At 33.9% G+C, this 60,948-nt stretch overlaps 3 protein-coding genes across 3 annotated transcripts; 2 read left to right on the plus strand and 1 right to left on the minus strand.

Moving 5' to 3' along the window:
• Window positions 1-20,353: 20,353 nt before the first annotated feature.
• Window positions 20,354-22,171, minus strand: LOC146925827 (uncharacterized). Its single transcript, XM_085701953.1, has one exon. It carries the CDS (start codon window positions 21,611-21,613, stop codon window positions 20,354-20,356), a length of 1,260 nt encoding a protein of 419 aa, XP_085558079.1. The 5' UTR covers window positions 21,614-22,171.
• Window positions 22,172-28,682: 6,511 nt separating this feature from the next.
• LOC146925828 (mannosyl-oligosaccharide 1,2-alpha-mannosidase MNS1-like) lies at window positions 28,683-35,543 on the plus strand. Its single transcript, XM_085758278.1, has 14 exons — window positions 28,683-29,176; window positions 30,285-30,332; window positions 30,694-30,882; window positions 31,087-31,199; window positions 31,629-31,694; window positions 31,825-31,996; window positions 32,746-32,835; window positions 32,938-33,062; window positions 33,208-33,273; window positions 33,520-33,628; window positions 33,729-33,827; window positions 34,270-34,350; window positions 34,458-34,628; window positions 34,845-35,543. The coding sequence occupies exons 1-14, from the start codon at window positions 29,012-29,014 to the stop codon at window positions 35,082-35,084; spliced, it is 1,734 nt and encodes a 577-aa protein (XP_085614404.1). The 5' UTR covers window positions 28,683-29,011; the 3' UTR covers window positions 35,085-35,543.
• A 2,463-nt stretch (window positions 35,544-38,006) lies between these two features.
• On the plus strand, window positions 38,007-43,155 carry LOC146925829 (Cation efflux family protein). The gene is made up of 13 exons (XM_085758279.1): window positions 38,007-38,347; window positions 38,483-38,540; window positions 39,366-39,498; window positions 39,784-39,839; window positions 40,190-40,304; window positions 40,436-40,493; window positions 40,585-40,703; window positions 41,250-41,369; window positions 41,454-41,555; window positions 41,636-41,708; window positions 42,377-42,444; window positions 42,787-42,847; window positions 42,927-43,155. Exons 1-13 carry the CDS (start codon window positions 38,125-38,127, stop codon window positions 43,055-43,057), a joined length of 1,317 nt encoding a protein of 438 aa, XP_085614405.1. The 5' UTR covers window positions 38,007-38,124; the 3' UTR covers window positions 43,058-43,155.
• The last annotated feature ends 17,793 nt before the right edge of the window (window positions 43,156-60,948 follow it).

The raw sequence follows: 60,948 nt of genomic DNA on the forward strand, positions 1-60,948 counted from the left end.
GGTTTAACGGATTACGGAATATCAAATCATCATTCCCCGTTTTGTCGGATTACGGAATATCAAGTGTTTCATTCCCCGGTTTAACGGATTACGGAATATCAAATGTGTCATTCCCCGATTTGTCGGATTACGGAATGTCAAGTGTTTCAATTCCCCGCATTGTCGGATTACGGAATGTCAAGTGTTTCAATTCCCTGCGTTGTCGGATTACGGAATATTGAATGTGTCTTTCCCCGGTTCACCGGATTACGGAATCTCAAAAGTGTCATCCCCAGTATATCTGTTCAAGAGGTGTCACCAGCCAAATTTAACTTCAAATGTCAGTTTTCTACAAGCCATCAGTTTTCAAATAAATTTCAAAATTCCCAGTGTCTGTTCAAGATTTTGTTTCCTTTTATTTGTCTTCACATCATCAACACGATAGTGGACAATTATTTCCCCCAGTGAAACTACTCCACCACTAGCAGAGTCGGATCCCTTTTTCTTCAACGAACTTGGGTATCTCGTTGTTGTTTCTTGTCTCAGTCGAGTCATATTTGTCGTCCTACATTCATGAGCATTTCACAAGCATTCATAGCATCTTAGGTCCAAAATTGGTGTACTTTGTATTTAAGTCTCTTCGATCCGATCAAATCAAAGATTCCATCTTCAAATCTCCGGACGAAGAAACTTAAATAGGGGCATCTGTCATACCCCAATTTTTGACCTAAGGATCCTACATTCATACACCGACACGTGTCACCTGACCTTGATCAATCCCCGATTTTCAGTGAAAAAATTCGGCAGAGAGGCATTTTAAAATACCTCATATTTGGTTCCGAGTCGGGCCCTCGTCTCACTTTTTTTTAATTAACTTTAATTTTCATCTTTTATTTAAATTCTTTAATTAATTGACTCTAATTTCTTTTTTTTCTTTTTAAATATATGTATATATCTTGATTTATCTCATTTTTGTTTCTTATTTTATTGTTATTTTGTTTTTATTTATTTTGTTATTATGTCCATAAAAAACCAAAAATATGCATATTTATCTCTTGGTATTTTTACCTTTTTCATTTTATTTACTTATTTTATTAAAAAGTGCTTAAGTCAAAAAATAGTCCAAGTTCACGCGCGTGATCATCTCGTCTCAATCCCAATCCAGTCACGCGTTCCTCCCATCCGAATCCTGTCCATGTCCAGGTTCATGCGCGTCTTCCTCTTCATCAATCCAGCAACAACCTTTCCGTTTTCTCCTCCCCAAGTCACAATTTTTCTGCAAGTTTTTCAAACGAACCCTAACAGAACCCTCACGCTATAAATTAAGACCTGCAGACACAAATGAAAAAATTCCAGCGAGGAGGCACACTCAATGGCGAATCCATCTCTGCAGAACACGGGGGAGACTGAAATTCGACGAGCAGAACCTGCAACAGAACAGAGACAGACACGACAACAACAACCAATCGGCGGCACAAGTTACAGTAACAACATATCAGATCCTCACAAGCCTACCGATCCAGATTCAAGCGTAAGGAACCGCACCAATATCAACAATCTCATCATAGACTCGTGCAATCAGAGAACCAGAGGTATATGTCCTCTTCTCTTTAGATCTAGTTTTGTTTAGGCTGTTGTGTTGGTAAAAAACGGAAATAAAAAACTAGAAGAAGAGTAGGGTAGATCGAAACAAGAAAAGAAACACACAAAAAAGAGTTTGTGGGTGTTGGTTACGGCGGCGCCGCCGTTCCTAACGGCCGGCCGCCGCCACTCTTGCCGGTAGACTCATGAATGAAGGAACAGAGAGAATGAGAGAGAGCAGAGAAGAAAAGAGAAGGCAAGGAGAGAGAAACGTGTGTAAAAATGAATGAAAAATCTGCCAACCCATGTTTATATGCTACCCATAACCCGACCCAGTATGTGACCCAACCGGTCCAATAAACCAACCTGGTTCGGCCTGCAAGGCCCATCTTGCTTCTCCCTTTTGTGCTTGTTGTTTAATACACTCCTGCTTGCTACCTGCACACCCCCTGAATGCTGTTTACACCCCTGCTGTCAATTTATTTCTTTCGCGTTCTTTTTTTCTTTCTTTTCATAAGCATCACATTTTTATTTAATCCCCATGCATTTTTTTCATTTAGGTTTATTATTCTACTCATTGCATACTCATTTTTATTTTTAGTCATTTATTCCATCACATAGAACTTCAAAATGTATAAATAGGTTTTAATGTAATTTATTTTTATTTTTGTTTCTTGCACATAAATTAGAATGTAAATAGGCATCAATGTCATTTATTTATTTTTATCGCAGACCGTAGAATGTATTAATAGGTTCTTTTTTGTAATAGTTTAGGTGCAGGTGTGCGTGTGTGGGTGTATGTTTTACTTTCATGCTCTAGTTTAGGTTAATGGTCTTTGTGGTGATCCAACGTCACCACAAAGTGCTACGCTTTATTTTCTTGCTCCGATAGTTTTAGTTTTTTTAGTTTAATTATCATTCAAAAACAACAAAAACATGCAAATAGTTCAAAAAAACACAAAAATATTTTCTTAAATAAACCTTGATCCTAAATCAAGTGACGTCTTTTTATTTTCTTTTCTTAATCAAATATCAATCAATCTAATTTATTTTGAGTCCATTTTTCTTCAATATTAAAAAACACAAACAAATACTCTTTTGCCACTTTGGCTTTCTTCTATTTTAAAACCTTTTTCAAAAAACAATAAAAAAACACTCAACCAATCAAACGTCAGTTTTTTACCACGAACTACGTGATTTTGATCCCTCACGGGTACGTAGGCAAAGGACTTGTCCTTCCAAATCAATAAAATGTAGATAATTAGGTTCTCCTTTATTAATCATTTCAAATTCTTTTTTCTTCAAAAATAAGCAAGTTATAGCACATTATTTAAATAAAAACCAAGAGGTTCTCGTAGAGTACTACGGACATAAAGGGTGCTAACACCTTCCCTTTATGTAACTAACCCCCGAACCTAAAATCTTTTCAAATGGGGTGTTTGAACTTTTTTTCCCCTTTTCCTAAAAAATTAGATGTTCAGTCGTGAAATAATCAAGTGAGTCAAAAGCTAATCAAATAGCTTTGATCTCCGAAAAATGACGCGACAATGCCATTCGTCGTTCCATCAACCGTGTCAATTATTTCTACAAAGATTCCCAAACTAATACACTAAAATCCACTGTAATCCCAGCTAATGGTGAGCAAACTCAAGTTTGGAGAAGCTGTCGTTGTTTCTGGTCATGGAGTTGTGTCAACTTTTCTTTGGTAAATAAAGGCCCATCAATTTATTACTTTTTAACATTGGAAGTATTTAGTGTTTGCAAACAAAAGAGTAGAATTTGTAGAACATTTAAATACAGTTGATGGTAACATCATAATTGATTGAAGTACAACATTGACAATTTTACTGCATGATATTTATCATAATTTGGAATTAGTTATGGTAGAATCGGTTAAACTGAAGCTTGTTATAGATCCAAATGATGTTCTGAACCTTTGCTACTCTTTTATATCAAACACATATGATTTTCCTGTAATCATTGCACATTTTAAAGGAGCAAATGTTAAGTTGCATTCTATGAGCACCTTTATTCCGGTTGTTGATGGGGTTGTTTGTTTGGCTTTGATCCTGTATGGAGACAATTTTGGCATCTTCGAGAACTTGGTTCAACAAAATATGTTAGTTGGTTAGGATTATGGGTGAATATAGGCCAGGCCAGGTCAGACTTTCAAAGGCCTGAGCCTGACCTATGAAAAAATTGACAGGCCTGAGACTGGCCTATGGCCTATCATAAGTCGTTTTTCTTGATCTGGTGTGGCCTATTTAAAAGTCTGGACTGGCTTGAAAGCCTACTTCCAGACCTACTTTACATTAAGGTCATCAAATAGTTCATTTGACGTACTAAATAGGCTAAACATGTTGGAACAAAATGTGTTTAACAATGAACCTTAAAGAGTTTTGATGATAACAAGGTATTAAAAATTGTAAATTGGACTAGCTAATATTTGTTCAAGTGTACAGGACCATAATTATAAAGTTACATCATCATTGGTTCTGAATGAGCAAATAAAGAGCTAAGGAAACAACAAAAATTTGAAGCTTGGACGCTCCTGAAGGCAACTTGCTACTGAAGAAAAAAAAAACGCTCCTGAAGTTAAGTCGCTTCTGAAGTAAGGATAGTGCTCCTGAAGTTAAGTCGCTTCTGAAGTTGGAATAGTGCTCCTGTAGACAAGAAGTTCAGAAGCTGCATCATCAGAAGCCACATCATCAGAAGTCATCTCATCAGAAGCTGCAGAAGTCATCTCATCAGAAGCTGCATCATCAGAAGCTGCCTCATCAGAAGCCATTTCACCAGAAGCTGAATATCAACTGGATTTGCAAAGAATCAAGAATTGAAGAATTATCAATGCAAAAGCTGTCGATTGGATTCGAAAACACAAACAAAGGATTAGTGGAGTTTGCAACGGTCATTTCAAAGGTGTTTGAAGGCGTGTGTTTGCAATTTGGACGAAAGCGTTGACATTGTACTTTGTACGAATTGTACAACCACGTTCTCCACTACTCTGTTTTGTGTCCGCGCTACAGGACAAGAAAACAGCTCCAGAATACGGTTTCGCCTGCATAGATGTTCCTTTGGATAAGGAATGGATTTCAAATTTGTTCTTCCTAGGACAACAACCAAATCAGGCAAAAGATCATTGGTGAAAGATCAAGCTTCAACAACGACTCTTTGGTGTGCTGGCAATTTCACAACGTCTCTTTTACCCCTCTATATAAAGGAGTGAAGACCTAGAGAATTGGTAATGCAAGAACGCTGAACGAAAGACTCACAAGATTTTCACAAGTACCAAACCTCTGCTGAAATTGTTCTGCATTCACTTAGAATTTCTGTGTCTCAAAGTCATATCTTAGAAATTCTTAAGTCCATTGAGTCTGTATCTGATTCGTATTGTGAGCACCTCTGATTGTATATCAAGTGTTCAACCTTAAACAATTTTCTGTGTAATTTTGTTTAGTTAGGAAGTCTCTTGCAGTTGTGCTTGAGCAGGAAGTCTCTTGATTGTGTTCTTGAGCAAAGGAAGTCTCTTGCTTGTGTGCTTGAGCATTGGAAGTCTCTTGCTTGTGTGCTTGAGCATTTGTAATCAGATATTACTCATAGTGAAATCTCCTTGGAAGTGCAAGGGGGACTGGACTACTTCCGGATTGTGGAAGGAACCAGTATAATTGCTTTGTGTCGTTCTTCTTCTCTCTCTCTGTTTTATTCCGCTGCATTTAGATTCTGATTATCACTTCAGAAGCTGTCTCGCTTAGCTTCTGATCAGTGTATTCAGTTTTTAGGAGAAACGAAGAATTTTTCTAAAACACAATTCAACCCCCCTTCTTGTGTTTTTCTCACCTTCAATTGGTATCTAGAGCCTTGGTCTGTTGTGTAACACTTAACCGTGCAACAGTCAAAGATCTGAGAAAAACATGACTACTCCTCCTCCTAATGGTTCTGGTTCTAGTGATACTAGCTATAAACATGTCTCACATGATTATAGTGATAGTAAGAAAACCAGTGTTGGAAAAGTTCCAAAGTTCAATGGAGATGCTGAAGAGTTCTCTTGGTGGAAGACCAACTTTTACAGTTACATCATGAGCCTGGATGAAGAATTATGGGATATTCTGGAAGATGGTGTTGGTAATTTAGTCCTTGATGAAGAAGGAGCTACTGTGGATAGAAAGAAACATACTCCAGAACTGAGGAAACTTTACAAGAAGCATCATATTATCAGAGGAGCTCTTGTCACTGCCATACCCAAAGCAGAGTACATGAAGATGAGTGACAAATCCACTGCTAAAGCTATGTTTGCTTCTCTCTGTTCAAATTATGAAGGGAGCAAGAAGGTCAAAGAAGCAAAGGCTCTTCTGCTTGTACATCAGTATGAGTTATTCAAGATGAAGGATGATGAAACTATTGAGGAGATGTACTCAAGGTTTCAAACCTTAGTTTCTGGGCTACAGATTCTAAAGAAGAGCTATGTTGCTTCTGATCATGTAAGCAAGATTCTCAGAAGCTTACCTGCCAGATGGAGACCGAAGGTGACTGCCATTGAAGAAGCTAAAGATTTAAACACTTTAAGTGTCGAAGATCTTGTTAGTTCTCTCAAAGTTCATGAGTTAAGTCTTAATGAACATGAGTCTACTAAGAAGAGTAAATCAATAGCTCTTCCATCCAAAGGCAAGTCATCAAAAGCTCTCAAAGTGGTTGAATCTGAAGAGGAAGAACAGTCAAGTTCAGATTCTGAACCAGATGCTGCTGAAATGGCCGTGCTCTCAAACATACTTCAATATCTGGCCAAGAAGAACAGAAAGTTTCTCGCCAAAAGGGGTAACTCCAGAAGCTCAAGGAAAGAAGATCAGAAGGGATGCTTCAACTGTAAGAAGCCTGGACACTTCATTGCTGAATGCCCTGATCTTCAAAGAGAAAAGTCAAAGGACAAATCAAAGAGGTCTACATTCAAACCAAGCAAATTCAAGAAGCAGATTAAGCAGAGTTTAATGGCAACCTGGGATGATTTGGGTAGTGAATCTGGATCTGATAAAGAGGAAGCTGATGAAGATGCAAAGGTAGCTGTTGGGTTGGTAGCAACAGCAACTTCAGAAGCTGGATCAGATTCAGACTCAGAAGATGAAAATGAGGTATATTCCAAAATTCCCAGAGATGAACTTGTTGAGTCACTTAAAGAACTTCTTACACATTTTGAAGTAAGAACCAATGAGTTGAAGGATTTAAAAGAAAAATATGCTGATTTGGTACAACAGCAAAAATCAACTCTATTGGATCTGAAAGCTTCTGAACAAGGACTTAGGGGCTTTGACTTCATGTGTAAAACATATGAAGATCAGCTCAGGTTCTTATGTCAGAAGCTACAAGAAAAGTGTAATGAAAAACCTTTAAGTAATCATGAAATTGCTCTTGAAGATTTCATTATATCTGGCATTGACAGAAGCAGAGTAGCTTCTATGATTTATAGCATTTACAAGAACAATGGCAGAGGAATTGGTTTTCCAGAGGTGAAACTGGAGAAAACCAATCTAAAGTCTTGTTGTGAATGCATCAAGGAAGGTCTGAAAACATTCTTTGTACCAGAAGGGGCTGAGTTGGAAACTGTTGTTCAATCAGAACCTGAAGCTTCTAGTTCTAAGGCTAAGATTACTTCAAAGCCAAAGAACTCTAAGTCAAAGGCTATGATCAAATCTGATTCCAAGACTTCAAAGGTTAGGATCCTGAAAAGATCAGAACCTATTCCTCAGAGTCTGGTGAAACCAAAATCTGGGGTTCTGAAGTCTAAGTTTCAGAAGAAGACAGTTACTGCTTCTGAAGTACCAAAACCTAAGGTGATGGTTAATCAGAAGCAACCCAACTCACAGCACAAGGTACAAGAAGTGAAGAGTAAAGCCCTAAGTACTAACCTTCCAGGACCCATAGAACAATGGGTACCTAAATCTAAAAATGTCAATGATGCAGGTATGTCTAAGAGCAGTGCCAAAGCAAAGATCATGGTACCTAGACAGTGGTTGCTCAAGACACATGACAGGAGACAAGTCCATGTTCCTCAGCCTAACAATGAAAGAGGGAGGAAATGTGAAATTTGGAGGCAACCAGTCAGGCAAGATCATAGGTACAGGAACTATTGGTAATTCCTCTACCTCAATTAATAATGTATGGTTGGTAGATGGTCTTGAACATAACCTTTTGAGCATTAGTCAATTTTGTGATAATGGTTATGATGTGTTTTTTGAAAAACCCAACTGTACAGTAATCAACAAGGAAGACAAATCCATTGTGTTCAAGGGGAAGAGAGTTGACAATGTCTATAAAATCAATTTTTCTGAACTGGCTGATCAGAAGGTGGTTTGCCTACTATCAGTGAATGATAAGAAATGGATGTGGCACAGAAGGTTGGGACATGCTAACTGGAGGTTAATCTCTAAGCTTAGTAAGTTACAACTTGTGAAAGGGCTACCAGACATTGACTATCATTCAGATGCACTCTGTGGTGCATGTCAGAGAGGGAAAATTGTGAAATCATCTTTTAAAACCAAAGACATTGTTTCAACCTCAAGACCTTTAGAATTACTCCATATTGATTTATTTGGACCAGTGAGTACTGCATCCTTATATGGAAGTAGATATGGATTAGTCATTGTTGATGATTACAGCAGATGGACTTGGGTGAAATTCATAAAGAGTAAAGATGTTGCGTGTGATGTATTCAGTAGCTTCTGCACTCAAATTCAATCTGAAAAAGAATCAAAAATTTTGAAAGTCAGAAGTGATCATGGTGGAGAATTTGAAAATGAGCCATTTGAAGCTTTTTGTGAAAAACATGGAATTTTCCATGAATTCTCTTCTCCTAGAACACCACAACAAAATGGGGTTGTAGAGAGAAAGAATAGAACTTTACAAGAAATGGCCAGAACCATGATTCATGAAAACAATTTACCAAAACATTTTTGGGCAGAAGCAGTGAATACAGCATGCTATGTTCAAAACAGGATCTATATTAGACCTATTTTGGAGAAAACAGCATATGAACTCTTTAAAGGAAGAAAACCCAATATCTCTTACTTTCATCAATTTGGATGTACATGTTACATTCTGAACAACAAGCTCTACCTAAAGAAATTTGATGCCAAGGCCCAAAGAGGAATCTTTTTAGGTTACTCTGAAAGGTCAAAGGCATACAGAGTGTATAATTCAGAAACACTTTGTGTTGAAGAATCTATGCACGTTAAATTTGATGACAAGGAGCTTGAAGATAAAACTTCAAAGCAAGGTGAAAGTTCTGCAGAGATACAGGTTCCTGAAGCTACTCCAGAACCTGATCAGATAGCTGAATTTGAAGATAGTCCAGAAGCTGAACCCACATCAGAAGCACAAGATGAAGCTGCTTCTGATGAAGCACAAGATGGCTCACATCAAGAAGATCCTCCCAGAAACACATTCAAACACAAGTCTTCACATCCTGAGGAGCTAATCATTGGAAACAAAGATAGTCCAAGAAGAACAAGATCACATTTCAGACAAGAAGAGTCAATGATTGGACTAATCTCAATGATTGAACCCACAACAGTTGATGAAGCACTTTCAGATGATGGATGGATCCTAGCTATGCAAGAAGAGTTGAATCAATTTCAAAGAAATGATGTGTGGGATCTGGTACCCAAACCTCAGCACAAGAACATTATTGGAACAAAATGGGTATTCAGAAACAAGCTGAATGAGCAAGGTGAAGTAACAAGAAACAAAGCCAGGCTTGTTGCACAAGGGTATAGTCAACAAGAAGGCATTGATTACACTGAAACGTTTGCTCCAGTTGCAAGATTGGAAGCAATCAGGTTACTTCTTTCCTATGCAGTTAATCATGGCATAATATTATATCAAATGGATGTCAAGAGTGCATTTCTAAATGGTGTCATAGAAGAAGAAGTGTATGTCAAGCAACCTCCTGGATTTGAGGATATTAAATATCCTGACCATGTTTTTAAACTGAAGAAATCACTATATGGCTTGAAACAAGCTCCCAGAGCTTGGTATGATAGACTAAGTAATTTCTTAATCAAAAATGATTTTAAAAGAGGACAGGTTGATACTACACTCTTCAGAAGGACCCTTGAGAAAGATATTCTTGTTGTGCAAATATATGTTGATGATATAATATTTGGTTCTACTAATGCATCTCTTTGCAAGGAATTTTCTGAGTTAATGCAGGATGAATTTGAAATGAGCATGATGGGAGAGCTGAAGTTCTTCCTGGGCATTCAAATCAATCAATGCAAAGATGGAGTCTATGTTCATCAATCAAAGTACACAAAGGAGCTTCTGAAGAAGTTCAAACTTGAAGATTGTAAAGTGATGAACACTCCAATGCACCCTACGTGCACCTTAAGCAAAGAAGATGAAGGAGCTAAAGTAGATCAGAAGCTGTATAGAGGTATGATTGGTTCTTTGTTATACCTCACTGCATCTAGGCCAGATATTTTATTCAGTGTATGCTTGTGTGCAAGATTCCAATCAGATCCTAGAGAATCTCATATGACTGCTGTCAAGAGAATCTTCAGGTATTTGAAGGGAACAACTAATCTTGGACTCCTTTATAGGAAATCCTTAGATTATAAGCTAATTGGATTCTGTGATGCTGATTATGCTGGTGATAGGATTGAAAGAAAGTCAACCAGTGGCAATTGTCAATTTCTGGGTGATAATCTTATATCCTGGGCTAGCAAAAGACAAACAACTATTGCTATGTCTACAGCAGAAGCAGAATACATTTCAGCTGCAAGTTGTTGTACACAACTACTTTGGATGAAACATCAGTTGGAAGATTATCAGATAACTGCTAACAGTATTCCCATTTATTGTGATAATACTGCTGCTATTTGTTTGTCTAAAAATCCAATTTTGCATTCAAGAGCGAAGCACATTGAAATCAAACACCATTTTATCAGAGATTATGTTCAAAAAGGAATTTTAGATATACAATTCATTGATACTGAAAATCAATGGGCTGATATATTTACTAAGCCTTTAACTGTTGAAAGATTTGATTTTATAAAGAAAAATTTGAACATGCACTTTGTATCTGATTAAATGCTTGCTTGCTCCTGAATAGGATTTTAGGTTCTGAAGTTAGTTCAGAAGCGGTAGTCCATCAGAAGCTCTTTATTGAGGTTCTGAGGAAAACTCGCTTCTGATGATGACGTCAGCATCTGAAGTCCAGAAGCTGGATTTGTTGCTTCTGAATAGTTGAATTAGTGGAAACGTTGGAAGTTACCTTTTAAAAAGTAACTTCTGGCCCACTAACTTGGTAGTTACTCTGTGAACTCCTTACGTGGCCTGTATGTGTTGGTGTATAACTAAAAGGGCAATGATGATTTAATAGCTTTGAAAGTACTTTTCACGCGCCCCCAATTTTGTCATTAATGTTATGTTTGTTTGTCTCTTTTGAATTGCAATCGTTTTACTTTTAACACTTTGTCAATTCACACACTACTCACTCACAACAAACACATTTGCTCTCAAACCTCTTGCGAAGTAAGCGCATTCTCTCAACCTTAGAACCCTAAAATCTTCATCTTCTTCAAATCTTCGTCAATCATCAAATGGCATCATCAAGCTCAAAAGTTTCAGAATCTACATCAAACAAGCAAAACGTATCAGAATCTGGGTCCATCTACAAAGAGAAGACTATGGATATTCCATGGGAATCCTTAATAGTTCAAATAGAGTCACCGGTGGATTTTACTTCACTCAAGAAGTACGAAGTAAACATGGAAGGATTGATAGAGACACAGGAGCTGTCTGAGTATTTCAGGATGCTAAATGGGCCAACATATGTGAACTTGGTCAAAGACTTTTGGTTAAAAGCTAAAGTGTACAATGAAAAGCCTGCAAAAGTCGTAAGCAAACAAGCTGGGTCAAAGAAAGGAAAAATGGTCATGGATATGAATCCTACATCATTTGACAGCTTAGAAATAAGGTCTGAAGTGATGGGCATTCCTATAACCATCACTGAGGAAGTTATAGCTAAAGCTTGTAAAAGGCATGCAGAGGGAAGATTCCAAGAAATAGTCAGGAAGGAAGATGTCCTGCTACAAGGTTACTTCAACACTCTTTTGGGTGGGAAGAAAGATGCAAAGCCTTCTGAAATGGAGATTCACAATAGGATGTTGGTGAAATTCAGTAATGATTGCTTCTTTCAAAGAGCAGGAGGATCTGACCAACCCAACAATCAACAGAAGCTAGCAATTTACTTCATGGCTATTCTGGAAAAGATAAACTTCCCAAGATATGTAATGGATCATCTCTGCTGGGCCATAAATGAAAGCACTATCAGAGGAAGAAAACAAGTACCCTATGGAAGATTGCTGTCTGAAATCTTTTATCAAGGAAGGGTGCTGAAGTTCTTAAAAAGGACAAGGAGTGCTTCTGATAGATGTTTCGAAGTCTCTACTGCTGAAAGGACTATCAGTAGCAGGAGCTTATGCTCTATGAAGTTCATCAAAGAAGCCCCTAAAGATGAAAAGTGGTTAGAGATGACAACTGCTGAAACTGAGATAATCAGGGACTTTCCTCCCATCTTTAAGGAAAGTGACTCTGATTTCCTAGTTCAATCAGTAGCTGAGTACGTCTTGGAGGAAGATGCGAGGTCACAGGAGGAAGCTGCTCTTGCTAAAGGAAAAGGCAAGAAGGCCAAAGCAGTTGCTGTGTCAGAAGCTGCTGTTTCTGATGCACCTAAAGGGAAAAGGGCCAGAACTAGTTCTGAATCTGATGCTGCTCCTACTAAAGAAAAGAAGGTCAGAACTAGTACTGAGTCAGAAGCTGCTAAACCTGTTTCTATCAAGGATAAAGGAAAGATGCAGAAGATTGGTGCTGCTTCTATTCCTCAGAAGAGAAGAAAAGGTAAAACAGACTTGGTAATCACTCAAGAGCAGCTGGAGGAAGCTCTTGAACAAATGGAAAAAGAAGAAGATGATCCCAAGCTGAAGAAGAAGAAGGCTCCTCTTCAACTTGTGAGTCCTATGGTTGAAATGACTCCAAGAATGAAAAGGATGGCAGATGAACGTGCTGCTGATCTTATATCAGAAAGAAAGGATCAAAAAGCACAATACATTCATCAAAGAGATGAAAAGCTCAAAGCTTTGGGATTGGAAGACTGTGATAGGTTCTACAAAAATAAATTGGCTGAAGTAAGAGCCATTGCTGGTAAGCCTACTGAAGACAATGAGGAAGACGATATGATGCTCATTTTTGAAAATGCTCCAGAAGAGGGAACTTCAGAAGCAGTTCCTCAATCTGCTGATTCACAGAAGATCACTTCTGAAGCTGGCCCTGCAGATCAGGTAATCCAGATTCCAGTCACCTCTATCCCCACTTCACCCTCTTCACCATCAGCACCTGAACCAATAGAAGACACTTCTGTCTTAGACAATCTTGCTCTTCACTACTCAGGTGAGTTACCCATAGACAAATCTACTTCAGAAAAGGCCTCTGAAACAACTCCAGAAGCAACTGCTTCTGAAAACGTTGTTTCAGAAAACCCCCATCAACAAACACCGGAACCACATAAACCCACAACACCCCCACAATCACCAATAGCCACCATTGACCCCCAACTCAACACTCAAACATCATCTTCACCACAACAACCACCAACTGAAACTGAATTTCAACCTTTACCTGAACACTCTCCAGAACCAACTCCTATGGATATTGACATCTCTCAAGTCAATGTTCAAAACTCAACCTCCACCACACACATTGATTCTGACCAGCCTTCATCTTCAAACACACAAACACTCCTTACCATTCCAGTTCCTAACCCTATTCAAGATTTAGAAGTCAGTGATTCTGATCTTGAAACCCTTGATCATCCACCCACAAACATCCTGGAATCTGGATATATTAATTCTGAGCTTCTCACAATCTTGAGTCAGATGCATAGTCTGGTGGATCAAAGAAGGACAATTGATCTCACAGGTGCATATGAAGACTCCTGGGCATCTCTTCAGAACCGGGCAGCTGGGCTTATTGAAGAAATCAAGGCTAAATGCATCAGAGTCAAGCAAGCATCAGTCAGAAGGGTAATGGAGCATGTGAATCAGAGTCTTAGAGTAAGAAGCTCTACACTGCTCCTGGCAAACCAACCTTTCTTCTTTGAAACGGATTACTTGACCAGAGAAGCAAGGCTGTGTAAGCTTCTGAAGAAACAGATGGCACAGCAGAAGCAGGAAGCTAAGGAAAGGGAACAACCTCTTCTCCAGAGGCAACAACAACTTAAAGAATTGTTGCAGAAGAAGATTGAAGAAATGGAAGAGATGAAGAAACAACAACAAACCAACCCTTAGTTGCACACCCTTGTGTTTTTCTTTTTGTTTGTTGTTTGTTTTATCTTCTTAGTCCTCGCTTCTGAAACCATCTTGTCTTAATTCTCTTGCTTCTGAATGCTTACTGATTCTGACTGTTTAGCTGCTTCTGACAATTGATTATACATGTTCATATATTTTTGCTCTGATTTATTTAGTTCATTGCTTAGTATACTCTCTCATGTTTGAGTTTTTCTCATATCTTTTTGTCTTTTGTGCTTAATTTTATTTTTTTTGATAATGACAAAAGGGGGAGTATATGTGACAAGTATTTAAAGGCTCTGAGCCCCATTAATGGCATTTGAAATTTTTGAAAAACTTCTATCATTTTTACCTTATTGGTATAAGCTATGAACGAACGAAGGAGTATCAAAATTCAAGTAAAGTTAATTGAACCATTCTTCTTATCTATAAGTTAATTCTTTCAATGATTCAATTTTGTTTTTAAACTCTGATAATATTATTGCGCGAAAAATGAATTTAATTAACCTGGATAGAACTTAGGGGGAGCTTACAAACCTCACCTTAAAGACTATCAGACTCAGGGGGAGTTTGAGCTTACAAACCTCAGATTCTGAGCTTACAAACCTCAGAACCCCAAAGTCAACTTGTTAATTAGATTAACAACAATTGATCAATTTTAAATACTTTTGTTTGTCATCATCAAAAAGGGGGAGATTGTTGGAACAAAATGTGTTTAACAATGAACCTTAAAGAGTTTTGATGATAACAAGGTATTAAAAATTGTAAATTGGACTAGCTAATATTTGTTCAAGTGTACAGGACCATAATTATAAAGTTACATCATCATTGGTTCTGAATGAGCAAATAAAGAGCTAAGGAAACAACAAAAATTTGAAGCTTGGACGCTCCTGAAGGCAACTTGCTACTGAAGAAAAAAAAACGCTCCTGAAGTTAAGTCGCTTCTGAAGTAAGGATAGTGCTCCTGAAGTTAAGTCGCTTCTGAAGTTGGAATAGTGCTCCTGTAGACAAGAAGTTCAGAAGCTGCATCATCAGAAGCCACATCATCAGAAGTCATCTCATCAGAAGCTGCAGAAGTCATCTCATCAGAAGCTGCATCATCAGAATGTAAGTTCAAATTGTAACCTAAGAGGGGGGGTGAATTAGGTTTCTAGCAATATTGGTCAATTTTTTTAGAGTTTCGCGTTGTTGATTATTTTTCCGGTAAATAATGATGAAGGTATGAATGCGGAAAAATAAAAGAGTAAGGGAAGAAGAAAAGACACAAGAGAATTTATAGTGGTTCCCCTCTAAACCTTAGGGTCAGTCCACTCCCTTCACACCCCGCGAAGGAATTCACTATGTAAAGAATCTTTGTTACAAAGCAACCTTAATCCCAAGGCCCCCTAACAATATTTCTCTACACACCAAGATAGCACCCCACTATCTTTTACAATGATTTCACCAACAATGGTGAGAAGCTTTTTACAAAGGCAATTGAAGAATAATGAATGTATGGCTGTTATGCTTTGATCAATATCACATTAACAGTAAGAACTTAGTGCTCAGAAAACTTCTTTATGAATGTTAAAAATGTGGACAAAGTTTTCAAAGCAAGATGGTGAAAGTTTGATAAATCAAGAGATATTGAATATGACAATTGAGATTGAAAGTTGTAGTAATAATGTTAAGTAATTTGTTTTGATTCTCAATTGAATTTATAGAGGCTAAAAAGATGTTTATGAATCAATGCTACTTTTCAAAAAAATAATTGTTGCCAATTCTTTTACAAAAATGGCCGTTGTAAAATTTAAAAGGTGGCCGTTGGAAAATTCAAAGTGCTAGAATATTCTTTCTTTTAAAAAAAAACCAACGTTCACAAAAATAAATGCAAGCCAATGTATAAATTCTTTCTCTAAAATATTTTTAGAAAATATTGATTCCCCATAATCAGTTATGCAATGGAAAACAATGCATAATAGATTTATATTCATTTCTTAAAGAATTATGAATGCATGCTAAAAATATTTTATTAAATATGCAATTATCAAAATCAAGTCTTGTTTTTCATATAAAAATATTTTAATGTAAAATCTTATTTAAATGGAAAAACATTGTGAGTGTGTGATTTATTTTCATGAAAGCTTTAGCATTGTTTCATATGAGAACTTAGAAAAAATGTTTGTAATTATTTTCTGAGCATTCTAAGTCTTGTTAAATGTTAAGAATGATAGTGTCAAAGATAAGAACCATACTTACAAAAATATAACAATGAAGCCTAAGTCCCATTATCTTCATTCTTCAACTTGAGCCTCCATATAGTTTTTCTTCTCTTGTGATGTGAGTTTGTTATCATCAAAACCCAGCCAAGTCTAAGAAGGAAATCTTCTTCACAATCTCCCCCTTTTTGATGATGACAAATCATATCCATTTGACAATGTTTGCTCATTGAAACTCCCCCTATCTTGTATGTCTCCCCCTTTGTTTTGCAATTTGATAACCTGAAACAATTTTAGCACAAAACACAAACATACACTTTCTCCCCCTTTGACATCATCAAAAAGAAGAAAAAGGGTAAAATCCAAAGGGTAAAAAACTTATCTTCTTCTCAATGAGTATTCCATCTTTCACATTATTTTGTACACATGATAAGAGATCATTAATTTTAAATATGTTCTTACAGAAAGCAATAATTTCTTCAAAAATATCCATTTGAATATACTATTTTCATATGTATTAATAAAATTTCATACCAGCATGTATTTATTCTTTAGTATGCATAAACTTTTTTTTTTTTTTTTAAAAATAAGTAGACTATGTTTATTTGAATATGCACTAAATGTCTTTTTCATCCAAAATTCCCAATTCTCTTCTAATTTTATAAAATTGTTCTTTTGCCAAAGGCTTAGTAAAAATATCCGCTAATTGTGAATGAGTATCCACAAAAGTAACTTGAACATCTCCTTTGAGAACATGATCTCTTAGGAAATGATGTCTAATGTCTATGTGTTTGGTTCTGGAATGCATGACTGGATTTTTAGTTAAATTAATAGCACTGGTGTTGTCACATCTTAGGGGAATGCATCCTAAATTTAAACCAAAGTCATGTAATTGTTGTTTTAACCAAAGCACTTGTGCACAACAATTTCCTGCAGCAATATATTCTGCTTCTGCAGTACTTAATGCAACACAAGCTTGTTTTTTACATGACCAAGAAACTAATGCATTACCCAGAATATGACATGTCCCACTAGTACTTTTTCGATCAGTTTTGCATCCCGCATAATCTGAATCAGAATACCCAACCAATTCACATAGACTTCCTTTGGGATACCACAAACCAACATTAGGGGTTCCTTTTAGATATTTCATGATTCTTTTAACAGAAGAGAGATGAGATTCTTTTGGACAAGATTGAAATCGTGCACATAAACAAACACTAAACATAATATCTGGTCTACTTGCAGTATGATAAAGGAGAGAACCAATCATACCTCTATATTTTGTAATGTTTATTGGCTTCCCGGATTCATCTTGATCTACATAAGTGCTTGAACTCATTGGTGTTGCAATCTCCTTGCAATTTTCTATATCGAATCTTTTAAGGAGTTCTTTGCAATATTTTGATTGGTTGATGAAGATACCATCCTTTGATTGCGTTATTTGTAGACCAAGGAAGTAATTAAGTTTTCCCATCATAGACATTTCAAACTCTCCTTGCATCATGTCAGAAAAATCTTTACACAAAGATTCATTAGTGGCACCAAATATAATATCATCAACATAAATTTGCACAAGCAAAGTATGACAATTAATTCTTTTGATAAAAAGAGTAGTATCAACTTTTCCTTTTTCAAAACCTTTTTCACAAAGAAAATTGCTTAATCTGTCATACCATGCTCTTGGTGCTTGTTTTAAGCCATAAAGTGCTTTCTTTAATTTATATACATGAGAAGGATTTTTAAAATCTTCAAAACCCGGAGGTTGTTTAACATAGACTTCTTCATGTATATATCCATTCAAAAATGCACTTTTGACATCCATTTGATATAATTGAAAGTTTAAAGAACATGCATATGCTAAAAGTAATCTTATGGCTTCTAATCTTGCCACTGGTGCAAAAGTTTCATCAAAATCAATACCTTCTTCTTGATTATAGCCTTGTGTAACAAGCCTAGCCTTATTTCTTACAATAATACCATTTTCATCTAATTTATTTTTAAAAATCCATTTTGTTCCAATGATATGTTTATCATTAGGCCTAGGTACTAATTCCCAAACTTGATTTCTTTCAAATTGGTTTAGTTCTTCTTGCATGGCTATAATCCATTGATCATCACTTAAAGCATCATCAATTTTAGAAGGTTCAATTTGAGAAACAAATGCCATATTTAAACATGCATCACGAAGATTAAGTCTAGTAGATACTCCCTTATTGATGTCACCAATGATATTATCAATAGGATGATCTCTATGAGTTTTCCATTCTTGCGGTAGATCATCATGTGATAATTCTTGTTGTACCACTTCATCTTCTTGATGTGTATTGTTTTGTTTGTCTTGTTCATCATTATTGTTGGTTTCTTTTGGTAGACATTCTGCATCATCATCCTCAGAAATAACAACATTTTCCTCCTTGGAGGGATTAGATTCATCAAAAGAAACATGAACTGATTCTTCAATAGTAAGGGTTCTTTTGTTAAAAATTCTATAAGCCTTACTAGTGAGAGAATAACCAAGAAAGATACCCTCATCTGATTTTGCATCAAATTTTCCAAGGTTATCTTTCCCATTGTTTAAAACAAAACACTTACAACCAAAAATATGAAAATAAGAAATATTTGGTTTTCTACCCTTGTAAAGTTCATAAGGAGTTTTCTTTAGAATAGGTCTTACCAAAACACGGTTGCTTACATAACATGCCGTGCTTACCGCATCAGCCCAAAAATATTTAGGCAAGTTTGTCTCGTTTAGCATGGTTCTTGCAAGTTCCTCCAATGATCTGTTCTTTCTTTCAACCACACCATTCTGTTGTGGTGTTCTTGGTGCCGAAAAATTATGGGAGATTCCTTGATCGTCACAAAATTCATTAAAAGAAGCATTTTGAAATTCTCCACCATGATCACTTCGAATTGATGCAATCTTCAATGATTTCTCATTTTGTACCAACTTTGCAAATTTCTTAAAGGCTTTAAAAGCATCATATTTATTTGCAAGAAATAAAGTCCAAGTATATCTAGAATAATCATCAACAATAACCAAGGCAAAATAGTTTCCTCCAAAACTTCTAGTTCTTGAAGGACCAAAAAGATCCATATGAATTAATTCAAGAGGTCTAGATGTTGAGACTATATGCTTTGGTTTGAAAGAAACTTTTGTTTGCTTACCTTTCTGACAAGCATCGCATAATTTATCTTTAATAAACTTAATCTTAGGCAATCCAACAACAAGATCATGTTTTACTAATTTATTTAAATGATCCATGTGAATGTGTGCAATTCTTTTATGCCACAACCATGCATCATTGTTGTTGTTTACCACAAGACATTTAAGTTTTAAAGATGAATCATCCAATGAAATCATAAAAATGTTATTATATCTTTTTCCAACCATTTTGATTTCATGTGATGCTTCGTCTTCAACAATACAAGAGTCTTTATTGAAAATAATTTGAAGACCTTTGTCACATAATTGACTAATACTTAGTAAATTATGCTTAAGGCCTTCAACATAAAGAACATTATCAATAGTTATGGAAGGAGGCATACCAATTTTACCTACTCCAAGAATTTTACCTTTGTTGTTGTCTCCATAAGTGACATGACCTTTTGATTTTAGGGTTAAACTTGAGAATCTTGTTATGTCACCCGTCATATGCTTTGAACAACCACTATCAAGATACCACATGTTGTTTGTTGTGGTTTTCAAGCATCCCTACAAAATAAAAAATTTAAGTCTTGTTAGGTACCCATTGTGATTTGGGTCCTTGTTTGTTAATACCTTTCTTTACCCAAATAAACTCACCATAAGGAACACCAAAGTTTCTTATGTAGCAAGTATTTGGAGTATGCCCTTTTATGTTGCAATAAAAACATGTTAAATTAAGAACATGATGTGAACCAAAATTATTTCCTTGGGAGAAATTATTCTTAGCATTTGAATTATTTTTCTTAAAAGAATTGTTAGAATAATTTGTTCTTTTAGAATTAAATTTTTGATTCACATTCTTGGAAGAATTAACAATATGCATTTTCTTGGTTTCTATGTTGTTGGAATTTGCACTTGCTTTAACAAAGACCGTTTTATTGGTGTTTGGTTTATCAAATTTAGAAAAACCAAGCCCGGTTTTGTTGTTTGAATATCTTTGTCGGCTGAGCACATCTTCCAAACTGTTGTGACCTTTTTCAAAATTTTTGATTACTTGATTTAATTCAGAAATTGTTGTTTCATGTTCTTTACATTTATTACATGAAGAACCTTTAACCCTTTCTAATTCTTTCTTGTGCATCAAAAGCTTTTCTTTCTAGAGTTACATTTTGTTTCTTTTGCTTTGCACAAGTTTTAGAAAGATTAATGAATTCTTCAAACAATTCATCAAATGCATTTTGTAATTCTTCATAAGAAGGTTTAAAATTTAATTCAGAATCACTTACCTCTTGTTCATCATCGGAGTGGTGTGACGCCATTAATGTTAAATTTGCATATTCATCATCCTCTGATTCTGAAGATGAACTTATATCATTGTCATCCCATGCAATGTAGGCCCTTCTTGGCTTGAATTCTTTCTTTCCTTTATGGCTACTTTTCCTTGCAAGAGTTGGACAGTCTGCCTTCATATGCCCCTCTTTTCCACATTCGAAGCATGTGAAACTCTGACTTGATGTAGAAACATCATTCTTCTTGTGAAATTTTCTTTTATTTCCAAATTTAAATTTTTTATCCTTTTTAAGGAATTTTCCTAATTTTTTCACAAGAAGAGTAATATTCTCATCTTCATCAGAACTTTCATCTTGTTGAAGAACATTCGACTCTGCCTTCAAGGATATATTCTTGTGTTTCTTTACACCTTCTTCATGTTGTTCTAGTCTTGCAAGTTCAATTTCATGCTCTTGTAATTTTCCAAAAAGTGCCGCCAACGACATATTTGAAAGACTTTTCTTTTCAGATATGGCTGTTACTTTTGGTTGCCATTCCCTTGTTAGTGACCTGAGAATCTTCAAGTTTATTTCATTGTTGGACAAGGTTTTCCCAAGGGCTGCAAGATGATTGATAAGATGTGAAAATCTCTTCTGCATGTCTAGAATCTTTTCTCCTGGTTGCATTCTAAACATCTCGTACTCTTGAGAGAGGGTATTCAATCTGGAACGTTTTACTTCTTCTGTTCCTTCATGTGTTGTTTCCAAAGTGTCCCAGATTTCTTTGGCTGTTTTGCAGTTAGAAATTCTGAAAAACTCATCCATCCCAAGAGAGGATTGAAGAATGTTCTTTGCCTTTTTGTCAAATAACACTTTTTTTCGGTCATCATCGTCCCATGATGTTTGTGGTTTGATACCAGTCACACCATTCACAGTTGTAGTGGGAACATAAGGACCATTCTGGACAGCACCCCAAATTTCTTCACCTTGGGCTTCTAGATACGTTGTCATCCTAATTTTCCAGAAATCATAATGATCTCCGGTGAAACATGGTGGTCGGTTTGAATTAGGACCTTCTGCTAGAAACGGTTTAGCGGAAGCCATTTTCTGGATCAAAGAAGCAAGTTATCTTTACTCTTGCTCTGATGCCAATTGTAAGTTCAAATTGTAACCTAAGAGGGGGGGTGAATTAGGTTTCTAGCAATATTGGTCAATTTTTTTAGAGTTTCGCGTTGTTGATTATTTTTCCGGTAAATAATGATGAAGGTATGAATGCGGAAAAATAAAAGAGTAAGGGAAGAAGAAAAGACACAAGAGAATTTATAGTGGTTCCCCTCTAAACCTTAGGGTCAGTCCACTCCCTTCACACCCCGCGAAGGAATTCACTATGTAAAGAATCTTTGTTACAAAGCAACCTTAATCCCAAGGCCCCCTAACAATATTTCTCTACACACCAAGATAGCACCCCACTATCTTTTACAATGATTTCACCAACAATGGTGAGAAGCTTTTTACAAAGGCAATTGAAGAATAATGAATGTATGGCTGTTATGCTTTGATCAATATCACATTAACAGTAAGAACTTAGTGCTCAGAAAACTTCTTTATGAATGTTAAAAATGTGGACAAAGTTTTCAAAGCAAGATGGTGAAAGTTTGATAAATCAAGAGATATTGAATATGACAATCGAGATTGAAAGTTGTAGTAATAATGTTAAGTAATTTGTTTTGATTCTCAATTGAATTTATAGAGGCTAAAAAGATGTTTATGAATCAATGCTACTTTTCAAAAAAATAATTGTTGCCAATTCTTTTACAAAAATGGCCGTTGTAAAATTTAAAAGGTGGCCGTTGGAAAATTCAAAGTGCTAGAATATTCTTTCTTTAAAAAAAAAAACCAACGTTCACAAAAATAAATACAAGCCAATGTATAAATTCTTTCTCTAAAATATTTTTAGAAAATATTGATTCCCCATAATCAGTTATGCAATGGAAAACAATGCATAATAGATTTATATTCATTTCTTAAAGAATTATGAATGCATGCTAAAAATATTTTATTAAATATGCAATTATCAAAATCAAGTCTTGTTTTTCATATAAAAATATTTTAATGTAAAATCTTATTTAAATGGAAAAACATTGTGAGTGTGTGATTTATTTTCATGAAAGCTTTAGCATTGTTTCATATGAGAACTTAGAAAAAATGTTTGTAATTATTTTCTGAGCATTCTAAGTCTTGTTAAATGTTAAGAATGATAGTGTCAAAGATAAGAACCATACTTACAAAAATATAACAATGAAGCCTAAGTCCCATTATCTTCATTCTTCAACTTGAGCCTCCATATAGTTTTTCTTCTCTTGTGATGTGAGTTTGTTATCATCAAAACCCAGCCAAGTCTAAGAAGGAAATCTTCTTCACACAGAAGCTGCCTCATCAGAAGCCATTTCACCAGAAGCTGAATATCAACTGGATTTGCAAAGAATCAAGAATTGAAGAATTATCAATGCAAAAGCTGTCGATTGGATTCGAAAACACAAACAAAGGATTAGTGGAGTTTGCAACGGTCATTTCAAAGGTGTTTGAAGGCGTGTGTTTGCAATTTGGACGAAAGCGTTGACATTGTACTTTGTACGAATTGTACAACCACGTTCTCCACTACTCTGTTTTGTGTCCGCGCTACAGGACAAGAAAACAGCTCCAGAATACGGTTTCGCCTGCATATATGTTCCTTTGGATAAGGAATGGATTTCAAATTTGTTCTTCCTAGGACAACAACCAAATCAGGCAAAAGATCATTGGTGAAAGATCAAGCTTCAACAACGACTCTTTGGTGTGCTGGCAATTTCACAACGTCTCTTTTACCCCTCTATATAAAGGAGTGAAGACCTAGAGAATTGGTAATGCAAGAACGCTGAACGAAAGACTCACAAGATTTTCACAAGTACCAAACCTCTGCTGAAATTGTTCTGCATTCACTTAGAATTTCTGTGTCTCAAAGTCATATCTTAGAAATTCTTAAGTCCATTGAGTCTGTATCTGATTCGTATTGTGAGCACCTCTGATTGTATATCAAGTGTTCAACCTTAAACAATTTTCTGTGTAATTTTGTTTAGTTAGGAAGTCTCTTGCAGTTGTGCTTGAGCAGGAAGTCTCTTGATTGTGTTCTTGAGCAAAGGAAGTCTCTTGCTTGTGTGCTTGAGCATTGGAAGTCTCTTGCTTGTGTGCTTGAGCATTTGTAATCAGATATTACTCATAGTGAAATCTCCTTGGAAGTGCAAGAGGGACTGGACTACTTCCGGATTGTGGAAGGAACCAGTATAATTGCTTTGTGTCGTTCTTCTTCTCTCTCTCTGTTTTATTCCGCTGCATTTAGATTCTGATTATCACTTCAGAAGCTGTCTCGCTTAGCTTCTGATCAGTGTATTCAGTTTTTAGGAGAAACGAAGAATTTTTCTAAAACACAATTCAACCCCCCTTCTTGTGTTTTTCTCACCTTCAAAACATGCCTTAAAGCTACTTAAAGGCTTATAACAACAAAGCCTATTACAGGACTGACATATAGAGAAAAAAAGTTTCTATTTTTAATGTATGCAATTATTTTAATATAAAAAACACATTTGAATAGAAATGTATTAATAGGTCAGTCTATCAGGCTTTTCTAGAAGCCTAAGCCTAAACCTCTTTACTAAACATGCTTTGTCAGGCCATAGCAGGCCAGGTCGTAGGCCCCTGTAGGCCGACCGAGCCTATTCCCAACCCTAGTGATGATCGGATTAGGCAAGTGCACCAAATCGTTTACCAAGTAATAAAGTGATACATATAGTATCGTATCCACAAGGATTGTTGTTTCGTCTAAACAATTCGCATTACTTATTTGGGAACAAAATAAAATAAATAAGATGAGGGTTTAGAAATTTGCAATTTTTATCTGTTTGCAACAGAGCAAGTTTACTTGTTCGATTGCAAAGTGTTAGCGGCGGTTAAGATTCTTTAAATCCCCTCCATTCATTTGTTGGAATTAATTAACAGTCAAGTCACATTCAATTTTTCTAAGTAGACTGTCTAAGTAATGAGTTCTTCGAGACGTGATAACCTAATCGGTTTGTCAAGTTTCACCTGCTGGTGGCATGATGGTCCTTATATGCAAGGTCTTACTCTCTCGGTTGATTTCAGTTTATCCATCTGTCTGTTGAGTTACACTTGTTAGTTACACGGTGATCCTTACGTGTGAGGTCTTACTCCCTCATGGGTAATTGAAACATAGACTTAAATTGGCGTTCTTAAATTTCCAAAGATATGGTGACTAGTGTTCCTAAAGGTTTTCCCATCTATGAATCTTAGAAGTACATATAACACTTTCCCTCCCGGCAGTTCTACAAATGGGCAGGCCTATCAGCGTATACCTTACAAAGGTGCGAGGAGAATGAAGTTATTGGGATTATTTAAATCGTGAAGTCACTTGTTTCCTTAATTACTAACTAGTTACTACCTGATTTCAGCAAATTTTAATCAATATTAATTATGTCACCTCCTAAGTACTTACTATCAGGGTACATTCGCTTTCGGTTTGTTTCGCTAGTTACTAACTAATTACTTCCTGTTTATAGACAAATATAAATATGAAGATATAAATATCAATATTAGGTCATGTCACTACCTAAGCGCCTAAATCAGGGTTATTCTCCAAAGGGGACAAATCTTACGCACTACAGTAAAACTAAATAGCGAACAAAAAATAACTGAATAAACAATTTTAAATTAAATAATTATCCAACAAATAAAATAGAGGTTCATCTTAGAACCCTAGCCTAAAAAGATTTAGTTACTCATGGTAACTAAAGACAAACTACAAAAGAAAGAAAACATACCCTAGGGAAACTTGAAGTGAGGAGAGAGAAACTCCTCATTGGAAGTTCATAGTGTTTGTCTTCCTCTTGAATCACTTCGTTTATGGGGAGAGTTTTCACCTAAAGTTGGGCCAAAAAACCAGACTTTTTCCCACTAAAAAGTAGCAAAAAGCAGTTTTGGTCCGTTTTTGGCCATGCTCTAGGCGCATGTGAGAGAGCATTTTCATGCTCTAGGCACCTAGGTCATGCTCTATGCACATGGTTCATGCTCGGGGAGCATGTGAGTGCGTCCCGATGTCTGAATCTCTGTTTTTTCGTCCTTTTGGGTATTTGCTTCCATTTTAGATGTCTTGGGACCTAGGAACATAATTTCTCACTCTGTAACGTCTTCCAAGGCCTCTTGAATCTTCATTCTTGATATTCCCAAAGTCTTCACTAATCTTCAGATGTCTTTATTTGCATATTTGCATGATTTCTTCATGAATTACATAAAAAAACACCATAGAATTGCTATGTTTCAGGAAGAATAGAATTATAGACTCAAATATAAAAAAAACATTACAAATGTCCCAAAATCATAGACAATTGTTTTAATACTCCTGTGTTATGCTGGTAAAACATACTGAAATTGACTGAAAAACATGTTAAAAATAACGTTGGATGACCTGTCATCACCTAATTAGGTCATATGGAGCGTCTATTTTGTTTACCAGGTCATATGGAGCGTATATTTTGTTTATTTTACTCCTTAAATTCATAATAATAATAATAATAATAATAATAATAATAATAATAATAATAATAATAATAATAATAATAATAATATTTTAATTTTATTTCTCTTCAATATATACGTTAATTCATACTACCTCCGTTCCTTTTTAAGTGTCACTTTTTAACATTTTACACAAACCAAGACACTTAATAAATGTTATTTTTTCTTATACAATAATCTATACTTTTACTATAATAGCCTTAGTCATTTAATATCTTATTTCATATATTTCTCTCTCCACAATAAATAACTAAGGGTAATGTTGGTAAAACAACATTTATTGTTGCATTGAACTTTGAGAGTGACAGTTAAATAGGAACAAAAAATTTCTCCAAAAGTGACACTTAAAAAGGAACGGAGGGAGTATTTGGTTGCTCATTATATTTTTTATGTTTGTTTTTATTTGATAATGTTTGAAAATGACAACATATATTAAATAAGGGAAATGTTAATCAGTGTCTCATTGACATTAGTTAAGACCTTTAAAGGGTAACTTATCATGAAAATATGTGTAATCAATGCATCGAGAATCGAAATATTTGATTTTTTTATAAAATAATTTCTTCTTTTGGAATCCTTAAAGAGTGCCCCGGAGGCACTCGTTAACAAGACCCATTAAATAAAGTTTATAAAACATTGTTCATCGGTCAAACTACAATTGTGATCTCAAAGAAGATTCGTACTCTATCGATTAAGTTTATAAAGTCAAACTCTCATCATTGAGGTGACACCTCTTAAACAAAAAATATATTAATATAAAAAGCCACATATCTTAATACAACAGAACACACAAACACACACTTAGAGACTATACAGTATTACAATTAACCTTATAATTTATACTAAATTTTATTTTATTTTATGCAAACTTATTCATAAAATAACTTAAATATACACTAATGTTGTGTATTTTAAGATAAAGAAGTAATAGCTTAAAATAAAAATGAAATTCAAAGGTTGGGGGGGGGGGGGGGGGGCGCAAAAACCCAAGTCATTAAATCCAGAGACCCTAATGGGTAAAACAGACCATAATAAAATACACAATTGTTGTGTATAGCTTAAAATAAAAATGAAATCCAAAGGTTGGGTTGGGGGGGGGGGGGGGGGGGGGGCGCAAAAACCCAAGTAATTAAATCCAGAGACCCTAATGGGTAAAACAGACCATAATAAAATACACAATTGTTGTGTATAGCTTAAAATAAAAATGAAATCCAAAGGTTGGGTTGGGGGGGGGGGGGCGCAAAAACCCAAGTCATTAAATCCAGAGACCCTAATGGCTAAAACATACCATAATAAAATACACAGAAGTGAAACAAACCATAACGAGTAATAAACAGACAATCCTGTAGAAAATAGAACCTGAAGCAACCGAGCATACATCATGAGCACAACCCATCAAACTTGCGAACAAGTGTGAAACTAGATTACAATCACCAAACAAAAGACGAACCCAAACAAACCTGAACCCATATCTTGAAAACTATAAAATGAACCCGTCCGCCAACATGGAAGCAGATCCACTAACTAACAACTCATTACAAACGAAAACGACAACAAGCATCAACAACCATCAAATGAATTGGAATACAAAAAACATCCAAAGTGCTAAGCCAGAGCCTTTTTAAGCCAAAGTGTCTGAAGCCAGTTTGAAGGAAGGAACCCAATAATTGCAGTAAGGAATTGTACAAGATAGATGACGTAAATCATCCAAATCGTAAATCTTACAATCTTAGAAACCCAAATCCCACCTAAGATGTTAGCGTGGGCTACATAGATGCAAATGCTTCACTTTAAATCCTTGACGAGTTATGACATATTCCAAACCGACCAAAACCTAGTTCCACAAAACAAACCAAAATGAGATCCAAAAAAGGATAGATTGAACCAGATGAATGAGCAAAAGCGTGGAGAGCAACCCTTAGAAGGGTGAAGAATAACATCGAACCCAAATTCAAAAAACAACACATCTGAAAATGCCACGACGTTACTAGATATACCACACCTAGAAACATGAATAAATAGTCAAACACTAAACTCATTCATGTTTTCGCAAAAACAAAATGCGAAACAAGCAACAAATACAAATGCAATTGAGAGCCACTAGAGCAAGATTAAGAAATGATGATGTCGACGATGAGACATCGCCGTATCATCACGCGGCGTTGAGCAATCCTAGGGTTTGATGTTGATCGCATCATGATGAAGGCAGTGAAGTGGTTGAGTAAATTAACTTTCAATTTAATTTAGGCTTAATAGCAGTTTTAGCCCCCTAACTTTCCCAAAGTTGCGATTTTGGCCCCCTAAGAAAAAAAACTACAAAACCGCCCCCTAATTTAATTGTAGTTTTTTCTTCTTCTTAAAGGGCCAAAATCGCAACTTTGAAAAAGTTAGGGGTTTAAAACTGCTATTAAACTTTTAATTTAATATAATATATTTTTTTTATTAAATATGTTAATTCCTATAGTTTGAGTAAAAAAAAAGGAAAAAAAGTAAAATTTGTTGAATATTCTTGGATGAAATGAAATGAAATTGTGTTGAAATCGAATTCAACATGAGCACCATTCCGTAGAAAACCAAAGTCAAGTCTTCTTCTTCGTTTCATAGATGCTTCGCATTTGAGTTTTCATCATCTTCTTCAATTTCGAAGCCACTCCTTTTGGATTGGCTTCGTTGTCACCTTTCATTTCCTACCAATTTTTTATTCTAGAAATCAATATAAAATTCAAAAACCCTTCATCAGACAAACAAATTCGTAGATTACAAGGCAAATTAACAAGATCTTCTTCAATTTCCCTTGTCTTTAAGGTTGTTTGGTTCTGCAACAACAACGTTGTTGTAAATTCGAATAATTCGAAGGATTTTATAGATCTTTGTAAAATGGCGAGAGGGAGTAGATCAGTGAGTAGTAGTAGCAGTAAATGGAAATACTGTAATCCAGCTTATTACTTGAAGCGTCCAAAGCGTCTTGCTATGCTTTTCATCGTTTTTGTTTCTGTTTCTTTTGTTGTTTGGGATCGTCAAACTTTAGTCAGAGAATACCAGGTATGTATTTCTTCATTTGTTTGTGGATCTCATTCTTTTGTTTTGTTTTGTTTCAATTCTGTGTTTGGAGATCATGATTATATTGTATTATATAACACTGACACTTCTGATTGAAGGCGTGTTTTGTGTTGCGTCTGACACCTGTTAGAGCCCTTAGTTTATGGGTGCTTCTTAGATAAAATAGGTTTATGATTTTTCACTTAAGAAGAGTGTTGTTAAATAGAGGCTATGATGGCGTTATCGAGATATAGTGTAGTGAAATTTTACTAACTTGATATTGTTCTGTGATACGATGTTTGATATTAAATGTTGTCGAATAGTGGCTGTGTAGCTTTGTTGCGTAGCGGGATTTGAATGAACTGCTATATTCTGCAATCCGCGAATGATAATACTGCTTAGGAAGAACTTTTAATAAAATTGTAGATATTTTATGAACCGGTGAATGAGAGAACTTCGAAAAATATTGAGACGCAGAAGCTAATTTTAACTTAGTAGAGAAGGCGTTTTAGTTTTTTTGCCTATGAAGCACCGACACAGACAAGTACACCGGACATGACAGTGATACTGACATGTGAACATCGGTAAAAATTTGAGAACATGTCATAATTGAATCCACATGTGCATTGGCATGTGTCGTACACCAGACACACCTTCAATTTGAAGCGTCGTTGCTACATATTGCAAGATTCATTTAGTATTTCTCTTTCATAAGTACTTCTTGAGAAGGTTAATATAGCTATCATACTTTTGGAGGTTTTTCGTATATGAAAAATTGAGTATGGTGCTGCTGAAATCAGACTATAGGTTGAGAATAGGGTTTATTCCATTTTTAGTCTATTGTACAAGATAATGAGTAGTTGTGAAGTTTTCATGTTTGACTCCTGCCAAACAACCAAATTGGTAGTTATAGAATACTACAACGGTGGGTGCTGATTATTTGGCAAAACTTTGTAGGATATATTGTGGGCGTGATTTTAGTGTATGATTTAGTTTTGTTTTAAGTGTAACTTTATTTTTAGAGGGACGATGAAATTATTTATGATTTTTTTGGCACTTGAATAACTAGGTTAATTTCACTGCCAGTAGATAACTGTTTTTTTAAATACAGGTTGAAGTTGCTGAGCTACATAAAGAAATAACTGACTTGCAAAATTTGGTAAGAAAATATCATATATGCTTAAACTTTTGCTGCTACACGTGTTGTGACTTTAGTTCCTTAAAAACATTCCATTCCATTTCATTTTGCCAATAATTAACAATGAAAAGAAGGAATGAGATGGTCTGCATACATTTGGCACACCTGACACCATTCCTACTTTGTACTGATTGAAAACCTCCGACGTGAATTGTCGTCTGTCAAACAATCTGGTACAAAACTAAATCTCATATTTTCCATTAGCAAGTGAACACTTTCCTTGTGGCTGTGTTACAGGGCAGAGTTCTTATTTGAATGATTGACTTTTGAAACTATTTTTATTATTTTTTCTTTGGGGGCTAAGCAATTGGAATTGTTTCAGTTGGAAGAGTCAAATAAAGTGCACGGTGGCACTGCCAGGAAGCTTGACTTGAAGGGAAAAACTAACAAGTCCACTAAAGAAGTCTTGGATGATCCCATTGATATCCAGAGAAGGGAAAAAGTAAAAGATGCAATGCTTCATGCTTGGAGTTCTTATGAGAAATATGCATGGGGACAAGATGAACTACAGGTATGGTTAATCTTTTATTGCATAATGATCTAATGGAGTGATGTGGTTATTTGGTGACACTTATGTTATACGTTCTAATACTGATTGTATCTTCTTGAATGGTACATGATATAAATTGGTTTGTTTTTAGTATAATAATCAAGCACTTCGCTCGTTAAATTTACACTTTTCTTAATTAATTGTTTTTATTGTTGTTGCTACCAGCCACAGTCAAAAAGTGGTGTCAATAGCTTTGGAGGTCTTGGAGCAACTTTAATCGATTCTCTTGATACACTATACATTATGGGTCTCGATGAACAGTTTCAGAAAGCCCGAGAGTAAGTGTAACCTTTTCCCCTGCATATGAAGACCTGATTGTTATTGTTTTTTTTGCTTCCGTCACACCTCTATATTTGTTTAGAATCATAGTGATCAGGTTGTTTCTAATATTATATTTGGCAAAAGTTCTTGCATATAGAGTAGAAATTTTATTTTATTTTGTTTTATATATTTCTATTTCAATTTTATTGCTGTTCTAGAGGAACATTTCATGGTTATGGTGTTTAACTTGTATGGTTTGATTCTAATACATGTATTTTTTTGTCCTATTTAACTCTTTATTGCTGCGAATTTTCCTAATTCATATATAAAAGTTACATTAACTTGCTTTTATTACTTTCTATATCCGTATATCTAATGTTCAATTGTGATACTCCTAGTTAGGCTTTTATTACATTTCTTTTCATAGTAATACATTATCCTTACAGCTGGGTCGCAAACTCTCTGGATTTTAACAAGGATTATGACGCAAGTGTTTTCGAGACAACCATAAGGTTACTTTATAAGGTTTACATAGCAGTTTAAAGTCCCTTCCAATTAAAAAAGTATAATAAACTTAACTTACGTGGTTGACAACTAATGTTTTTTCTTTTTTTTTGTTGGTCTATTTTCACCACAATCCAGAGTAGTAGGTGGCCTTCTTAGCACATACGATCTTTCAGGCGACAAAATTTTCCTTGACAAAGCTAGAGATATTGCAGATAGATTACTGCCTGCATGGAACACACCTACAGGAATTCCTTATAACATAATCAACTTGTCACAAGGACGTGCACACAATCCTGGATGGACTGGGGTAAGTTTCTACACATGCATTTCAATCTTACTGAACAACGAACACTTAAGATTTAGGATATTGCTTTCATGTTCCATAGGCCTCAATGTTAAGTTAACTACAAGCCATTCTTTACAACTTTTGTGTCCATAGAGATGTGGCTTTTGTGGGTTTACTCCTTGATCTTAACCTTAAAGCTTGGATATTGTGGCTGCAAGTCATCTTTCATGCTTTATGTAACCTTTCGAACAAAATATAGTACTAGCTTGATGACATTGGATCTGCTATTTTGTGGCTTGTTTCGATGTGTTTTTAATAGAAGGCTTTTTTACATGAGCTTCTTCAGTAGTTAAGTAAAAAACATAAAAAAAAAATGTTTAGATGCAACATTCTAGAAGTCTTTTTTTGTGTTTGAAACTTCTCCATGTTTTCATGATTATCTTTTGCTTGGTCTTTTTCTGTTTTCTTTCATAGACATGAAAAAACAATGTAGGGACCTTTCTTGCTAAGTATTGATCAAAGCAATCACCGCTTTCTAATTTTATCCGTGGAAAAATAGCATTTCATCTCCATATTTGTATTAGAGGCATGGATTGGCTAGTTAATTTTGCAAAGATCATTCACATGCCTGATTTTAGTTCTACGGGAGTATGATTAACCAATTTTAACTTTTATACTAGTTTTGGATTCCTGACTCTGGCTGTGTTGGTCACGGATACTTGAGCTGCTTTATTAGAGTTTCTGATTCCTTTTTGTCTTCATTTTTCAAGGGTGAGAGTATTTTGGCAGATTCTGGCACCGAACAACTAGAGTTCATTGCTCTATCTCAAAGGACCGGAGACCCAAAGTATCAGCGGAAGGTTTTTAAATTCAACTCCATATATTCAGTTTTTTTACAGGGAAGGGGGAGGAGTTACATTTTTCTAGCAATGCATCAATTGATTTGCTCCCTGCTTTTTCAGGTTGAGAATGTAATAACAGTGCTTAATAAAACATTCCCTGATGATGGATTACTTCCTATCTATATCAATCCTCATAGTGGAACAACAGGCTACTCTCCTATCACATTTGGCGCCATGGGTGATAGGTATTAACACAATTTAATGACCATCTTTTTACACGATAAAAGCATAACAAACTTCTTTAGTTAGTACTGTCTGGGCATTGTTAACTTCTAATCATCTTATTCTCTGTGTTAATTTGGTCTAACTTGTGAATGACACCAATTGCAGTTTTTATGAATACTTGCTTAAAGTTTGGGTACAAGGGAATAAGACTCCAGCTGTAAAACTTTATAGGTGAGAATAACGCACCACCTACTTCATCATGTTTTATACAATGAGTTCATTCTGTAATCAAATTGTCATTTGAATGATAGTTCCTTGGATCAATGAAAGAATCATGTATTTTTCTATTTCAATTATCATAGTTAAAGACCTTATAATTTTTTATTTTCAAATAAACGTAGAATAGGAAGATAAAGAATTAGCAGTTTGAACTGTTCTTTGACTGATTCTTCCATTTCTTTTTAATCTCTAAAACAGAGATATGTGGGAGAAATCAATGAAAGGTCTGTTAAGTTTGATTCGGAAGTCAACGCCGTCTTCCTTTACTTATATATGTGAGAAGAGTGGAGGATCTCTCACTGACAAAGTATGATTCTGCATTGCAATACTGGTATTGCCGCATTTAATATTTACCATTGATGTATTGGATGAAAGTATAATTTTTTCATTCAACCGAGTACCTGCAGATGGATGAACTAGCATGCTTTGCTCCAGGGATGCTTGCTTTGGGATCATCTGGTTATGGTCCTGATGATTCGCAGAAGTTTATGTCACTTGCGGAAGAGGTATGTTTTAATAGCCATTTGAAAAGCCTTAATGTGCTTGTTCTGTTGACTTACTTGTTTTAGTCTTGACCTATCAATATACAAAAGCCATGTTTGGATAAACAACTTAATTAAGTGCTTATAGTATAAGCACTAACCATGTAAATGCTTTTGTGTTAGCTATTTGCCTATTTCTATAGCAAAAGATAAAATAAAGTCAAATTGTTTCCATTTATAAGCGGTTTTCATAAACTATCACGGAGAGCTTATGAAAATAAGCTGCAAACAACTTATGAACACATCATAAGCTATTTTTATGACCTCTTCCAAACCATCTCACAAGTGTTTATGCCAGTCGATTAGTTCAATTAAGTCAATCCAAACTTACTCTACATGTATTTTATATCAACTTAAGTTTAGCCGTCTTTATGAAGTTGTCATACTCACGAGACTTTATTTGCAGCTTGCTTGGACATGTTATAACTTCTACCAATCAACTCCAACAAAATTAGCTGGAGAGAACTATTTCTTTCATTCTGGGGAGGTTAGTTACTTTTTCTTTTTTTGACAGGAAGGAGGTTAGTTACTTGTTTATTTAAAGATTTGCAATTTGAAAATTGTGTGATCTGAAATTTACTTATGCATTTTAAGGACATGAGTGTGGGCACATCATGGAACATCCTGAGGCCAGAGACAGTTGAGTCACTCTTTTACCTTTGGCGCCTAACCGGCAACAAGACATACCAAGATTGGGGTTGGAATATATTTCAAGCTTTCGAGAAGAACTCTCGCATAGAGTCGGGCTATGTTGGACTAAAGGATGTAAGTACACCTCAATTTCACATTTAATAATGTGTTTGTGTTTGCGTTATTATTGTTTTGTACTCTCTTTGTCCCATATTGAGTGCCATTTCGGCAAAAAAAATGTCTCACAATAAGTGCCACTTTATTTTTTTAATAAATCATTACTCCCAAATTAATACTATGTGCATCACTATTTTTAGCTTCTACATCACATGTTGTTGTCTCACTTCCCAGGTTAACACTGGTGTTAAAGACAACATGATGCAAAGTTTCTTTCTCGCGGAAACACTGAAGTATCTTTATCTTCTCTTTTCGCCTTCTTCGGTCATTCCATTAGATGAATGGGTATTCAACACAGAAGCACACCCTTTGAGGATTGTGACAAGGAACGAAGCGGAACCTGTTAAGAACTCAAATGAGAAGCAAAAATCTTTTCCTAGAATAGGTGGCAGAAAGGAAGGTCGGTCGGGTTAGACATCCGTTCATGCTTGTCTACCATGACTAGTTGATGAACCACTTCAACCAAGATTCAAAGACGAGGAATTTGTTCCATTATGGAGCTTGTAAGATGTCAGAATTCCTTCATTGGGAAGCAATTGTGAAACAGGTTGAGAAATAAGTTCATGTTGCTTCAAATGATGAGTAATATAGGAAATAGAAATAGGTCTTCATATCTTGCAAAATGGGTTTATTCAAGGTGACTTGGCCTTTTTGTTGATGACTGACCCTTTTGGAATTATGACTAAAATAGGTTGTGGCCCTTAATTTTATTGTGGAACCAAATTTTGAGTGCATTTCATACATGATTTATGTAACCGAGGCCTATATATCTGCGCATTCCATAGAATACAGATACTATAAGCATTCAATATCTGAGATATACAAGTAGTGTTTTACTTTGATTGTTATTTTAAAGTGGTTCTTCGTTTTCAACTGTTTTCTATTTGTTTCCTCTGAGATATAAAAGGACTTGCATCGTCTTGTTATCTTATTGTTGAGCTATAATGGTGTGTTCTGGTTCGTGTGCAGGATGTGATAGATTCAAATTTTGAAATCACTGTAGTAGTACATTATATAAGAAAGATTACAGTACACACAATTGTGTACAGTTAAATATAGCATCCTGTAATCTAAAAAAATATGGCTTGCCAAACATATGGACGATTGACATGGATTAGATTAGATCACAAATTCAGTTGTTATTTTAACACATAAATTTGACGTTGAATTTTGACAATTTAAATGACTAACAAAGTTTAAATATGTGGTTAACTATGTCTGGTGGATAATTAGTTAATATAACAAGATGCTATTACCTCAAGAATCTTAGAATTTAGGTAGAACCTAACCTATCTTTACAAAATTGGCTTTTAGGTAATGACTATCTTCATTTATAAATCCATCTTTAGGCCTTATTCCTTTTAATGTGGGACTCTTAACAATTTTGAACGTCATTAATCACAATTTTCTAGTGTTCAAATGTACATATATTCATCAATAATTCAAATTGTGTTAAAATATGTATGTTTTTTGTTCTAGGTATTTAAACATAGATGATATTCATTAACTATCAACCTAACTTTAAACATAGGTTGAACCTAACTTTTCACTATATGTTGGTCATCATGACATCATACCAAGACAAATCTCTTCAGTTGAGTGAACACATAGGTGGCATTTCACATGGGAAAGGTGAATCCTTTCCCACCATGGGAAATGTGATATTTACCATCAGATTAAATAGGTGCACCAATTTTTATTGTGGACTATCTACATCATATTTTTTTTACCTTTATCTTCAACCTTAGTATTAGTATCATGACCGTCATCTTTTGTGAATAATCAGAATTGTTCACCACCTGCTTCTGTTGCAGCTGTTGATTTCGATGGAACTTTGTGGAATTACTAAATTGATTCAAATTGAGGAACTTTTGAGATAAGGAAAAAAAAAGAGGGTCCATGAAGAAGAAGCATATTATGTTGTTAGCGATTAATTGATGGTGTTGTATAGTTTTTATCTAAAAAGATGTTATAATGAAGCATATGTTTGCAATATAGTCATGGACGTGTAACAAATCTGTTGAAATTAAGTTTCTACTATAGATCTAGATTCTGGAATGCATACATTTCTTTTTTCTTCTTCCTTATTTTCAAGTTCCCTTTCTCAAATTATTACTCCCTCCGTCCCGGAATAACTGACCCATTTTCTAAAAAAAAGTGTCACAAAATAACTGATCCATTTCAATTTTCAATACAACTTTCATCATTCCCAATACAATATAACACTAAATAATACTACTTTTATCATTCCCAATACAATATATTCCACTTTCCCCTTTATTTATACATTTTTCTTAATCTGTGTGAAATGAACCAAGGGGTCAAATAAATTGGGACGGAGGGAGTACTTGAATTCACAAAAATTATTCCAATCATATCAAAGACCCATTTCCATTTGGTTGTAGATTTGTGGCTCTTGTGACTCTCCATCGATTGAAGGAAGATTAAAGTGATTGGTGTTGGTGGTGGGTCTCTCATGGAAGTTCATGATACTAAGGTTGAAGATAAAGGTAAAAAAGATATGATGTAGATAGTCCACAATAAAAATGGGTGCACCTATTTAATCTAATGGTAAATATCACATTTCCCATGGTGGGAAAGGATTCACATTTCCCATGTGAAATGTCACCAATCCTATCTTTGTAGCCACACAAGGTTCACTTTTTAGTTTAGTTGACTGAACTGTTTTCATGAGATATTTGCATATCTATGGCAATGGCATCTGTGACTTACTGGACATCTTTCAAAATGAAATTGTAGATGGGGTAAATGTAAGATCAATTTAATTTATTTGTATATGTTAAACGAAACATAAATTGATTGTGTAAACTGATTTTACATTATTATCTATGTGAATTTGTGCCCGTTTGGAACCACGGCACATTCGCTTTAAACGTGCGACGTATGTTTTATACATAAAATATAAATTTGCGAGGATATGAATTTTTTTAATTGTATTTTTAAATAAACTGATCAACCGAACCAATCCAATCCGAACCAAACCAATTAGTTTGGTTCAGTTACTTTTTTGAAAAAGAATGAAAACCAAATCAAACCGAAACGATGAAGATTTCATTAATTCAAACATTTTTTTTTCGAAAATAGAACCAAACCGAACAGTTACACCCATTGCTATTAACCCTCTTTAGCATTATTCATTTTCTTTTTTGTCATAGTGGAAATAGGATTGCACAAAATTTACAAGTGGCATTTTTCCATAATTTAGATCTACATACATGGAATTGAGTGATGATTTGTAAATGAAGAAGGATTTGGGTTACTTTCCTTAAGTGGAATATTCTAGAATAAATCACTTTTCCTTCTATCTCAATCTTCATGTTAATGTTAGTGTACACTTTCTACACTTCCACTCTCACCTTCATCTTCATCTTCAACCTTCAATTCCAAATGCAATAACACCAAATCCCTAATCTCACCACCACACGAATTCGTAATGTTAACATCCTATAACCTTCTTCGTTCTCGCTTTCGTCGTTCTCATCAACATTGGTTTTGTACCATTGTCGCTCTCAAACCTGAACCTCCTCAACCACCACCGTTCACCGTCACAAACACCACCACCTCCTCCTATTTGCTTCCTTCTAGACGATTCCTTTTTCTTGGATTTGATTCTCGCCGACATCTTCATCACAGTCATCATCACTCTTTCCATCGTAGTGCGTTTCTTTCTTCTTCTAACGCATTTTTCTCAATAATCGATTATTTTAAGCTTATTCATTGAATTATGTTTTTCTCTCTCTGTTTTATTTTAAGCTTATTCATTGAATTATGTTTTTCTCTCTCTGTTTTAGGTTTCTTTACAAGAGCTAAACCAGCAGCTAAGATTATTGAGTTCAACGATAAACACAGGTTTTTTTTTTTTTTTTTTTTTCTTCTTTAATTTGGCATTGTGTTATTATAGGCTCCTATGACCAATTTAAGGCCTTGTTTGGATAAACAACTTATATCACAAGCGCTTATTATGGCAAGTGCTTTTGCGTAAGCTATTTCTATAACAAAAGATAAAATAGAGTTATATTGTTTTTGTACAAGCTGCAAGCTGTTTTCATACGCTATGTTGGAAATTCTTAGAAGATAAGATGAAAAACAGCTTATGAACAATGTCATAAGCTGTTTTCATAAGCTCTCTCAAATAGTCTAACAAAATTTTTGTATGTAGATAAGCTCAAATAAGCCAATCCAACAAGTCCTTATTTCTGTATCAAAAGATAAAATGAACTTAAGTTGTCTACTTTCATAAGCTGTTTTCATTAGGTGCAAAATAGACAGGGGATTGCATAAAATTTAATTTGGCATTATGTTATTATATAACGAATTTAGGGTCTGTTTGGATGAGCTTATATATAGACATTAGCACTTATGAGCCTGTTTGATAGAATTTATGAAAACAGCTTATTACATGTCCATAAACTCTCGAAGTTAGCTTATGAAAGCAACTTATAGATTATACGAAAACAATTTAACGTTATATTATCTATTGTTATAGAAACAGGTTATACGTAAGCGTTTATGCTATAAGCTGCAAATCAAGCTGTTTATCCCAACATAGCCTTAAATTGCCATGGAAAAATGTTTCGTGTTTGTCATTTCTATATGATATTACTTTTTCCTTAATGTGTGATGTAAGATAACGCTACTTGTATAACTTGTCTTTTGGTTTTCTATTTATTGTAGTCAGCGAGCTGTAAAAACTGCATTGTGGTGTAACTTTCTTGTTTTTTCACTCAAATTTGGAGTATGGTTAGCTTCCTCTAGTCATGTTATGTTAGCTGAAGTTGTGCATTCGGTTGCCGATTTTGCAAACCAGGTAAATTTGTTGATGTTGTTTGATAGGTTCCTTAGGCTGTGTTTGAAATTTGAATTGATGGAATGGAGTAGAATAATAATATTATGATCATTTGTTTGAATTTGTTTAAAATGGGATTGAATGGAACATGACGGAATGCATTTAATTCCATTCCATTTCCATCATGCCCAACATTTTATTCGATAGTTTAGCATCTCATTTTATTATATTCCACTCCCCAATTAATGTCCACACATGGCCATAATGTAATTGAGAAACTAATACGATACATGTCTTATTTTGTAGGCGCTACTTGCTTATGGTCTATCTAGCTCTAGGCGTGCACCAGATGCTATTCATCCGTAAGTTACATAATTTTGATTACATTTTGTCAACCCCTCAAAGGAAAATAGAATATTTGTTACACATTCAGTGCCAGGCTATTTTCAATTATTAGATATGCATTTACATGTGGTGTGATTCATGAACTATTATTTATGTAATGAATGAATATAGTTAAGCCTTATATCTGAAACTGTGCTTTGATTACTAATTGTGCAGTGCAAAATTTAACAAGCCTCAATGTATGATGAAAAGTTATTCTATCCATTTCTATTTCATGGTATTATGAACTAGGATATGGCGTCATTGCATTGCATGGGTTTGTAATTTAATACGTGTGGCGTAATGGTGATGTCTTCTATTTTTACAGTTATGGTTATTCCAAGGAAAGATTTGTTTGGTCATTGATATCTGCTGTTGGGATATTTTGTCTTGGTTCTGGTGCTACGGTTGTTAATGGAGTTCAAAACTTGTGGGTTGCACAGGTATTCACTGATATTTGAAATGTTTTCATTCAAATTCTTTCATCGTAAGCTTTTGTCATTTTTCTTATTTTGAATTGGTCTGTGAATTGTCTCTTATTTAATTTATTGACTTTTGAGAAATTCTTTATCAGGCCCCTGAGAATATGCAATTAGCAGCTTTGGTGTTATGTGGTTCATTCGTCATTGAAGGTACTATTGTCTGCATTTGCAATCCCGTACAGTCTAATCTCCTTTATCTGCTCAACTCCTTTCATTTTTTAACGGGTATTTTTTTTGTTAGGTGCCTCTCTTATTGTTGCGATTCAAGCTGTCAAGGAAGGTGCAAATGCAGAGGGAATGAAATTAAGAGACTATATTTGGCGTGGACATGATCCTACATCTGTTGCAGTAATGACAGAGGTGAGCTAGGATTCTCAACAGTGCTGCACCCTTTGCAGCAGCAAAAAATGTATAAGAAGAGAGAGAAGATGGACAGTAGATGGAGAGATAATGAAGAGAGGGAGATAAAAATCATGAGGGATGGAGAGGTTGATAGGTAGGCGATGTAGAGGACGGTGTGCTTCAAAGGATTCAAATGCAGTAGGGGGTGGGGAAGGGTTTTGCATAAAGTGAATCACTTATCACATATTCAGCTATTTTTTTTCGTTGGAAACTTTTACCTAAAGCTAGGCACATATTTCCAGCTATCTCACTAAATGGAACTTCATTTTATACACTCCTCAAGAGCCATGATAAAGCAAATGTATTTTTAGTCATTTGTATTTGAAAAAGGAAAGGGGGAGTGACTTGAAGCTTTCATTGCTAAGAGTTGTTTATTAAACTCTCTACTGGGTTATGCGGCAAGATTTTGCTTGGCTATTTAGTTCTTTTTCTTCAAATTCCTTTAGTAACGAATTAAAATTATGTCCTTGTATTCGTTCTTGTAAATAGTTGCAAATTATGCAGGATGGTGCTGCAGTAACTGGCCTTGCTATTGCTGGGGCATCATTGGTGGCAGTGCACTATACCGGAAATGCCATTTATGATCCCATAGGCTCAATCTTGGTTGGCAACTTACTTGGAATGGTAAAGAGGGTTCACAAGACAGCAAATGTTCCAAATCATTTGGTATCAATTTTTGTTTAATATTGTGCTGAATTAACCATGCAGGTAGCCATATTTCTTATCCAAAGAAACCGACATGCTTTGATTGGTAGAGCCATGGACGACCACGATATGGAAAAAGTACTCCAGTTTTTGAAAAAGGACCCGGTACAACCATTCTAATTTCTACTAGAACTGCATTATAACTTTTTGGCATTCATTTTACTAATGCGACTTTTATCCTTTAGGTTGTAGATGCTCTCTATGATTGTAAAAGTGAAGTTATTGGGCCTGGATTCTTCAGATTTAAAGCAGAAATAGGTTATTCTTCATTGTTCTTGACTTCTATCTAGTTTAGGCTGTGGATGTAATTCTAATGCTTTACATTTTATTTAAATATGGGTCCATTTACTAATGCTTTTTTAAAGAGAAAAAACCTTTTTAAATTAAAATATATTTTTAAAAACTATAATGTATGGTCTTGGCAGTTATTGACATGAAAGATAATATTTTATGTCAATGATATATGAGATTCTTGTATATTTGACATCCTGTAATCAATATGGTTTTTATCATGTTATCCTTTTCAAGTTTCAACTTAAATAGCATTACTATCTGTGCACAATTCTTCTTAGCATTTTCCATTCTCACTTTCTATTATAACTTGTGCCAGTCATAGAGTTAAAGTAGTTGTGATGCAGAATGAAGATAGTCACTTATATGATCGATCTTTATTTTATTTATTCCTAAGCTAATCCTTTTTAGTTGTAGGTAAAAAGCACTAAAACGTGAGATTTTCACCCACCTCCCAAAAAGTTTTTCTATTTTTCACAAACTTTTTAATTGAAAAGGCACTTCTAAAACAATTGCAAGGATAAACAAATGGACCCTAAGTTGGAGTATTATTGTTGTATATAACAAATTCAAATTCCACTGTCTAAAATCCATAAATATTTCAAATTTTTAATCTGATCATCTTAATGGAACAGATTTTAACGGAGAGATGGTGGTGCAAAATTATCTTCAAAGGACTGGACGTGAGGACTGGGCCAAACAGGTTGATACTCTTTATAATGTTCATCTAAAACCTTAAACTATATGTTGTATGTTCTGTTGTGTCTATTGTTTATTCACAGATGTTTTTAATTGAATGACACCAGTTGATAATGTGGTTGGTAATGTACATGAAACTATCGTTAGGCATCACATCACTTCAAATTTAAAATAATAAAGGCCAGCTCTTGTTGCATGACTATTGACTAGTTTAGGTTACCCTTTCATAATCATTCTACCCTGCTTCCCCTGCCAATTTACATTTTCATCTTTAGATATGTAACCATTGCAAGGTTCTGGTTGATCTAGTATTACCTCTGAGTTTCTAATTTTTTATTATTTACAGTTTCGTGAAGCTGCAAAGCTGAGTGACGATACTGCCTTGACAAACATTATGTCAAATTATGGTATGCTGCAGTAAAACTGACCCTTATAATCTAGCTGATTGAGAAATAATTACATACTTACCACTGTGAGTTGTTGCAGGTGAGGAAGTAGTTACAGCATTAGGAAGTGAAGTTGATAGGTTAGAGATGGAGATCCAGAATCTTGTTCCTGGTATCCGGCATGTTGATATTGAGGCCCACAATCCAACAGAGTCATCCTTGTCAAGTTAAAATTTTCAATATATTAAAGATCTCACTCTCATTTATCTTGTCAGTGCATTTATGAATGTTGATTTTGCTTCATCTATTATCACGAGTTCTTTTCGGTATTCTTTCTTAAGCAATATGAAGTTTCAAATAACATAGATTAGTTCAAAACAGGTATCCATTTTTTCCTGCTTAACCTAAACATAAATGATTTTTGGACACAAGTTTTGACATCAGACACCATATAATCATACGGTTTTGATTACTTCAAAAAAAAATATATGGTTTTGATTTTATTATTAATATTTGCTCCCTCCTCGGATGATGATGATGAGAAAAAGGCACTAGCGTATGGTGTACTTTATACGTTGTCCCACATATGATGTCAACTTTTTGTGTCAAAATAATAGCTCTGTCACCTAAATATTCAGGATTTGTGAAACAATGTCGGTACAGCCTTGGATGAGATAGAGCAGAAGTCATAGATCAGAGATAATTTTTTAACGCTAATCTCAAAATGAGTCGTGTTTGGATTTTGCAATATTCATATCTGTGCCGCACGATTTGGCTAAGACGATTTGGCAAGTGAATTATGTATGGTGTTTGCTGTAAATGAATCACGAGATCTGTGATGTTCGATTGAGATCGACCAGACGGTCTAAACAACAATTAGTTTTTGATATTTTTTTTTTGTTTAAACTAAAACTACTAAAATTGAGACGTGGATCATCTATCTGATCGAGATCAAAAGATTGCAAATTCCCTTACTACGTGACTTTAGGTTCGGTTTGTTTAGGCGATTCTTGTGGGAGGATCTCTGTCTGCCATGTCTTACGAAAACTAAAAAATTGTAAAGAAGCCACGTCTTCATCTATCTATCTTAGCCACTGTCTCAATATGGTGGCACAACCTCCCTTTATGTATAACTCTTATTCCCTTCTTGCAATCACCAAGAAAATCACTTATGTTATTGAAAAATCGTATCACTCTTTCCCTTTACTCTCTCAACATGATTTGAAGCACAAAATATCACGTGAAATTCTTTGTCATCCTTTAACCTTCTCGTATGCCCTGTTTCAAACTCTAAGTTCAAAAACGGAGGGTTTATGAATGTGTTTTACATTTTGGAATGTATAATTTAAAATTCGTGACACACGAGAAACCAGAAAGATGAGATAATAAATTCTTAAAATATTACTAAGGTACGTGAAGAAGAAGAAATCATCAAAGGGGAAATAGGGTCAACTCCGTATATTTAAGTAAAAACAAGCCACAACATTGAAAATATGTATGAACTGGTCAAGTTGACTAGACAAGACAACTATTGAACAAACTGGTCCCGAGAAACAACCACCCTGAAACCACCATCGGAAAAGGCATTTGTTTGATTTTCACCACCATTTAAAAAAGGGTGATCAGGTCTCTGAAAATAATTAAATGAGATACTCCCTCCTCAAAATAAACGAGTCATTTGTTACAAAAAAACTGTCATAAAATAATTGATCAATTTCACTTTTAATGTAATATTAATTACTTTTTTGTCAATTATAACTTTAATTAATAATAATTTTATCACTTTCAATTAATATTTACGTTTATGATAATGATCTCTCTTTCACTTATACACATTTTTCTTAATGTACCAAATGATCAAATGACCAGTTATTTTAAGACGAAAATTTAATCACTATTACAATAATAATAATAAGAAACAAACAATTTGATTTCTAACGATAATTAAAGATGAATCAAGTTGTCTTCCTTTTTTTCGTAGACAAAAAATATTTGTTAAAATATGTTTTCATAAAATATTTGACCAATTTCACTCCTCAATGTAATACTATTAATTATTTTTTTGTCAATTATAACTACAATTAATACTAATTTTATCACTTTCAATTAATATTTGCATTTATGATAATGATGAATGCACCAATACCCGACAAAAATACTTACATTATTTTCACTCTCTTTTACTTACACACGTTTTTCTTAATGTGTCAAATGATCAAATAACTCAATTATTTTGAGACGAAGATAGTATTTAATCACTATTGTTTTCAAAAAGTATTTAATCACTATTACAACAAAACAGACAATTTGATTTCTAAGGATAATTAAAGAGAATCAAGTTGTCTCGCTTTTTTTTTTTTTCCGTAGACTTTTTATTTTGTTTATAACGAAATTTAGTGTTGTAGATTTTCTAGACAACTAAAATTAGGAAATTTTACCCCACACCCATACACTTATACTTTCACCCCAACATTTGATTCAAACTACCCATTTTACCCTTTTATATAAATTAAAAAAATTCTTTAACCATTTTCATTTCACCCACCCACGCACCTTTCCGGTTCGGGAGAAAAAGAGAGATTATGTTGTGTTTCTTACTGGAATCTTATTCAATTTTTCAATTTTATTTTTTACTGGAATTGGTATTTGCTGGTTTCCGATAGTGTTACGGTCACCGGAATCGTTGATTGCAGATTTTCGGAAATTGAACGGGTACCGAAAAATCAAAGAGAAACGTTCTGGAAATTGCAATTGACCTTCTGTTTGAGGTTTTCTAGTTGAGATCTTTCTGATATTCCCGAAAACCCCATAGACTTGTGATACACATCTGTTCCGATTTTGGGTGTTGTTTTGTTTCTGAAAAACTGCAGCATCTCTGGGTTACAGTGTTGCTTTGTTTCTACTCATTCTTTACTTTTAAGTTTGTTAATGTTATTTAATTTGCTATTCTTTTTATTAACTTTTTGCTCCTTTTTTTTTTTTGTCCTCTGTTAAGAACCACTACCAAATTTGATCAAACAAGTTGATTTTTCTCCCACTACAATACTAAGCAAGTTGAATTCACATAATTAACAAAAATTATAATTCAGTAACATGCCACCGGAAAGGATTTGAAGAGGTTTATGGTAAATCTGCCAGAAATGTAAACACTAGTATTTCTTGATTGAATCCAGAAACGTTGTATATTGATTACCGGAAGAAAAAAGAAAAAAAATACAAATCGATAGGTTTGAGATGGTTTTGTCATATGGGGGTGAACTCAAAAATGTTGAAAGTGAGAGTGAAAATTAATATGTAAAAAATTAAATGGTATAAAGGACAAAATTGGAATTTTTCAAGAATTGTAGGGGTGAAAGTATATATGTAGGGGTATTGGGTAAAATTTCCCTAAAATTAGTGTTTACTAGCATAACTATATTTTTTTTCTTCTAGACAACTAAAATTAGTGTTTACTAGCATAACTATATTTTTCTCTTATTGTCGGCCCTAATTTTTTAGTGAGAGAAATTCAACTTTCTCTCTAAACTCTTTTTCTTTTTCACTCATTGAGTAGGGGTGATTTTATGTCATTTTTTGACCTAAAATCACCCCTTTGCATCTTTTATTTCCTTTTCTTTCGATTTAAATAAGTGATTTTCACATATATCAAATTTTTTCTTTTGTATTTTCTGTGATTTCATCGTCTGAGTGCAGCGTTGTGTTGTTCGTCGTCTTGTGCGGCGTTGTTTGATTTTGCGTCTTGTTGCAGTGTTCTTTTGGTTCATATTGAAAGATCAACTTCAGTCAATCACATATTTAATCAATGATTTGGACGTCAATGTTGCAAATCCGGAAACATGGATGTTCTGATGATTTAGATTTTATCATATTATTTGTAGACATTTTTCCGTTGCATGCTATCAATTGTGAGTTTGTTCGTAGATTCATCATTTACATTTTTAGCAATATTGATCATGTCATTGTATCTGATGTATTCAATCAATTTGAATGAATGAATATCATTTTCCTTTTGTAAAAAAAACAATAATAGTGTTTACTCTAAACTTAAACATGGGGCACCATGCAGTCACGGTCACATTACACCGCTATTAACAAGTGGAATAAATTCGGGTTGGCTATTTTGTGAAAATCAAGTAATTTTATTTGGTACAGTAAAAATAAAGTATTTATGGGTTGTAAATTTGGGTGTTCACATCGAATCTAATTCAAAATAATATTGTAAATTGATCTAAAAAACGGTAAATCACATAGAACTAAGTTTTATTTGATGTATTTGAATGTGCTTTTGTGAATACCGATTGAATCTAATTTCATATTTATTTTTTAAAGAGTAATTTTCACTCATCTCTCCTAAAAGAAGCTTGAATTACACTTCTATCCTCTTTTATGTTAAAATATACATTACCTTCCCTTGAAAAATAAAATTTATACTTCCCTCCCCTATGAGATGCTTGAATTACAACCCCCTCCCTTAATAATTAAATATGCACTGCACTTAAATATATTTTAACATAAATAAATATTTTTATGATATATACTAATTTTGAACCACCATTTAAGAAAAATAAATTTGATTTTTTTATGATTTAAATGACAATGATAATTAAATTTAAATATTTTGTTATTAATTTTATAATTTGAGGTATAAAATTTACTTTTAAATAATCATACTTTATCGACTTTAGTCATTTTTCACGTATTTTAATTTTTTTTTTCTGTTGTTTCATATTTTATAATAGAGTTTAAAACTATATGTTAATGAAATTGTGAATAAAAAATAGCAAAAAATATGCATTCGTACTTTGCCAAAAAAAATATTAATTTATTTATATTATATACTAATTATTATAAAAATATAGATTAGTATTTTTCTAGATTATTAGAAATAAAAAAAATTATTAAAGAAATAAAGTGTAGATTTTAACATAAGAGGGGAGGGAAATGTAATTCAAGCTTCTCTCAGGGGTGGGGAGTGAAATATTTTCTAATATATTTTGAATAAGAGATGATAGAAGTGTATATTTTAACATAAAAGGGGAAATGAATGTAATTCAAGCACCTTTCAGTGGAAGGGGGTGTATTTTACTCATTTTCAAAACTAAACCGAACCAAGTCGCGCGCGCGCGCACACACACACACACACACACACACACACATATATATATATATATATATATATATATATATATATATATATATATATATACATTAACATATTTTTATTAGGATAGTATATTGTATTAATATTTTATTTGTTGATTTTTCATATTTTTAAATAAAACTTAAGCTTAATATTTTTTTTTTACTATTTATATGTTTCAAACACAATCGATCATTGTCATTCATAACTATTTTCTTAGGGGGTTCATAACTATTAATTTTTAATATATTATATGTTACATGTTACATCAAACCTATAGTTTGCGGATAATGTTACTAATAAAATATGGGACAGTAGTAACACATTGTCTTGATATGAGTCATGGTTGGTTGTTGTTGTTTTAAATGATCAATTCGATAAATTGTTTAATTTATCATTGTATAAAAATGTATCTCTGAAGGATATGGTGTCTAGTTGTGGTTTAGAGGAAGGTTGTTGGAGTTGGAGAAGAAACTTATTTGTTTGGAAGGTAGAGCTAGTAGAGGTGTGTAAAGCTTTATTTTCTAGCATTACTTTGCAAAATATGCATAAGATGTTTGGATTTGAGATCTTAGTATAAGAAGCTTATGTCTTGATATCAAATTTTAGGTGAGGTTTAGTATGGGAAAGGGAAGTTCTTTCCCATCATGGGAAAGTTGAAGGACAGCCATAGATTTAATACTTATTTATTTGGATGGCCCAGATTTATGACTTGGTAAGGGAAGTAACTTTTTGATGGGTATTGTGAACCAATAATTTCAACCCCACCAAAATTATTAAATAACAATTCATTAAATAACTACAGTTTCTCTCTCTCAGCCATTGTTTTTTGTCATTGCTTAGCACCGCCACCACTAACGGTGGGTCTTTTCTTCAATTGCTCTTGCTCAAGCATCTCTTGAATAACAATGTTTCTCAGCTAGTGTGCCAATATCCAATTTTATGCAGCATTTCTGATTTCAATTGCAATTTGCATACTCATCCTCTTCTAGGCAAACACTCATGGGTTTCTCCTAGATCCAATTCTTCAACAATTGTTTATTACCCAACACAATTTCCTGTTTTCCAGTTTTAGTTGTAACAGCTTGAATGAGTCTTCTAAGATTTTTTTTTCTTTATCATGATATAGGCTAAGAAAGAAATTCCTATTGACTCACTTGCAAATATTATCAAAGTGAAATTCATCAAGACAATACTTGATTGGTGCTTTAATCTTTTTATTAAGCATGTAAATTGTTCAATTTACAAATAAAATTTCATTCTTTAAATTTTGTGAAGAAAATATGACATGGATAGATACAAAAGAAGCTGAATGAAGGAACGAACGAAGCACACCACCCATCACCAATGACTTGGAATCAAAAGGAAAATATTGCATCAATTTAGCGTAACCTTTTAAAAAATAAAATAAAAATCTCCAAGTTTTTTTTTTAGCAAGAGCAAGTGAAAGAAAGTTAGACTATGAGTAGCGGTGGTGATGGAAGGAAGATCACTGGAAGTATTGGCTGATACTAGTTAAGAGAGAGAAATAGTACTCCATTGGTTTTTTAATTGTTTTTAGATTACTTTAAAATAAACACTGTTGTATTCACAACCTGCAGCAACTGCCACCTGCCTGGAAAAAGGGGACTTTCCCATGGTGGGAAAGAACTCCCCATTCCCAGGCTAAATGCCACCCAAATTTTAAAGTTGTTGCAGATTCCCCTTTATATAGAGTTGCTTGGAACATTTTAGTTTCATTGAAGATTTCGTTGTTTTCATGGAAACTATTATATGATCGCCTTCAACTAAAACTAGTTTAATCTGCATAGGGGTAAAAATTAACATTGCTTTTGTGTGTGGAAAGATATAATTTGATTGAAACATTCAAACATTTGTTTTTTTACCGTCCAATTGTTGAAAAGTTATGGTTAGATGTTTTGTTTTGCTTAGGCATCAGCTGTGCATTGTCAAACGATGGCTTTTGTCATGTGATGCAATTTATAGGCCTGTCATCTCATGACAAGTAAGTAATGAATTCTCTTCACTCGATTTGGTTAGCGGGTGAGGTTTAGTATGGGAAAGAGAAGTTCTTTCCCATCATGGGAAAGTTTAACCTGGACCGTAGATTTAATAGTTTTTTATTTAGATGGCTGAGATCTTTTACTTGGTAATTGTTGTAACTTTTTGATGGTTATTGTGTAAAAAAAAACCGACCCCACCAATTCATTATAATTCGTCATCTCAAACCCAGGAAAACCAGCTTCCTCCTCTTCCTCTTATTCTCCATTCACAAAACAAACCATACAAATCTAAAACTCAAAATAATGAAGAAGAAAATAACTCTGCATCAAGAACCAAAACGGTGAAGAAGTTTGGTAAAGAAGATGCAGAAGCTGAGTTAAAGATCCAAAATATTGAACCCAAATCTGTAAATATTGAAAGCCAACTTTAATTTGTATTTAAGAATGTTAAAAATAGTCCACCATTAAAATTTCTGATTCAACAAAGGTACCCATAAGCATTTTTCTATTTTTCTCCCTTTTGATTTCACTATTCTTTTTGTATCAGAATCAATTTGTGTCAAAAAAATCAGAATCCCAATTTTATTGTGCCTGAAACAACAACCGCCGGATCCAAATACTGATGAGTGAAATATGGTGGAGGAGGAAGCAGAGAAGAGGAGATAAGAAGGATGCAAACATTGAACCGTTAAATATATCGCTTTCATTAGAACCGTTTTCTTTTAATTTTTTGTTTCAATAGTGTGCAATTGGATTGGGATTATGGCAACAGAGGAGTAATTTGTTCTCAGGAATGCAATTGGATTGGGATTATTGGCATTTTAATATGTTTTAATTAATTATTATTTTTTATTATTACAACAGGTCATGACTGTGAGCTGTAGGTAAAAAGCAAAGTTTCCCATGGTGGGAAACAAGTTGCCTTACCCAGGCTAAACGTCACCTGGTTAGCGTGCTTATGGTTGATTTGAAAGTATGTAATCATGTGGTTTTTGGTGATCATGATCGTCTATTGGATTCACTTATTGACATGGTTAAAATATTGGTATTTTTAAGTGTAAAGTTAAGTTCTTTTCTTATAACTATTATCAATGGAACATTTAGACATTCAAATGTTTAAGAATTGTTTTACCTCCTAGTTGATTTATTTTTTTGTTTTGGCTTAGTGGCGCTGTTGTGTCGATGCCTTTTATATAATTTTTTACTTGTTTCTCTTAAATCTTAGGACTTCTTGTGTTGTGATTATGGTGTTTTTATTTTTTTTTTTTATTTTTTTACATATTATAGGTTGGTCCTTAAAAAAACTACAATAACTTGGATTGGGTCCGAACTTTTTCTTTAAACAAGTCATCCAAACCGAACAAGCAATATTATTTTTGGATTAGATACTTTTTGCCCCAATACTAATCCAAACTACATGACGAAACAACCCCACTTAATATCTACGGTAGCATGATATTATATAGGGGAAGAACCCCTTTCATGGATGATCTTCTTGATAGTTATTTCTAACAATTGAACTATAATCCTCATAAAACAATATTATATACTTACTCTTATAACCCGTGAGTGAGTGAGTGAGTACAGTTGCTCATTGTTTTGCACAACAACTATTTTGTATAATCAAGAAGAAAAAAATTGATTTGACTAATAAAGAGTTAACTAAAAATATAGGATAAATATATGTTAGTAGAAAATTGAAGACAACTTATGGGCTTCATTGCAATCCTGCACAAAAGAATTTGAAGTTTTTGGGTCTAGATGGGGAGATTTATATTACATAATTTATCTTAAGATATTATCATACGACTACCAGAGTATCTCAGAACTGGTAAAATAAAAGTATTATTACACCACTATCATGTAATAATACTTTCACTTCACTAGTTTCGAATATTCTAATAGTAGTGTATACTATTTGAAGATAGAGTATGTAATGTGACAAAAAAACCTACAATTCTTATGTACATCACTACAATAAAGCCCCAAAGTTTGTTTGACTTTCTTATTGACAAATATCTATCCTATCTTCTCAAACAATTCTTTGTTAATCATATCAAATTTTACCTTCTTGATAATACCAAGTAATTTGTCAAATAAATGCAACCCATATTCATTTATCTTTTTAAGATAGACTTTTCTAACAAACCCAAAGTTTTGACACACATGGAGAGGAGTGTCAAGGGAGCGACCTGATGGTCCGGCCATTTTATCTTTTGTTCCTTGGTTCCAACATAGCTTTGTTGGCTACCAATTTCATGGTACTACACATATATTCGTGTGCACTACAATTAATCCACCTGATTGACACTAGTCCACAACAATAGGAAAACAACACCATCGTGGGACAAATTCTATTGAATCTCCAAAAGAACAAGTTTCATAAGTAAGCAATCAAAAGCCGTAAACATTTAAAAATAAGAGAAGTAAATCCGTAACCAATGTTTGAAAACATCAACATTTTAATTGACTACAATCCCTTCAAGATGAAACGATTTCCAAATCTTATCAAAAGTGATAAGATTTACAAATCATGAAATATTACACCAGTTGTTGTTTTGTTGAATAAACTGTATTCTTGAAGATAAAACAGTAAAAATTAGTCATTTGACCTGAAGCATTCTCTTCCATTCAAAATCCACTAGGAAATATAACACAACCAAAAGAACCAAATTGTGATTTCACTCATGAAAGACAACACACCAAATGTTATATCATCCATAACAATAAATCATTCTTAAAAAAAATCCATAATAGTAAACTCAACAACAGTAGCAAGGACTTGCATCAAGCAAAATATGGTTTATAAGGTAATATTTTTCCCTGTCCCTCCACTATTATTCCCTTCTAAAGAATTGAATCAAACAAATTAAATTTAAAATATCTCATTCCATCCTCTCCCCTCCACAACCCCCAACCAGATAGATCCTTAGGGTAAGCAGATGATTCTTTAAGCCACATTACCCTTCATGGTTAAAAAAATCCAACCAAATTGACAATTAAATCGTAGCAACTATTTATATGCTTAATTTTATCTTTTTAAAACAATTAAAAATTAGTTTTGTAAAATAATTAAAGCATGTTTTATGTGTAGAGTTTATGTGAATATAGAGATGAAAATGAGGAGATTATCTATTTGTGTAAATAAGAAAACCATAGTTGTTGAAATAAGAAAAATATTATTGATGCACGCCAAAACCAAGCAATGGTAGATGGCGAAGCAACAAAAACCATCTTTAAAAGTTACAATGAAGATGTGTGCATCAACACCTTACACTACCGGTAAGAATCATTAATTAGTGCAAAATTAATATTAACTAAAAAAAAACAATATTTTCCCTTTATTAATAAACGCAATAAAAACTCAAATTTAAAAAAAAAAAATATTTTTGTTTTAGTTCCCTGATTTGAATGAAAATATATGAGAATAGAGAGGAAAATATGAAAGTTTCATTATTTTGTTTGGCAAGAGCTATGGAGATTTTTGATCAAAAAAAAAAAAAAGAGCTATGGAGATTTCAAAGGTACGTGTCATTCTTAAGTTGAAAATATTTGCAATTACAAAACTAAAAGAGGATTTATTATCAAGTATTAAATTTGTATAATGACATAATTATAAGTAGATTTGACTTAGTCACTACCTGTGTTAAATATATTTTTACATTAATCTTGTGATGAACATATCAAAACAGGATTTGAAATAGTCATTGTTTATATTTTTTTTTTTTTGAAATAGTCATTGTTTATATCCTTTTTAAATTAATTTTAGAGATTAGAGGATGCTCACAATAGCCAAAGAGAAAGTGTATCTAAAGTGATTATCATATAACTCCACAAATTTTGATTTGTGTTCGAGATAAAAAAAAATTAAACACAAACTTTAAAGCAAAAACAAGAATGAAGTTGGGATCATAATAAAGATTAAATAAAAAAATACACGGAAAATGACAGAACACACACTATATGTCATAAAAAAAATGGTTGCAAGAAAGAAGAAGTGACGAAACTACATGAAAGAAGTGAAAGGTTAAGGTGTATTGAATGAATGAAATGAATGTAAAAATACACAGAAAATGTGTATTTATAGTACTATAAGCTAGTCTATGTGAAACTCATGTATATCATATGTATTGTATCTTAACCTTCTAATTGCTTCAGTCTTATCTTCACCTAAATTTTCTTTAACACTCATGCAAATGAAAGAGAGAGAAGAGAGGACAGAATTAATCCAAGAGAGAGAATAATAATTTTTGAGAGGTCATGTATTCAATGCACCCGGATAAATGTTCTGGTCCGGATGGTTTTAATCCAGGATTTTTTTCAGAAATTTTGGTCAGTGTGTAACTCTGATATCTTTAGTGAGTGTTGTTCTTGGTTGAATAATAATCAGTTTCCACCTTCGCTTAATTCCACTAACATTGCTTTGATCTCTAAAGGAAATGAGCATCATACTATGAAAGACTGGCGTCCCATAGCATTGTGCAACGTGTTGTATAAGCTTGTAGCTAAAGTCTTGGCTAATAGATTGAAAAATGCCCTCCATAAATGTGTTTCAGACAACCAGTCTGCGTTTGTCTCGGGACGCTCCATCTTGGATAACGCTATGATTGCTATTGAAGTTATTCACCATATGAAAATAAGCAAGAGGTTGAGAGATAAAAATGTAGCGTTAAAGCTGGATATTAGTAAAGCCTATGATCGCATCGATTGGTTATACCTTAAGGAAGTCATGATTAAAATGGGATTTGCAAGCCGTTGGATTAGGTGGATTATGATGTGTGTTGAAACAGTTGATTATTCTGTAATCGTTAACAATGAGTCGGTGGGACCTATATTTCCTGGTAGGGGACTTAGACAGGGCGATCCTCTTTCTCCTTATTTGTTTATTTTATGTGCAGAAGGTGTCTCAGCTCTCATCCGTCAAGCTGAAAGGAGAGGGGATATTCATGGCATTTCTATATGTACTAATGCTCCTATTATTTCTCATACTGTTTTTTATTTTTCAGGGCGAAAGAAAGAGAAGCTGGTGTGATGAAAAATATTCTTGAGACTTATGAAAAGCTTTTGGTCAAGCAATTAGCCTTCCTAAATATGAAGTTTATTATAGTCGGAGTGTGCTCGGCTCTACTCAAGACTCTATCACTTCCATCCTTGGTGTCTGCGCTATTATAGGAACTAATAAGTACTTGGGGCTGCCATCCATGATTGGCAGAAGCAAAGAAGCAACTTTTGGCTTCATTAAGGATCACATTTGGCACAAAATAAACTCTTGGAGCAGCAAGTGCCTTTCTAAAGCCGGAAGAGAAGTGTTGATCAAATTGGTACTCCAGTCTATTCCTTCTTATATTATGAGTGTTTATCTTTTACCAAACAAGTTAGTTGATGCCATAGAAAAAATGATTAACGCTTTCTGGTGGGGACATGGTGGCACCACTAGAAAAGGTCTGCATTGGCTATCTTGGGAGCGTTTATCTGTTCATAAGAATTATGGTGGTATGGGGTTTAAGGACCTCACATCTTTTAATGTGGCGATGCTTAGTAAACATGGATGGAAGTTTCAAACTGATAACACTAGTCTTGTGTCTCGTTTATTCAAAGCACGATATTTTCCACAGTGTGATTTTTTGAGTTATAGGCTTGGACCTAATCCCAACTATGTATGGCGAAGTATATTTAGCGCTAAAATATTGGTTAAATAGGGTGTTAGATGGAGGATTGATTCTGGTGCTAGTATTCCTTTGTTTTGTGCTCTGTGGCTTAAAGATGGTTGTTCCCTCTCAACACAAAGCCCTCTTTATGTGCCACTTGCTCATGTCAAAGTTCAAGACACCATCGAACCATCGACAAAGGTTTGAAATGCTACTTTAATTTCTAATTTATTTTATCATACTACTTCCCAGCTTATTTTGAATACTCCTCTCCATCCTCTTGTTCATGAAGATAAAATTATTTGGATGGCTGAGAAAAATGGTAGTTATTCTGTTCGTAGTGCATATCGAATTTGTGTTACAGAAATTGCAGATAACTCTCATTTGCATGTTCCGGGGAAGTGGAGTTGTTTCCCTACACGTGCACGCCTAAGTAGTCGTGGTATTCATTGTCCTAATGATTGTGTCTTGTGTGGAACTAATTATGAAGATAGTATTCATGTCTTGTTAGAATGTCCAGGTGCGATGCAAGCGTGGCAGGAGGTTAATTTATGGGATATTATTGATAGAACTCTCCGTCGAAATTATAACATGGATGCTTTGATATTTTCTCTTCTTGACCAGCTGCCTTCTGCGCAAAAAAAATTGTTTGCGACGATCATGTGGAGTTTGTGGAAGCGTAGGAGTTTAAAATTGTGGCAACAACAATATGAAACATGTCTACAGGTTGTTGAACGGGCCCGACACCTCTTAGATGATTGGAGAACCGCCCAAGAAATCAGATCACACAAAGCCACAGACATCCTTGCTCAGCCGAATAGTGTTATTCATGGTCCTGTCATCGAGTGGACGAAGCCAGTATAGGTAGGTACAAATGTAATATTGATGCCTCCTTTTCTAACTCTCTAAATATGGTAGGTATTGGCATATGCATCCGTGATGATCAGGGTGATTTTTTCATGGCTAAGACAGACTGTTTCTCTCCTCTTTGTGATGTTGATGTTGGCGAGGCTGTTGGACTTCACACGTCACTACAATGGGTGGCTGATCTTCATTATGACAATGTTGATTTTGTTTTGGATTCCAAGTCTGTTGTTGAACGTTTTAATTCAAACCTAGGTGATAGCAGTGAACTAGGTTGTATTATTCAGGCTTGTAGACAGTTGTTCGATTGTAACTTTCAGAACTTTCATGATGAATTAGCTAGGGTAGCCCCATGATCATGCTAGCTCCCACGTTTATGATGATGTACCGTCATGTATCCGAGACTTGATAGCTAATGAAAAACAATGCATTTTTTCCTTAAAAAAAAAAATTAATTGAGAGATAAAGAGTGCAAAAATAGCATGGCTTAGAGAGAGGAGACCAAATGCATAAGGTACTGCATGCAACTCTCTGATTGTTTTTTAGTAGAAAATGGAAAAAAGTTAAAATCAAATGAGAAAGAAAAACTAAGATGATGCTGAAAAGGGGTAATAGTCATTTTGGTCCCTGAATGTGTAGCAAGTAGTCATAATAGTCATTCAATGTATCAAAATTCCAAAATAGTCCCTGATTGTCTACTTTGTTAGTCAAAATAGTCCCTAAAGCTTAAATAATCTCTTAATACTCACAATCACTCTTTTGATATATGGAGTAAAATGACAATAAGTAAGTACATATAAGGACTAATATGACAATAAGTAAGTCTATTGAAGGACTAATATGACAATATTAACGAAATATTTTAATATTAAGGACTACTTTAACTAACAAAGTGCATAATCAGAGATTATTTTGCAATTTCGATATATTGAGGGACTATTGTGACTACTCGTCACTCATTCAAGGATCAAAGTGACTATTTCCCCATGCTGAAAATGTCAAAATAGTAGTTGAGATGTTGTCCGGTCTGTCCTTTTATTTCATAGTATAGTTGATCATTCTGTTTATTTTATTTTTTTATATTTTTTATAATGTTTTCAAGTTTTTTTTTAATTTAAGAAAACCATGTTTTGTCTTCAGATAATATCCTGTAATATTATAGATAAGGAACCTTAATATTATAAAAAGAAATCTTATCTTGTGAAATTGATGAGATAAGGAAGCTTAGATTATGTTCATTGTTACTTCAGGAAGAGGCCAAAACTCAAACCAGAGGTTGCAAAGACTTGATGGAGCATGTGGGACCTTTTCAATCACAATTGGGAAAAATAAAAAGCAAATGGAAAAGAGAAATTGGAACTATCCTCACTTATTATTATTCAATTATTATTTACTTATTTATTTGCATTTCAATAAATAGACACACTTTTAACCTGTTTGCAAATGAAGAGTTATGTAAAAGATAAGGAATCCGTCTAGGTACTTTTAACTTGTTTTTGTTTTTAAAATTGGAAAGTATGCATAAAAAGTTAAAAAGTTAAGCTTAACTAGACTTTTGACCCGTGCGACACATGGGTCTTGTCGATTATAATAGAGACCAATGAATAATCTTTATCCCGTAAGATTATGGATCGATCAATAAACGCAAATTAGAATATTAGAGATACAATATTACAATCAAATTTGTCTTACTATGTCCTTCAATGACACTTGAATCTTATCAAATTTTACATTTTAGTTTTGAAAAACTAATCAATTAAAGAATGTTATTTTATTTTATCACAATATATTATTGGGGCATTATCTTCTCATTTTTTTTAAATTATAAAGAAAAAGATAAAAAGAATACAATATTATATTGTTGCACAGGTCAATTTTATTTATTACTTTTATAGTTAAACATAAAAAATTGACTTGTAATAATTGTTTTAAATTTCTACTAATTAACATGGAAAACAAAGTAACTTCAATTAATAGAATTTCTAAATTACACGTACAACTCTAAAAAAAATAATTACACTTTGATATTTACTAAAAGTATAATATATTTTTCCAACCAAATACATATCATATCCAACCAAATAGAAGAGATCTTATACAATGGATTAATTATTTTGAAGATGTGTGCTTGGTTGAAGATGCGTGCTTGGTTGAAGAGCTATGTATTTTCCAAGGGGTATAGCAATAGATGTATTTAATGCAATTTATGGTTCCTAACAAAAATTTTTGAATTTCAAATTGAAGAAGTGTTGGAAGGAAATAGTACATAATTAGGGTTAGCACTTAGCAATTAATGTGGATCATTTGGAGGGAATTTTCTAGGTTTAGTTGTTGCAAAAATTAGGGTAGCCGAGTTTGCATGAAAATTAGGGTATTCTGTTTGTAAACGTATTAAATAAGTGTACAACAACTTGTCAAAAAAAAAGTCTACAAAACAATAGATATATACAAACGATGACACAACTAGGAATGAAAAACTTCATCAGTGAGGATAAATATTACGGATTGCTGCATTTTAGAGGGAATTTGTTAGGTTAAATTGGTGCGCTGCATTTTAGATTGAATTTGTTAGGTTAAATTGTTGCTAACCTAATGCATCATTTTAGAGAGAAATTATTAGGTTAAGTTGCTGCAGACCTAATAAAATTAATAAATAATAAAGGAAATTTGTTAGGTTAAATTGGTGCGCTGCATTTTAGATGGAATTTTTTAGGTTAAATTGCTGCTAACCTAATGCAACATTTTAGAGGGAAATTATTATGTTATGTTGCTGCAGACCTAATAAAATTAATAAATAAGGATAATTTGGTGGCTTAATTGATTTTGTCCCCTAAACTCAATAATCATATTTTACCGGTGACTATTGGTTAGATTGTAACCAGTGTTTTTATATATCTTGAGTGGTACGTGCTTAGTATCTATGACAAATTCTGCCGTACACCCAACATATTTGAGTGTGCCGGTACACCAAACATTTAAATTTATAGTTAAATGAGTTTTTATCTTGGAATTTATATAGTCAAACAAATTTATTTTTTTGCTTTAGTAACAAAGTGACTGCATGATGTTATACATATAATTTTAATCAACATATATAATTCACTTGGAAAAAAAGTTTGGGCCACATATTGTATTAAACACATACTGTATTAAGTATTACATCGGCATGTAATTGACATATCATCATTCCCATTAAAATTTGGATGACGTGATTTAAAATATAGAGGAATTAAAATTACAAAATTAAAAAATGTGAGGAATAAAATGCGGATAGATACTTTGATATTGATACTAGACTTTTCACCCGTGCTATCGCACGGGTCTGATATAGATGAAGATTATTTTTGAACAAATGATTTTTAAATTGCTAGTTGCGACTAACATGTATGACATTTATATTATATTCGCAATAAGACAATCAAATATAATGACATGAAACAAAATAAATTTATCACAACTTTACACTAATATAAGATTTTATCTTACAAAAGTAGTCTAAGTTATAAGTTTTTGCTGGATGGGGTAATAGGAACGTGATCACTACTTGATATTTTTTAGACAACTTGATCACAACTTAATCATATTAATGTCCTCCACATGTTTGATTGTTTCCTCTGTGATCCAATTCAGTTCACTCTCTATACATCCAATAGCTTATTTTGTTGTTTCAAAAAAAAAAAAAAACCAATAGCTTGTCGCAAAAGTGTGTCTAGGAAGCTTATTAATGCATTGTTCAATATCAGTGATTTATGATTTTTAAGATTGAATTAGTAATGTGACATAAACACACTTCAGTGGAATACAATTGTATTTTACTCTTTATTCTCTTTCAATTTTACTAAAAGTGTGCCAATTGATTAGGAACATACCTAATATGCAAAACCTGTAGTTTTTGAAAAATTGGAAATAAATTGATACTTCACTTGCTGTTAAAAAATAAATAATTTGATACATCAGACAACAATAGAACCCTTATAAGAGTGTGAAAGCCACTGATCCAAGATGACATCACTTCACTATAAAAAATCACGTGGGAGTGCTCTTGGCTTAAAACAATATGACTTTTTTAGGAGAATTGATGGTTGTTCTTTATATAGTTAGTAAAATTAATGTATTAGAATATTTCAGCATAACTATAACTATAGTTTACATAAGTATTCAACACCAATAAGTTGGTCACGGACTTACACCATTACAATGTGGGAAAAAGAGTGTTATAACACCAAAGCCACTAAAAAAATTCATCAAGACACATTATTTGCCTCAATTGAAAGAAACTTGATCACTTATACTCAGCAAACTATACAGAGGCAACTTCTGCCACAGAGAAGCATGAGTTGCACAGTTATAAGGCACCTCTCACAAAATACAACAGTCTAAATGAATTCGGCAAGCTGAAAAACAGTGATATGGATAGTCTGCTAGCTACGTCTCTCTTGATTGATACATCAACTCCCCACTGAAGAT

Source organism: Medicago sativa, chromosome 4 (assembly GCF_051527215.1).
Source record: "Medicago sativa cultivar Bolivia chromosome 4, Bolivia_mono, whole genome shotgun sequence".
In the NCBI taxonomy this organism is placed as follows: Eukaryota; Viridiplantae; Streptophyta; class Magnoliopsida; order Fabales; family Fabaceae; genus Medicago; species Medicago sativa.

What these genes read in the sequence shown, in the direction of transcription:
- LOC146925829 (XM_085758279.1), top strand. Translation starts at nt 38,125, where the DNA reads ATGTTAACATCCTATAACCTTCTTCGTTCTCGCTTTCGTCGTTCTCAT. An exon ending in TGGTTCATTCGTCATTGAAG is followed by an intron (nt 40,494 to 40,584) that starts GTACTATTGTCT and finishes TTTTTTTGTTAG; the next exon opens with GTGCCTCTCTTATTGTTGCG. An exon ending in AAACATTATGTCAAATTATG is followed by an intron (nt 42,848 to 42,926) that starts GTATGCTGCAGT and finishes GAGTTGTTGCAG; the next exon opens with GTGAGGAAGTAGTTACAGCA.
- LOC146925828 (XM_085758278.1), top strand. Translation starts at nt 29,012, where the DNA reads ATGGCGAGAGGGAGTAGATCAGTGAGTAGTAGTAGCAGTAAATGGAAA. An exon ending in CAGTTTCAGAAAGCCCGAGA is followed by an intron (nt 31,200 to 31,628) that starts GTAAGTGTAACC and finishes TTATCCTTACAG; the next exon opens with CTGGGTCGCAAACTCTCTGG. An exon ending in GCTATGTTGGACTAAAGGAT is followed by an intron (nt 34,629 to 34,844) that starts GTAAGTACACCT and finishes CTCACTTCCCAG; the next exon opens with GTTAACACTGGTGTTAAAGA.
- LOC146925827 (XM_085701953.1), bottom strand. Translation starts at nt 21,613, where the DNA reads ATGGCTTCCGCTAAACCGTTTCTAGCAGAAGGTCCTAATTCAAACCGA.